This window comes from Sorex araneus, chromosome 3, assembly GCF_027595985.1.
Source record: "Sorex araneus isolate mSorAra2 chromosome 3, mSorAra2.pri, whole genome shotgun sequence".
In the NCBI taxonomy this organism is placed as follows: Eukaryota; Metazoa; Chordata; class Mammalia; order Eulipotyphla; family Soricidae; genus Sorex; species Sorex araneus.
In genome coordinates, this window is record NC_073304.1 from 150,709,471 (window position 1) to 150,781,559 (window position 72,089).

At 44.4% G+C, this 72,089-nt stretch overlaps 1 protein-coding gene across 1 annotated transcript; it reads left to right on the plus strand.

Annotated features, from left to right (window-relative positions):
* Positions 1-24,477: 24,477 nt before the first annotated feature.
* On the plus strand, positions 24,478-34,587 carry FLG (filaggrin). Its single transcript, XM_055132155.1, has one exon. The coding sequence runs from the start codon at positions 24,478-24,480 to the stop codon at positions 34,585-34,587; it is 10,110 nt and encodes a 3,369-aa protein (XP_054988130.1).
* The last annotated feature ends 37,502 nt before the right edge of the window (positions 34,588-72,089 follow it).

Here is a 72,089-nt window from a genome sequence, read left to right on the forward strand (position 1 = left end):
CAAAAGATACAGTGATCAAAGTACAAAGACAGCCTACAGAATGGGAAAGGATATTTACCCAATACCCATCTGATAAGGGGTTGATATCAAGGATACACAAGGCACTGATTGAATTCCACAAGAAGAAAACTGCCAACCCGATCAAAAAATAGGGTGATGAAATGAACAGAAACTTCCCCAAAGAAGAAATCCAAATGGCTGAGAGGCACATGATAAAATGTTCAACATCACTAATCATCAGGGAGATGCAGATCAAAACAACAATGAGATACCATCTCACACCACAGAGACTGGCCCACATCCAAAAAAACAAAAGCAACCAGTGTTGGCGCAGATGTGGGGAGAAAGGGACTCTTCTTCACTGCTGGTGGGAATGCCGACTTGTTCAGCCCTTTTGGAAAACAATATGGACGATTCTCAAAAAATTAGAAATTGAGCTCCAATTTGACCCAGCAATACCACTCCTGGGAATATATCCCAGAGAGGCAAAAAGGTATAGTAGAAATGACATTTGCATTTCTATGTTCATTGCAGCACTGTTTACAATAGCCACAATCTGGAAAAAACTGGAGTGCCCAAAAACAGATGACTGGTTAAAGAAACGTTGGTACATCTATACAATGGAATACTATGCAGCTGTTAGAAAAGATGAAGTCATGAAATTTGCATATAAGTGGATCAACATGGAAAGTATCATGTGAGTAAAATGAGTCAGAAAGAACGAGGCAGACATAGAAAGACTGCACTCATATGTGGAATATAAAGTAGCAGAGAGGTATGAGCTAGCAATGATGCAACTTCTGGCAGAAATTTCTCTGGACTTAGTTACTAAAATACTAAAATACAGAAATACAAAACCTCGCAGCTACAATTGTGGCCATACGACCTCATATCTCTTCATTCTCAGCAATGGAAAACAAATTATCAAAAGCTTCCTTTCCAGCAGGTCTGACTTTGGTGGGGGGAAACTCCAAACAATAATAGTGAGTTTTTTTTTGAAATATTGAATGTAATCAAAGTAAAGATAAAGTGAAATTTATCAGCCACACAGGTGGGGTGGGGGGCTGGGGAGGTTGGGGGATGGAGGGGAGGTTTACTGTGGTTCTTGGTGGTGGAATATGTGCACTGGTAAAGGAATGGGTGTTTGAGCATTGTGTAACTGAGACTTAAGCCTGAAAACTTTGTAACTTTCCACATGGTGATTCGAAAGAAAGAAAGAAAGAAAGAAAGAAAGAAAGAAAGAAAGAAAGAAAGAAAGAAAGAAAGAAAGAAAGAAAGAAAGAAAGAAAGAAAGAAAGAAAGAAAGAAAGTTCGTCCTACATGGATCTTGTAAGCAGTATTCAGTCCAAGGCTCGAAGCATTTGTTCTGGGTTTGATGCAGGCAGGTAGGTTAGGAAAGCTCCCCCCCACAACCCTACCGACCCTACGCACACATGATGAAGTAAGCAAGTAATAAAGTCACCTAAGTTTGACCCGGGTTCAGGAGAGCATGAGGGGTTTGGGCGGCATAGACGCCATCTTGGCTTCAATCTGCGTAGACTGCGTTGTCCCCAGACTCAGGCATTCTGTCAGAATCTTGCAAAACAGCCAGGGATGTCCAGCAGGAAGCATGTGTAAAGTTCTAGCAGGGATCACGCGTAGAGTTCCATGCCTGGCTTGCTGAGCCACATGCTATCTAAGGCAAGATGGTGAACCAGGTTCAGTAGAGCGCTAGGGGTCCAGGCGGTGTTGGCACCATCTCCTCCCACTGAGACACTGCTACCCTGCAGTCCCTCAGAGCATGGGCAGGATGTCTCCGTGGCCTTGCACTCCCGCTGCTGCTCCAGGGGACCCTGTACCCAGCTGTCACTCACAGGGCATCCTCACCCCAGAGGCCCGCTCCTCAGGTACCAGTCCCGCCTTTTGGAGTCCCTCTGACCCAGGCCTGACCATCTCGCCTTAGACAGTACGCAGCTCAGCACTCCAGGCATGGAACTTTACACGTGATTTTGTTGAAACTCTACACGTGATTCCTGATGGACATCACTGGCTATTTTGCAAGATTCAGACAAAATGGCATCAGCAGGGCATGGAGAAACCGCGGTGGTGGCCACAGCATTGCTGCCTGCCCTGGCCAGGCCAAGTTGCAGCGTCATGAGACATAGAGCCATGGTGGCGGTGCACACAGCGACTCATCCACTGTGGGGTGCTGTCAGCCAACCACCAGGTGACCTGGGATTTGGCACAGGTGTTTAACCTGGCACAGACCCTCCTTGATAGGTTCATGCTCTGCCAGCTGCTCAACAACCTCCAGGCACACTCATCAACCTCAAGGAGATCAACCTGAGGCCACAGATATCCCAGGTGCTGCCCAGAGACGCAGGCAGGTGCATGTTTATCACTGTGCAGATTGTTACAACATGCCAATTGACCAAAAACTTACATTTGGTAGACTGAGAACACCTGTAAAGGCAATTAGAGGCTGCCCCAAAAGCCTCCGTCCCTCTCGGAGAGCCTGGCAAGCTATCAAGAGTATCCCGCCCACACAGAAGAGCCTGGCAAGCTACCCATGGCGTACTCGATATGCCAAAAACAGTAACAATGACAGTCCTCATTCCCCTGATCCTGAAAGAGCCCCCAATATGTCATCAAGCTACACTAGCACTCGAGAGGGACAAATGGAGATGTTATTAGCGTAAGCCTGAGCAAAGCAATGAACAATGGGATGATAGTGATACAGTAATACAGTGAAGTCTGATCCACCAATCTTGCGGATCAGAAAACAAGACCTGATAAGACCTTCAGGAGACTGGACCCTTCCCTACAGAAAGAGCCTCAAGAAAAGTACTGAAGAACCCTCTATTCCTTCCTTTAATCTGATTAACCCTCATCTAGTCCAGACCAGAGAAGGCTGGACCCATCCTCCAAGAGAAGATCCAGCAGGACCAAAGGTCAAGCAAAAGCATTTCAAAGGCCACACCCAAATTCTACCCAGTTAGCAAGAACCCTAGCAATGGACTCTTATCTAGGTAGAAGCCCAATATGGGTGCAGGTTGGAAACCCTATAAAAGCCACCTTGAACAAAGGAAGGGCACACATATGCTGCCTGAGTCCATGTGCTTCTTGTGCCCACATGCCCAAGCACATGTGTCGCCCACATCTCCCCTCGTGAGATGTGTACTTTCATACTTTCCTGTCCAATGTTGGGATGTGTTCAGGTGCTCTCCCCGTCATTGGAGAAGCCCGGGTTCTCTCTTGAGCATGTTACTCTCCACTCTATTTTTCTCTCCCTCATCCTCCCTTTCAAAAACCTCCAAATAAAATCTATTTTACTTATTTGCTTTTCTATTCCTGAAATTCTTTTCTACGAGGCAAGACAAGAACCCGGTAACCCTGGGACCCGAGTGGCAGAGGCAGATGGAGAGAAAATTACCATCTTTCTCCTTCCCAGTTCTTATAAGCCACCCGTGGGGGGCACACCAACGTCAGATTGAGTGAAACTGTCAATCTTTCAGCAATGTTTCCTTCTGCTGACTCCATTTTCAGAGAGACTACTGAAATATACTTACAACATGGTTATAGCAGCTCAGCCTACATACTTCCTGGTTCAAATTCAAGGTTAAGGGGTGGGTGAAGAGCCTAGAATACTGTAGAGTCCTGAGATTCACTCTGCCTTAGTCAGCCCAGGTACATTCCCACCCACCTGGTAATAGCCATATAACATTCTTCACCTTGAAAGTCAAAGGTAGACCTTCTACACCACTTTCAGCAGCATGGAATAAGAACATGTAATCTGCATTCCCAATGAAAATCAGGGGCTGGCATAGAGATAGATCTATTTTTGCCTTTAAGGGAGGCTAAAGTAAATGTGCTTAGAGTAATGTCCACCACAATTATAAATATTTATATGAATCTGAAGCTACCCTTGTACAAAAATAAATTAAAACAAAACAAAACAAAATCTCACTTATTTTCCAAAAGTTAGCAAAAGAATATAGGCAATCACACTGCATCCAAAAATACCTTCAATACCTTCCATAATTTTAGAAGAAGTAGTCAATCTATTTTTAAAAATCCTTGAAAGAACTGTAGTGACAGAACAGAAACTAGGGTGTTTGTCTTGCACACAGCCCACCTGGGCTCGATCCTGGCACCTCATATGGTCCCCAGAGCTCACCAGGATTGATCATTGAGTGCAGAGCCAGGAGTAAGCCCAGAGCACTTTGGGTGTGACCCAAAAACAAACAAAGAAAAAAAATCCTTGAAAATAAAATTCCTGCTCTCTCTTGATGGAAATACACACACGTCATTTATTAAATCAAAATAAGAATGTCTTGTATTGGATTAGCAATTCTGTAAGATTTCAGTGTTGCATAGTACTAATAATAACCATTTATTGAACAGCAGCTATGATGACAGGCCAAGTGCCAGACTATTGACATATAACTCATCTAATATCCTTGACAACCACACAAAGTATGCATTGTTGTCCTGCCTTAAAGATGAGGCAACAGACTCAGAGAAGTTAAGATATTAGTTCAAATCACAGGAATAGACACAAGTCAAACCAAGTCTTTTGAAACAGTCTTCATGGATTTTGTGATCTTGGCATCAGTAAGGGTACCATTATTCTGCTTTCACTGGTATTTGAATTTATCTACCTCATCTAAAAACATTCTCAATTATTATTTTTTTTTGGCTTTTTTTTGGGTCACATCTGGCAATGCACAGGGGCCACTCCTGGCTCTGCACTCAGGAATTACCCCTGGCGGTGCTCAGGGGACCGTATGGGATGCTGGGAATCGAACCCGGGTCGGCCGCATGCAAGGCAAACGCCCTACCCGCTGTGCTAGCTCTCCAGCTCAATTATTTTATTTTTTCCAATGAATTTCTCAACATTCTAATAATTGGGAAATTCATTGGAAAAAATAAAATGACTGAGAATTACCAAATATATACTGTGAAAATAACTGTAAATAATTTTCTATGAAATGTTTTTAAGCATAAATATATAGGAAATGCTGCCAGAGTACACTCTATAAGCACTGTTATCTTGTTAGAAAAATGATAGAATAAGTTAAAGGGAGAACCTAGGAAATATGGGATAAACAGACAAAGCAAAAATTGAAGACAAAACATATTTTTCAATTTCTCAAGAACGTTAATGGAACAGAAGAGAACTCATCCTGTAAGTGGTCAAGATCTGGGTTCCAAACATCAAAGTATGTTTGATGATCAAGATGGAAATGCCGTGAAAGTTGTCTTATTCAGACCAAAAGGACTTCATCCCAGTTGTCTGAATGACTTCAAGGACTTAAAAGACATCTTCAAAATTAATACTCTATGAATCCAAGAAAACCTGTCAGACCACAGACCATGCTGACAAAACAAGTTGAAATGTGAATAGGGTAAGAGTCTACCTCTTCATCAAGATTACCATCACCAGATGTGAAAATCCATGAGACTGACAAAGGGAGTATTGTTGGTCTCAGAGAGTTCTACCTTAAGAACTTTGGAGCTCATGGGTCCCAATAATCATTCTGAACATACAGTACTTTGTAATTCTGAATAATATATTTTAATAGTTGCTATACACAAAAATTATAAATAATATTCCATTTTAACTCTGGAGTGATTCTGATGTTCACAAGTAAATCTATCAGTTCCCAGATATACTACACAGACACCTGGTTCTATGATTAAACCACATAAACTATTTCCCATTTCTATACTTGGGTAAAAAAGTGTGGAGTAATCAAGCTCTGGAGCTAGACTAACCCAATAATCATGGAGATTATCAATCAAACATCTGACCAATCTCTAGGATATAGGTGGTATATTATGATGAGTAAGTAACCAGGAGACTTCAACATGTATGGGGGGATGGGGGGGAACTAAACTTTAACTTCATTAAAAAATAGTTCCCATGTAGACAGAGGGAACTTCAGGTATAGGAACTTTAGTGAGATTCCATATCAATCCATACTGACCTTCAACAAGAGCAATTTAAGTATGGAAATTTTCCACTGTTAAGGACTCAGCATCACATCAGCTATGCTGCTACTCTGGCTTTGATCTCTCATTTATGACAACAAGGTCACCACATGGTTCCTTGCCCTCGAGTGTCTCAGGAGTCTGCCTTTGAATTTCTCCCATCTCTACTTCCAAAATTAAAATTCTTGTCTAGGAGATAAAGCCTAAGTTGCTGATTGCATCTAACTGATAGTGTTGGCACAGATTTCCAACCCACTGAAACATTTCATTCCTGGCTCTATTACCATTGAGTTCTATCCACTTGTCAGACCCACACTATTGTTACTGTCCCTCTTTAAACTGTCTGCTCAGACACCAGCTGACTTCCAAGACTGCACACTGCCCCTCTCTTTTGATTTTCTTCCTCCTTCAGCCCCCACGTCAACTGCATTAACAAGCTCTACTAAAATGTCCTTCCCTTCAGTCCCACAGTCAGCACCTCAGTTTGAAATCTCAATGTTCCCTTTTCTTTTTGTCCTCCAAATTTCTTGCATCCTTGCCTGTGTCAAACTCAATTCACTATCCATATTCTTAGTAAAGTTTTTTAAGTAAATAAAAATATGATCTAGTCACTTTTCTACTTAAAAACTCTTCAGTTGTTATTCAGTATAAACAAGATAATGTCTGTATCACTCAGCAAAGATTTTGAGAGGCCAGTGTGACAGGTGCTTGCCTTATATGTGGCAAAAAAGGCAATTCCCAAGATCTTATATGATCCTTCAAGCTTCAAGCTTGCCAGGAGTAATTCCTGAATGAAGAGCAAGGATAAGCCTGGGCACCACAGGATGTCCCCCCACCCACCCCCAAAAACGTAAGGGCTTGGGAGACATTATGGTGATTATGTTGCTTGCCTTATAAATGGGCCAACCCTGGTTTGATTCCTGACATCCCATATGGTTCCTTGAGCACTGCCAGGCCTGATCCCTGGGTGCTAAGCCAGGAGTAAACTCTGAACACAGCCGGGTGTGCCCCAACCAAAAAATATTTTGAGGCATTTAATATATATGGCTTTTTAGTTTCATTTATCCTTATTTTCCATCACTAAATTCATTTACTCTTTTTCTTTGCCATTAAGTTCATTAAATTCATTTTTGGAGGGAGCACACTGGACAATGGTCTGAGGACCATATTTAGTCCTGGGGATTGAACCACACTTGGACACATGCAAAGCAGGGACCTATTTATTTTCTTTTTTTAATTTTATTTTATTAAATCACCGTGTGGAAGATTACAATGCTTTCGGGCTTAGGTCTCAGTTATACAATGCTGAAACAACCATCCCTTCACCAGTGCCCATATACCACCACCAAAAAAAAAAAAAAAAAAAGACCCACACAGTACACCTCCCATCCCGTCCCCTCACCCCCTACCTTGTAACTGATAAGTTTCATTTTACATTCTGTTTACTTTGGTTACATTCAACACTTCAACACAAACCTCACTATTGTTGTTAGGAGTACCCCACTAGATTCAGACCTACTGTGAAGACAAATAAGGCTACCGCGGCCACGCGGTTTTGAATTTCTGTACTTTAACAAGAAGTCCAGGGAGATTTCTTCCAGATATTAGATAATTGCAGGCTTGAAAACCCAATCTGTGGTCGTCTTAATATGGCGGCCACCGCGCCCTTCATCCCCGGAGAGAAAGAGGCGAGAGAGAGAAATACCTTTCCCCTCCTGGGCGGGCACGGGGCCGAGGCTTAGTTCTCAGGCTGGAGACATTCTGCGAGGAGTTGCCCATGCCGAAAGAGGTTTTGCTGGGTCTGGATTCACGCTTGTGCAGCTGCGGAGAGGCCGCACATGTGTGCGGCCCCCGGGATCACATCTCGGTGGTGGGAGGGGCCGGTGCCTCCCACCTTCCCAAGAGCACCCTCGTGTCCTTTTGCTGCAGTTTTTGTCGTAAATCCCATCTGTGGTCGTCTTAATATGGCGGCCACCGCGCCCTTCATCCCCAGAGAGAAAGAGGCGAAAGAGAGAAATACCCTTCCCCTCCTGGGCGGGCACGGGGCCGAGGCTTAGTTCTCAGGCTGGAGACATTCTGCGAGGAGCTGCCCATGCTGAAAGAGGTTTTGCTGGGTCTGGATTCACGCGCAGGGACCTATTTATTATACTATCTCTCTGGTCCCTAAATTCATCCTTTAAGCTTAGCTTAAATATCACTTCTTATTGAGGAGAATGAGCTAAAATAACACAGTGAATTTAAAATAACACGGTGAATTTCTGTACTTTAACAAGAAGTCCAGGGAGATTTCTTCCAGATATTAGATAATTGCAGGCTTGAAAACCCAATCTGAATCTAGTGGGGTACTCCTAACAACAATAGTGAGGTTTGTGTTGAAGTGTTGAATGTAACCAAAGTAAACAGAATGTAAAATGAAACTTATCAGTTACAAGGTAGGGGGTGAGGGGACGGGATGGGAGGTGTACTGTGTGGGTCTTTTTTTTTTTTTTTTTTGGTGGTGGTATATGGGCACTGGTGAAGGGATGGTTGTTTCAGCATTGTATAACTGAGACCTAAGCCCGAAAGCATTGTAATCTTCCACACGGTGATTTAATCTCAAATTAAATCTCAAATTAAAGAGATTCTTCACAGTAAGAAAATAATCTACAGATTTAAAGGAAAACTTATGAAAAGAGATAAAATATTTGCAAACCATGTACCAGATGAGCAGTTCTTTTTCAAACTACGGAAAGAAAAAAAAACTTTTCAATTGTACAAGAAGTTCTGAGGATCATACTATTACTAATATGCACATCATACTCTTACTAATTGTATTTTTGAGTGTTGCTATGGAGAGCTATGGAGCGCTTAAAGATTCTCACTATATACAAAAAATAAAGATACAAGTTAATTTATACAATTTGATTGGTATATAATCTTCATAATCACCTTATAATGTGAATATACATGAAAATATCACAATGTATACTTTAGAGTTGCAGGAAAATCAAAAATAAGAGAAATAGTTTCTTTACCTGTTTTCCTATCATAATTTATAAATGCTCTTATGATACTACATATCTCACTATTGACATGGCTGCCCTCTATTTAGATTATGAGCTCCTTGAGCATAGGGTACAACTCTACCACTGACAAAGCGTAGTGACTGATGAGAAGCCAAATGGTACTGATATTTATAGAAAGTAAAAATGACCTTTGAACACTAAGGCCTATCCCTTAGTCTGAACTTCCCTCTGCATTTGCAGAAGCTATCCCCCCAAACTATTCTCTGATCTCCCCCTGCCTCCTCATATTGTTCCATAAAAGGAGAAGGTAAAAAAGGGCCTGTTCCAGAACTCAAGATCTTCCACATTCTCCAACAATGACTGGCCTGCTCTACTTCCTGTCTTAACAGATATCATTGATTAAGTATTCTCAGAATAACTATAATGTCTCTGACCCATCTTGCTCCTGGATTTTTTCCCAGTTCCTGATTTGTACCACTTTCACTAAAACTGACTCTATTTACAGGACTGTAAATAAATTTACAGGTGGCTGGCCCACCTTTTGTTGCTGACTTCTATTTTTTCCCTTTTCCCTAATTGTTAGAGAACTTAAATATAACAAACACAATGACTGCACAGATACCACTTCCTTCACAGCCTAGAATGTCTCTGACCAACTCTACTGTTGTAGTTTAGTAGTTTAATAATACTCCATACTTTTTATAAAAATAAATTAATAAAATTTTCAAAGAAAAACTTTCTGACATTTGAAATATTTTTATTTCATTTTCTGTAACTACCTGTCTCCTGGTATGTATTTCTGTGAACACTGTATCTGTAGTTGAGGAAACAGCATGTATTAATACACAAATATAAACACAAATAGTATACCACACCTCTGTCACAGAGTTCCTTAAATACCTTAAATCAATCTATTATTAATTTAAGGAATTTAAGAACAATTAAGAATAAATTTACCAAAAATTTCTTCAATAACTGTACCCAGCTGAGACATTTGGGACACTCTGGAATGGGATGGGCTAGTGCCCACCCAAAGCCACTTGCTCCCACACTCCAAACTTCCTGCTATGCATTCAGCCAGATCCCATCATCTCCAGACCAAGCCTCACAGAGAAATTTACCTGTCAAAAACTCAGGTACACAATGGGTCCCTGTGACTGAAATCTCCAGACTTTCTCAGAGTCAGTATAGGCTACCTCCTCCACCCTCCCTGTACTTCCAGAAGCCCCAGCAGTCATGCCCACACCCCAAAACTACCACCAAGTTAAAAATTTAACTCCAGCTGGAACACTCAGTTAAATATTCTGGATTTTCTGGAGCTGGCTGTGACTTCTCAAAAGTTTGCAACACTGATGATCTAGTAGTAGCACACCAGATTGGATAGGATGCAACATAGAAGCCAACCAATCTCGACTAATAAAAACATTAATACAGGATGCTTAACTTGTAACAACATCTTAGTAATCTCTCATACAAGGACTTAATGTCCTCATGGTGAGATATGACAACTCACACTAATTTTCTTCTAAGAAAAAAGTTTTTGATCATCCTGTTAGCAATTCATTGGAAACAAGCAATATGAAATAAAATACTGTGGGCCTGCCCTCCACAGTGTTTAAATAAAGTGTAGGGGGAAAATATTTTTACATATGTAGGCCTTATGTAGCACTGTCACACTGTCGTCTCATTGTTCATTAATTTGCTCAAGCAGATATCAGTAAAGTCTGCATTGTGAGACTTGTTGTACTGTTTTTGGCATATCGAATATGCCACGGGTAGCTTACCAGGCTCTGCCATGTGGGTGGTATACTCTTGGTAGCTTGCCAGGCTCTCTGAGAGAAATGGAGGAATCAAACCCAGGTCGGCCATGAGCAAGGCAAATGCCCTACCCACTGTGCTATCACTCCATTCCAGGTCTTATGTATTTTATGTAAACTCCAAAATACATTAGCACAGATTTTTTAAATTTTATTAATGATAGGTAAGAAAGACATGATTACTACCATAATGAGATCCAAGTACAAAATAAAATTTAATGCAATATATATTTTTTAAAAAGAGTAAATTTCCATCGCTGCCAGTCATATACATTTTCTCTTCATCATACTCAGTAGAAATGTAGTGAGAACCTGAGAAACAATCTGGTCTGTTACAAATCGGATCTCTAACAGCAGGAAAACTCTTTCTCTCTTGGTCTTTGCTTTTCTCTCCCCCAGTCCCACTTCCATACATAAACACAAGAAGAGAAGAAGAGAAGGCCGGAAGGGGATTAGAGGGGAGGAGACTCTGGCTCAGCAGCAAAAGCACCCATCTTGCAAATATGAGGCCTCAAGTTTGAAGTCTAGCAAATTTCATGCACTGAGTAAAATCATGACTACACTGACCTTTGGAATTTCTGATGTCACAACAAGTGCGCAATCTCCCCCAACACATAACCAAAAGTATACAAACACCACAATCAAGTATGTGAGCACTGCAACCAACAAAACAAGTCGAAGAAAAGGGAAATAAAAATAGAAGCAATATGCAAGGATGCTAAAAAAAAAAAAAACTAGAATTTTCCCCTTGGCACCAACATTGTTTTCCCTTCACCAATGTTGTGACAAATACAAGCTGTATTAGAGAGGTGCTCTCATCAGATGCCTAAGCAAGGACACCAGTTACTGCTAAGGAATAAAAAAATAAAAAAATCAATCTGGAAAAATTCCAAACCCAAATAGCACCTCCCAGGAGATGACTAAAACTGCTGTGGAAATCACTGAACCACAAATTCCACCTCCACTATACTCCTACGAACTCAGTCACACATCTCCAAGGGTTGATCCCTTGTATCTCGAAAACCTGATCCACATCAGTAGCCCAGAGGCCATATGGCAACATAGACTTTTCTCCCCAACTACATAGGAAAAGGGAGGGATTGTAATTGAGTGATTGTAATAGAAATCGTGTAATCTGTGATTTGTCAATAATACCTGATTTGGGGGAAGATTTCCCTACGATTGAATAAATCTGGGCAGACACAATATATTCCTATGGATACCTATGATGCCACTGAATCTATTTCATTAACTCATAATGAAACAATAATTCAGGGCTCTCTGGGGAGAGAGAAGCAGCCTCATAACCCAGATTCCATAATACATGGCTGGGGGTTTTTAAGGGTTAGAGTGAGGTTTTCTTTAGGACTCCAAAGGTAAAGGGTTTTTTGTTTTTGTTTTGTTTTTTACTTTTTGGGTCATACTCAGCATTGCTCATGGGTTACTCTTAGCTATGCACTCAAGAATTACTCCTGGCAGTGCTCGGGGAACCATATGGAATGCTGGGGATCCAACTTGGGTTGACCACGTGCAAGGCAAATGCCCTACCCACTGTACTACTGCTCCAACCCCAAAGATAAAAGTTAATTGGAACTGGAGAAATAGCACATGGGTAAGACTCTTTCCTTGCATGAATTCAACCCTGGTTAAATTCCTGGAGCCAAATATAGTTCCCCAAGAACGCCCAACAGTCAGTCCCCCTGAGCACTGAGTAAGGAGTAGCTCCTAAGCACCAGCAGATATAGCCCAAGCATTTCTCCTTCAAAATTAAAAAAAAAGGCTACTATGCAATCAGCTATTTTGGCAGAGGTAGAATATGAAACTAAGGGTTACCATCCTGCTCACATTACAAATTTGAATGCTGTTATAACCATGTGGTTATTTAATTGCACTAATGCAAACACCATCTGAGTTGAGCTGACTCAAATCAGGCTGAGAAGCTGACAACATCATAGCTCTCTACTCAAAAGAGGAGGCTCAACAGACATCTATCCAATTTTCTTCTACCTAAATCCCATCCAAAATATAGCCATCTTATGCTCTCTTCTAGTACTTGATAAACCATGTACAGTTTTGCATTTAATTTTCATTTTATCTTAAATTTTTTAAATTAATTTAGTTGCTATTACCTGGATTTACAAAACTGAGGATGATTTGGTTTTATTCATATAAAATTCTAAGACCAAACACTCACCATAGAGTGTTAATTTCCCTCCACCACAACTGCTGGAGGGTCCCCAAGAACGCCCTACGGGTTCCCGCCTCAACTGCTTCCTCCCATTGTGCTCCCGCCTCCATGGTAACTCGGTTCTATACAGCAGGTCTCAAATTTAGTTTCTTTTGGTCAGTTTTCATTCCCTTTCTATGCTTCTTTATACCCCACATGTGAGAGAGGTCATTCCATATCAGTCCCTCTCCCACTGGCTGACTTCACTCAACATGTTACTCTCTATTTTCCTCCACATAATGGCGAACTACATGGTACAATACAAAGTGTGTAAAGTTCTAAGCTGGAGGCTTAGGTTCTGACTTTTTTGTTTGTTTGGGGGTCACACCAAGCAGTGCTCAGGGCTTACTCCTGTCTCTGAGCTCAGGGATCATGCCCAGCAGTTCTGGGGAGTGAATCAAGATCAGCCATGTATAAGACAAGCACCTTAACTACTATACTATCTCTCTATCCCCAGGTTCTGATTTTTTATTTATCATTCAAGGACAGTGTATATGTTGGTCATCAACTAAAGAATGAGAAAGCTGGATCAACATCTTGCTAATCTTATCCCACCCTAAATTCTCTAGGTAGTGACATGGTAATCCCTATCTCCAAACATAATCTTGTTTGTGTTTTGAAAATTCTGCCATTAAAAAGTCCTTTGGGGGTGGGAAAGGGGGAGCCAGAGTGATAGTACAGCAGAAAGAGTACTTGCCTTGCATGTGGTCAACCAGATTCAATCTCCTCACCCTGGATCCATGCCAGGAGTGATCCCTAAGTACAGAGAACAGAAGTAAAACCTGAACACACTGGTGAGACCCCAAAACACAAGCAACAAAACAAAAATTTCTTTTGACCAGTACCTGTTTTTTCTGTTCTGTTTTATTTTAATATAGGCCATTCTTACTGGTATGATGTAATATCTCACAGTCATTTTGATTTGCATTTCCCTGTTAATCAGTGATATAGAACATTTTTATGTGCCTATTGATCGTCTAATATCGTCTTTTGAGGAATCCCTGTTCAGCTCTTCTCCCCATTTTTAATGTGCTATTTGCATTCTGTTGTTACTAAGTTTTTAAGTGCCTCTTACCAGATAAAAGGTGTACAGATATTTTTCCTGTTCAGTAGGATGGCTTTGTTTTGTGATAGTTTCTTTTACAGTTTGATGCAATAACATTTAGTGTTTTTCCTTGATGATGAAGTTAAGAAAGACAAAAATAAAGAAATCAAATAGGGTTATATCTCAGCTATAAGAAAAAATGAAATCTTGCTTTTTGTTACAACATGGATGAAGGGTGTGATCCTAAGTGAAAAAAAAAGAGAGGAGGAGAAAGACAAACACGGGCTGATCTCTTCATCTCATTTGTGGGTGGTATATAAACAAAGAAATGAAACATGAAATGTCCAATAAAAACAAACCCTAAGACCTTAACATTAGAATTGAGATTACCTTAGCATGAGGGTACTTGTTTTACATACAGCCAACTAAGTTTTGATTCCAGTCACCCCTATGGTCCCCGAGTCTTGCCAGGAATGATCCCTGAGTACAGAGCCAGGTGTGAGCTCTGAACACCACTGGATGTGGCCCCAAGACAAATTTGAGCCTACCGAAGGAAGAGTTAAGAGAGTATAAGGGAATGTCCTATAGATATTGGCATACTGATGATAGTAATATTGCACTCCTGAAATATATACATTTACATTCTTAAGTCAATATTACATCAACAAATTAAAAATATTTTATAGGGGCGGGCTGGAGCAATAGCACAGTGGGTAGGGCGTTTGCCTTGCACGCGGCCAACTCGGGTTCGATTCCCAGCATCCCATATGGTCCCCTGAGCACAGCCAGGAGTGATTCCTGAGTGCAGAGCCAAGAGTAACCCTTGAGCATTGCCAGGTGTGACCCAAAAAGCAAAAAAAAAATATTTTATTGGGGCTGGAGAGATGATATCTCAGGTAGGGCATTTGCTTTGCATGCAGTTGGCCCAGGTAAGATCCCCAGCATCCCATATGGTCCCCCAAGTGCTGCTAGGAGTAATGTGCAGAGCCAGGATTAATCCCTTAGCACTGCCAGGTATGGCCTAAAACACAACATATATACACAAAGCCAAAATATGCTTCCTACTGTTCCTACATAAAAAAACTCTATATGAGTTTTTTATACAATCCAAGTATAATATTTATTTATAAAGTAAACACCCATATGATTGAAAACACATACTCATCTTTCATTCATCTTCTCACTCAGTTCTCATTACTACCCACCAGCCATGTTACATGTTCATGTACCCAAAACTTCTCAGAGCACAAGACAAGTTGCCCACTCCTCCACTGAAAAGGGATCATAGACCTGATCAAGAAGCCCAAGAAACAGTGTGACAGGTGACCAGTGAAGTGCACAGTCATCAATATTGCTCTGAGTTTTTTTTAATGCACCCCAAAGATCATTATATGTTTGACTACTACCTCACACAGTCACTGTCACAAGACACTTTCTTTTTTCATTCAAATCCTTTACCATATGTTTGTAAAGTTTCTTTGGAAACATATCATTATTTTCCCTCCATTTCAGTAACATTCAATTAGTACAGGGGTTAAGACGCACCCCTTGAGTGCAGCCAACCCTAGCTTAATCCCCTGCATTGCATGGTCCGCAAGAATTGCTGGGAATAGCCCTGAAGGCCACAAAGCATAGCACAGTTGACCCAGAGAATCCTGGCACTGCAGGGCCAGAGCAGCACAATAGCCTTGGGCCCTCACACTTGCTGGCTGAGAGGAGTCAGGATGGACCAGGAGGGGTCACCCAAGCCTATTGAACATCAGGTGGGAACATTCCTCCCTCCAAGAAAGAAAACAGCCCTGAAACAGATCATTAGAAACAGCACTCCATGTTCATATGAATCTGCAAGGCTGAAGTCATTCCTATCCTTACCTTCTCTTGATTCCACCATTCTTAGCTCACTCACGTTCCACAGCCTAGTCTTTCTGTTGACACTGAAATTATTTCCACCTTTCATTTCACCCTGGGTTTGGGAACATTGAGATAAATAACTAGAATTTAATTTTAGAGAATTTAAAATAAAAAAATATAAATAAAGTCAATGAGGGAAACAAGTTACAACCTAGAGAAGTGTACATATGAAATATGTTATGAGTTAAAGTTATAATGTCTAGGATTGAACTCTATCACTATCAATTCCCTCATCTGAAAAACAAAGAACAATAATGACCTCACAGTGATACTCAGAGGACTGGAAGTAACATGCAAAATCTTAGCATGTTATTATCACATAATAGTCATGTAATATTGATTACTAATATTATTACAGCATGGAGAAAGAAAAACAAAATCATAATAACTACTGGCACAAAATGACAACATAAGAAAGAGGGGGAAATGACAACCTGTGTTTTGTGGACATTCACTAATATTCCACAAAGGAAAGAATGAATTATTAAAATCATATTGAAATAAGAGCACTGAATGAATTTTTAAAACTCAGACATAATTTTCTCTCATTGACTACTCACAATATTGGTCGTCACCTTACATTTCTTATTTTATCACGACCCAGGAACCATATAATATGGTCCAAAGGCACAAAAGATGATTAAGACTAAGTCCATTCAAAATTGAAAACTTATTAGTTTGGATGAGAGTCAGGGGCAATGCAGAAGCATAACAATAATTAAGATATCACCAGAATCATGAGAGAAAACAATGCAGAGTGTAAGAAGTTAAATAAAGTGTGTGGGAGCACAGTGACCTATCTGGAAATATCAAGTAAAGCAACATGAAGGAAATGATGATTCTGGAGGCTCTTAAAAAGAATCTAAGGTTTAGGGTTATGATTATGGCTCAGGGACAAAAAGTGTCTGCCTTGCAAGTCCGGGTCAATGAGTTACTTTTCCTCAGTTCTGTCTGCTGTGAGCATCATTGAGACATCCTGAAAGCTATGCTGTCTGGACCCCTGTGTCACAAGCATGTGCTCTTGAGCATATCTACAACCAAATTATGCTACCCCTGCCAGGCACCTTGAGAAAATGTACAAGGACCAAACTAAGCATGTGTGCAATTCCTGATCCATGCAACAACAATGCAAAAGAAAGGGAAGGAGTAAAATTAAATAAACTTTTTTAAATTGGGGGGTTGGGGACCACATTCAAGCAGTACTCAGGGCTTACTCCTGGCTCTGTGCTCAGGAATCACACCTGGCAGTATTCAGGAGACCCCACATGGGGTGTTAAGTATTGTCCCCAGATTGGCCATGTGCAAGACACGTGCCCTCCTTGCTGCACTATGCCCCAAATAAACTTTAAAACCCTTAGGTAGAGATTCTCTGAAAATAATGAGAATAATCCAGAGAGATTTTTTTCAGCAATGATGAAACATGAATGCATTTTCCAACAAAAGCTAATCAACAATGTGACTTTCTTATAAGTCACAGTGGTTCAGGAAACATCTAGAAAGATGGGCCTATTTTGTGGAGCTTGTCAAGTAAAGCAATTTATAATTCTGCATGCAGGTAGGAGATAGCAAATGATAAGAAAACAAGACAGATCAACAAGTCTAATGTACAGGGGTTAGTATCTACAATATATAATTTAAAAATGTATAAATCTCATAGAGATGATAGGACATGAGTATGAGGAGTAAAGGAAAGGAGGAATGACAAAGACTGTGCAGTTTGAAACACTCAGTGGAAAAAGAAGACATTAACATATAAGTGGCCTTCCTGAAGACAGTAAGTTTTCATATGATACAGACATCTAATAGCTTAGTTCTCCCTCTTGGAGAACCTGATAAGCTACCAAGAGTCTATTGCCCACTTGGGAGAGCCTGGCAAGCTCCCCGTGGCGTATTCATATCCAAAATACAGTAACAGATATATACATACCTCTCGGAGAGTCTGGCAAGCTACTGAGAGTATCCTGCCCGCACGGCAGAGCCTGGCAAGCCACTTGTGGCCTATTCAATATGCCACAAATAGTAACAATAGATCTCATTCCCCTGACCCTGAAAGAGCCTCCAATTGTTGGGAAAGATGAGTAAGGAGAGGCTGCTAAAATCTCAGGGCTGAGTATAATAGAGACGTTACTGGTGCCCGCTTGAATAAATCGACGAACAATGAGATGACAGTGATATAGTGATACAGTAATGATACAGATAAGGATAATATTTCAGTGTTTGTTTGCTTGCTTTTTATTTTGGAGCCACACTAGGCAGTGCTCAGAGGCTATTCCTGGTTCTGCACTCAGAGATCACTCATTGTGAGCTCAGGGGCCATAAGATGCCCGAGATTAAACCTGGGTCAGCTATGTGCAAGGCAAGCACCCTAACTGTTACACTACCACTCAGACCCCAACACTTTAATTTTAAACAGAATGGACTGAGGCAACTAGATAACATCCAAACAGAGATGTAATCTATTGGATTTAATATCCAGAAAACTGAGTGGCAAAGAAGACACTCTAATATATCTGGAGAAAATGAGAGCACAGCTTATCCCACAGGAACAATCAGTGGAACATGCCTGTGATATCCCAATATAATTTCTTTGAAAACTAGATTGTTAGTTCAGATAATTTTTACTAATAATTAATATTAGCTGATACTTTGCCCTGATTCTAACTTGAGTTCTCTTTTATGACTCTCTTTTAAAAAATATTAAATTGACCTATCTTCTCTTTGTACATCATAATTTCTAGAAGATCAACATTCATTTCATTGCAAGTTCCCTCAGTATCCACAGATGGAATTCACAGATAAAAAGGTAGGTAGGTGTGTGATATTTACCTACCATTCATGAAATGAAATTTCAGTTTCTTACAAATGTATATTCTACTCCTCTGAGGAAAATGATAAAGAAATGTGTTATCAACAGATATTTATCAAGCACATCCACATCAAATGGGGGTTACAAAAAAAGATAGGTGTGGACTCTGCATACAAAGGACCTGTAATAGCCAAGGGGAGCCTTCCTAAAATCTCCAATATATGGTATGATGTAAATTTAAAATTGGAACTTGATGAAAACAAGAATAGATGAGTACGTGAGGAAATTGGGAAGTAAACATGTAGCTAGAGAAATAGAGGTGGAGATTTGGGTGTTTCTGGGTTTGGTTAGGAATGAATCACATCATCCTACAGAGGTTGGCTCCTCCCTGGATGGACCTGCTATAAAAGGGTTATTATCCCAGACTTCAGCACCCAGCAAGCTCCTTCGGGCTACATTCTACTTGCTCTTCTGGTGAATAAAGTAAGTAAGAGGGACTATATCTAACTTTGCCTACTTGGTGTGAAACATGGAATTATGGATTGTGCTACAAGGCAAAAAGGCACTAGATGCTGTTGGATATTTATTTTAGCACTCTTACAGAAAATTTACTGCAACATGGAAGGGAAATGAGGATAGAAATTTGCCTTCTCTAAATATGTATTAACTACATACATTGTCAAGCACTGTTCTTGGCTGATAGTACAGCTGCCAGCAATAAAATTTTACTCTAGAAGCTTTATTTAATAGGAAGCAACATGAAGCAAACCATAAATGAATAATAATATAGATATTTACTTAAGAAAACAAATAATGAAGAAAATAAGATAGTGGTTTGGTAAAGTTATTAGGGGAGAATGCTTTAAATTGGGTGGTCGGTCGGGAAAGACCTCTGGAGATTACCTTTGAGCTGGTACTTAAGTGAGTTTTCAAAGAAACAAGTCAAAGTAAAGAGAAAATTCTAAGTCTGGAGTAAAATTTGTTTCCGAACAAAGGGAACTGGTCTTATAATAGAAGGCATGGTACTATAAATACTAGACATGGTAGAACATATAAGGAGAGGCAGAGTTTCCATGCATGCATGATTTGCATGCATGGAAATCATGGGAAAACATTAAGCAGGACATATTAAGATAACCTAAAGTATGTGTTTTAAAGATAGTTCTAGGCTTTAAACTAAAAAAACAAAAAGGATAACAAGAGGGAAAGAGTGAGAACAAGGAGATAGAATATAGCTGGGGTAAGACATGATGGAACTGATAGTAGTGAGAGGCAATGATCTTTGCTCAAGTCAAACATCTAGAAGCTGCTTATATTATATTCCTGTCTTTTCTTATACCAGTTTGACCAAGTCCAGTCAACTCTGACTCAAAACCTGCCACATCTATATGTCTCACTCTCTAGCACTACCATCCCAGAGCAGGCTGTCCTTCACTCCCACCTCGGTTTTCTAAAAATCCAACTTACTCATTTTTATACCAATGGACACTTGAGTTTGTGGTATTTGTAGAGATATCAGAACAAAAGAAGTGAAGAACATTTTCATAATGATTTTTATTACATATTTGGAAATTTATTAGAAATATTTCCCAGAGAAAATCTTCCTTCTAGCAGTATTTCAAAGATCTAGTTTTTCTGTATCCCTACCTGTGCTTGGAATTTTGGGTGCGTGTACTGTGGTCTCATGCTGTAATTTTAATTTGCATTTCCCTGTTGGTTAATCAGGTTGAGAACTTTTGGTATGTTTATTTACCACATGGGCATTGTTTTTTGTTATTTTTGGTCTCTGCCCATTGGTCTATTGGGTTGTCTATTGGTCTATTGGTCTCTAGAGTTCTTAGAGTGACTATTGGAGTTATTTTTATTTTCATCACAAAATCCTTAAAGGTTAATAAGATGCAAATATTCCCACTCCCTTCTCTTCCTCAATAGGGTCTTAGAATAAACCAGCATTACTGTTTTTAACACATCCAGTTTATCAATCTTCATAATTAGTATTATTTAGTTCTATTTAAGAAGTATTTTTCTATCCATGGGTCACTAAGATATTCTCCTATCATTTTATTTTAAATCTTTTATTGTAAAACTCATCTGGGAACCAACTGTTATTCCATATGGAAATTCTTTTCATGACTATTCCTTATTCAAAAGACTATCCCTTTCTTATAGACTTACAATTCTACCCTTGTCATTATTTCAATTACCATCCAATTTTAGACTATCTTTCATCACTCCATCTGCCTTATACCAAAGCAGAGCTGTCTTCCTTTATAATACTATTTGATACTTGTTATGTGTTCAAAATTTGTCTTCTTTTTAGGATGTCTTGGCTAAACTTGGCCCTCTACATTTCCTTATAGATTTTAGATATCATCATAATCATTGTTGTTTTTTAAATCATCGGGAATTCAGAATAGAATTTTATTTCACTTTTTAAATATATTTGATGAAACCAGACATCTTAACAATACCAAGACTTACAACTACGCAAAATCATTCACCTATCCAAATTGTTAATCAATATTAATGGTGGCATTATAATTTTCTTGGAACAGCTCTTTAATGTCTTTCATTAGACATATTTCTTTAATTTTCCTGATTTTTATAATTTTTCAAATAGCATAATTTTAAGTTCATTTTTATAATGTGTTGCTTTCATATAGAAATACAATAGAAATACAATTGAGTTCTATACATTTGTCTTATACTTAGCAACACTATTTTATTTTTCTATACATTTAAAAGCTCATATTAAAAAATTATATCATTTTGGGGACTTGAGCGATAGCAGAGCAGGTAGGGCATTTGCCTAGCACGCAGTCAATCTAGGTTCGATTCCCAGCATCCCATATATCCCTCGAGCATCGGAGTAATTTCTGAGTGCATGAGCCAGGAGTAACCCCTATGCATCGCCAGGTGTGACCCAAAAACCAAAAAAAAAATTATATTATTCTGAGGATAATAAGGCTTGTTCTGTTATTTCTTTTCCTATTATTCTGCTTTAATTCCTTTTCCTAATATGTTGTTCTGGCTCCTAATATGTTGTTCTTTTTCCTAACATGTTATTCTACACCCTCATGACAGTATGGAAAAGGATAGTAGAAGATGTATTAATCCCATAATCAAACTCAGAGTTCTACACCCTCATGACAGTGTAGAAAAGGATGGTAGAAGGTATACTAATCTCATAATCAAACTAAGATTTTTTGCCTACAAAATTTCATCACAAAGTATAACATGTAGCTATAAAAAACCCCAAGAGTATAATTACCCAAATTATTTTCATAAATATAATTGGCATATTTAATTTAAAAATCAAATTAATGTTGAATTTTATCCAATTTCCTTCTATTTAAGGAAAGTTTTCATATATAATTTGCAAATTACTCGATTATAGTTCACTGACAAGTTCTTCAGTGTTAAAATAGTTTTAAAATTTAGAATCAAACTTACTTGATATTTGTTTTTTTAAGGAAAACTAAAATAATTTTTCTATTATTTATTTTATATTTTTGCATCAATGGTCATGAAAGAAGTTCTCCTAAATCTCTGTTCTTAGAATATTCTATTCAAGTATGTAATACTGGGATTACATAGGTTTCAGAAAATGTGTTTCCTTTTCATATTTCTGAGAAACAATTGCTGTTTTTCCTTAAGCATTAAATAAAATTCAGTAAAGTCATCTTACCTTCAATTCTCTTTCCCCAATATATACAAATTTATTTTAAGGTTACTTATCCCAATATTAGTAGTTAATGCCTTTGACCTTTCAGAAATTATTTATTTCCACTGATTTTTTAAAAGTTATCAATTTACTATATTTTCCAAAGAAAGAAAGAGAGGAAGAAAGAGAGAAAGAAAGAAAGAAAGAAAGAAAGAAAGAAAGAAAGAAAGAAAGAAAGAAAGAAAGAAAGAAAGAAAAAGAGAGAGAAAGAGAGAAGGAAAGAGAAAGAGAGAAGGAAGGAAAGAGGAAGGAAGGAGGAAGGAAGGAAGGAAGGAAAGAGGAAGGAAGGAGGAAAAAAGGAAGAAAGGGAGGAAGGAAGGAAGGAAGGAAGGAAGGAAGGAAGGAAGGAAGGAAGGAAGGAAGGAAGGAAGGAAAGAAATAAAAGATCAACTATTATATCATGTCAAGGCCATCTTCAATTGCTATGGACTACATATGGAAATCCTTTTAGAATGTAAAATTTAAAAATAATAATTGATACAAGCAGAAAAAAGAGAATATGAAATATACATGATTATTTCCTTTTTCTAGATTAACCTAACTCCCAGCAATGGCTAGTCTTCTTGACAACATTATTTCAATCATCAACTTGTTCCATCAATATTCAAAAAAATATAAGAATACTGAATCATTGAACAAAAAGGAACTGAAGGAGCTGCTGGAAGTAGAGTTTCGTCCTATCTTGAAGGTAAAAGAATATTTATGACGAATAAATGGAAAAGTTTCCATATTCTCCATCAGTTACATCAAAATACATCATTTTAAATTAATACTTCTAGAGTAGAAAATAATTTTATTTAAAATTACTTAAGTTTTATTTGCTCCTGGAGTAGAAATTAATTTTATATAAAAACAAATAATTGCTTATTTTAACTTATTTAAAAACAAATAATTTATAATGTCCCCATAATACTTTATACATACAATACGCACAGGTCCATGAAACGACAAAGACAAATAATAGGGAAAAATATGTGTACATTCTAAAGGTTCATGTGTAAGGTCAAAGAAACAAACACTTAATTACATCACTCTAAAAAGTTCCATGAATTCAAAAGCTACAAGAACATATTTTTGTTTCTTTTTTGCTTCATATCCAAGTGCTCAGGCATGACACTAGGCTCTGAGGTTAGGGATTAACCGGCAAACTATGGAATCATATGTGGTGCCGCAGATCCAACCTGTTCAACACATGCAAAGCAAATGCCTTACACGCTGTACTATACCACCTGCCTATAAGAACATAAATTTAAGAGTGGTTCAACTACACATACTTAAAATGGTAAACTTTTCATTAGAAAAGTGCTGTACCCCAAGTCCATGCTAAGCTAGGAGCAGCCCCCGAATGTTTCATGTGACACACAACACAGAAAACAAAGTTTTTAATAAAAAATTATGTGAATAACCAAAAAAAAGAGTTAAACTGTGTAACATTTCTTCCTACTTTGTTACAAAACAGAACCCAGATGACCCAGACACTGCTGACATCTTCATGCATATCCTAGATATCGACCACGACAAAGAAATAAATTTCACAGAATTTTTTCTCATGATATTCAAGTTGGCACAAGCATACTATGATTCAACAAGAAAACAGAATTTTGAAACATTAGATAAAAAGAACAAAAGATTTAGGAATGAAGAAGATGAAGAAATAGAAGAAGAAATACCACAAAGAAACGCAAGTAATTCAAGAAGAAGTGAAAAAAAGAGAAGAAATGAGGCATCTAAGAGCGAAACGGAAAAACGGAAAAGAGGCAATAGGAGGCAAGACAGCAGTGAATATGAATTTCCACTGGCACACAAACACGAAAGCAGAAGAGAACATAATAAATCGAGAGAGAGAAAACGGGAGCCTTCAAGTTCCACTGAGAGGAAAGAGAGAAGGCAAAAATCAAGCGGAAGTCCAAGAAGAAAACTGACACAGAGAAAAGGAAAATATGACTCTGAAATAGAAATTACAAGAAATATGAAATTCATTATACATGATGATGAAGGTTCAGATGCCAGTTATACTACAGAAGAAGAACTGCACGCAGACAGGGCTGCACCAGGGTCCTCACAAGAAAGGCCGCAGATATCTCACAGAGGACAGCATGAGCGGACCGACGCTGCCCACGGACACTCGGGCACGGGCACCGCCAGGGAACACGGCACGGCACGCGGTCAGTCCACAGACAGCCCCCGGCGATCGGGCTCCCGTCACGCCGAGACTTCCTCTCGCGGACAGACCAGGACCAGCGCCCAGGCAGGCCGCGGCGGCCAGCAGGAGCAGGCAGCCGACGGCTCCCGGCGCAAGGCCTCCGCCCGGGGACAGTCCCCCTCGGGCTCCAGCACAGAGCGAACCCGCGCATCCGCCGCCTCTCCCCAGGCCAGCGACAGCGAAGCCTCCTCGGAGGAGTCCTCCCACACCGCCGGGCGCTCTGGGGCCACCTCCGGCAGCCAGCGCGCCTCCACGCGAGGCCAGGCCCCGGACGGCGCCAGGCGCTCGGGCTCCCGCCACGCCCAGACTGCCACACACACGCAGGCCGACTCTGGCCGCGCACGCTCGGGCTCCAGCACCAGGGAGGCTGAGGGGCGCCGCCGCCAGCCCTCTGCTGACGCCCCCAGACACTCAGGCCAGGCCCAGGGCCACACCTCCTCTGGGTCCCGGGCCGGCAGGCGCCGCGACTCCAGCGCCAGTCAGGACAGCGAGGCCGAGGCGCAGAACCAGCACGCAGATGGCCAGACCCGAGGCACCCACAAGACCGCCAGGGCGACGCACGAGGGTCAACGCGAGGCAACACAAGGCCGGTCGCGCGACACCTCTGGACACTCTGGGGCTCACCTCTACCTGATGTCCTCCCACGAGGACCAGGAAGAGGAAAAAGGACAGTCCAAGCCCAGGACCGGCGGCAGACAGGGCTCGCGCCACCAGCAGGAGGCCGACAGCACCCGGCACGCGGGGTCCAGCGGGAGACGCACTGAGTCTGCGCACGGCCACGCTGGAGCCGGCACGGGCGCCAGACAGGGCTCCCAGCACGAGCAGGCTAGAGACAGCGCCGCGCGCTCCCAGTCGGCCCGGGCCCCATCGTCCGCGGAGACCAGGCCCAGAGGAAGCAGGGGCTCCAGCGTCAGCCAGGACAGCGACAGCGAGGGTCACTCAGAGCAGTCCGAGAGGCGCTCGGGGCGCACCTCCGAGAGCCACCGCCAGTCGGGCGACAGCGCCAGGCAGTCTGGGGCCCATGGAGGCCAGAGAGCCCAGCGCCACCAGTCTGACGCTGCCCACGGACACTCGGGCACGGGCACCGCCAGGGAACACGGCACGGCACGCGGTCAGTCCACAGACAGCCCCCGGCGATCGGGCTCCCGTCACGCCGAGACTTCCTCTCGCGGACAGACCAGGACCAGCGCCCAGGCAGGCCGCGGCGGCCAGCAGGAGCAGGCAGCCGACGGCTCCCGGCGCAAGGCCTCCGCCCGGGGACAGTCCCCCTCGGGCTCCAGCACAGAGCGAACCCGCGCATCCGCCGCCTCTCCCCAGGCCAGCGACAGCGAAGCCTCCTCGGAGGAGTCCTCCCACACCGCCGGGCGCTCTGGGGCCACCTCCGGCAGCCAGCGCGCCTCCACGCGAGGCCAGGCCCCGGACGGCGCCAGGCGCTCGGGCTCCCGCCACGCCCAGACTGCCACACACACGCAGGCCGACTCTGGCCGCGCACGCTCGGGCTCCAGCACCAGGGAGGCTGAGGGGCGCCGCCGCCAGCCCTCTGCTGACGCCCCCAGACACTCAGGCCAGGCCCAGGGCCACACCTCCTCTGGGTCCCGGGCCGGCAGGCGCCGCGACTCCAGCGCCAGTCAGGACAGCGAGGCCGAGGCGCAGAACCAGCACGCAGATGGCCAGACCCGAGGCACCCACAAGACCGCCAGGGCGACGCACGAGGGTCAACGCGAGGCAACACAAGGCCGGTCGCGCGACACCTCTGGACACTCTGGGGCTCACCTCTACCTGATGTCCTCCCACGAGGACCAGGAAGAGGAAAAAGGACAGTCCAAGCCCAGGACCGGCGGCAGACAGGGCTCGCGCCACCAGCAGGAGGCCGACAGCACCCGGCACGCGGGGTCCAGCGGGAGACGCACTGAGTCTGCGCACGGCCACGCTGGAGCCGGCACGGGCGCCAGACAGGGCTCCCAGCACGAGCAGGCTAGAGACAGCGCCGCGCGCTCCCAGTCGGCCCGGGCCCCATCGTCCGCGGAGACCAGGCCCAGAGGAAGCAGGGGCTCCAGCGTCAGCCAGGACAGCGACAGCGAGGGTCACTCAGAGCAGTCCGAGAGGCGCTCGGGGCGCACCTCCGAGAGCCACCGCCAGTCGGGCGACAGCGCCAGGCAGTCTGGGGCCCATGGAGGCCAGAGAGCCCAGCGCCACCAGTCTGACGCTGCCCACGGACACTCGGGCACGGGCACCGCCAGGGAACACGGCACGGCACGCGGTCAGTCCACAGACAGCCCCCGGCGATCGGGCTCCCGTCACGCCGAGACTTCCTCTCGCGGACAGACCAGGACCAGCGCCCAGGCAGGCCGCGGCGGCCAGCAGGAGCAGGCAGCCGACGGCTCCCGGCGCAAGGCCTCCGCCCGGGGACAGTCCCCCTCGGGCTCCAGCACAGAGCGAACCCGCGCATCCGCCGCCTCTCCCCAGGCCAGCGACAGCGAAGCCTCCTCGGAGGAGTCCTCCCACACCGCCGGGCGCTCTGGGGCCACCTCCGGCAGCCAGCGCGCCTCCACGCGAGGCCAGGCCCCGGACGGCGCCAGGCGCTCGGGCTCCCGCCACGCCCAGACTGCCACACACACGCAGGCCGACTCTGGCCGCGCACGCTCGGGCTCCAGCACCAGGGAGGCTGAGGGGCGCCGCCGCCAGCCCTCTGCTGACGCCCCCAGACACTCAGGCCAGGCCCAGGGCCACACCTCCTCTGGGTCCCGGGCCGGCAGGCGCCGCGACTCCAGCGCCAGTCAGGACAGCGAGGCCGAGGCGCAGAACCAGCACGCAGATGGCCAGACCCGAGGCACCCACAAGACCGCCAGGGCGACGCACGAGGGTCAACGCGAGGCAACACAAGGCCGGTCGCGCGACACCTCTGGACACTCTGGGGCTCACCTCTACCTGATGTCCTCCCACGAGGACCAGGAAGAGGAAAAAGGACAGTCCAAGCCCAGGACCGGCGGCAGACAGGGCTCGCGCCACCAGCAGGAGGCCGACAGCACCCGGCACGCGGGGTCCAGCGGGAGACGCACTGAGTCTGCGCACGGCCACGCTGGAGCCGGCACGGGCGCCAGACAGGGCTCCCAGCACGAGCAGGCTAGAGACAGCGCCGCGCGCTCCCAGTCGGCCCGGGCCCCATCGTCCGCGGAGACCAGGCCCAGAGGAAGCAGGGGCTCCAGCGTCAGCCAGGACAGCGACAGCGAGGGTCACTCAGAGCAGTCCGAGAGGCGCTCGGGGCGCACCTCCGAGAGCCACCGCCAGTCGGGCGACAGCGCCAGGCAGTCTGGGGCCCATGGAGGCCAGAGAGCCCAGCGCCACCAGTCTGACGCTGCCCACGGACACTCGGGCACGGGCACCGCCAGGGAACACGGCACGGCACGCGGTCAGTCCACAGACAGCCCCCGGCGATCGGGCTCCCGTCACGCCGAGACTTCCTCTCGCGGACAGACCAGGACCAGCGCCCAGGCAGGCCGCGGCGGCCAGCAGGAGCAGGCAGCCGACGGCTCCCGGCGCAAGGCCTCCGCCCGGGGACAGTCCCCCTCGGGCTCCAGCACAGAGCGAACCCGCGCATCCGCCGCCTCTCCCCAGGCCAGCGACAGCGAAGCCTCCTCGGAGGAGTCCTCCCACACCGCCGGGCGCTCTGGGGCCACCTCCGGCAGCCAGCGCGCCTCCACGCGAGGCCAGGCCCCGGACGGCGCCAGGCGCTCGGGCTCCCGCCACGCCCAGACTGCCACACACACGCAGGCCGACTCTGGCCGCGCACGCTCGGGCTCCAGCACCAGGGAGGCTGAGGGGCGCCGCCGCCAGCCCTCTGCTGACGCCCCCAGACACTCAGGCCAGGCCCAGGGCCACACCTCCTCTGGGTCCCGGGCCGGCAGGCGCCGCGACTCCAGCGCCAGTCAGGACAGCGAGGCCGAGGCGCAGAACCAGCACGCAGATGGCCAGACCCGAGGCACCCACAAGACCGCCAGGGCGACGCACGAGGGTCAACGCGAGGCAACACAAGGCCGGTCGCGCGACACCTCTGGACACTCTGGGGCTCACCTCTACCTGATGTCCTCCCACGAGGACCAGGAAGAGGAAAAAGGACAGTCCAAGCCCAGGACCGGCGGCAGACAGGGCTCGCGCCACCAGCAGGAGGCCGACAGCACCCGGCACGCGGGGTCCAGCGGGAGACGCACTGAGTCTGCGCACGGCCACGCTGGAGCCGGCACGGGCGCCAGACAGGGCTCCCAGCACGAGCAGGCTAGAGACAGCGCCGCGCGCTCCCAGTCGGCCCGGGCCCCATCGTCCGCGGAGACCAGGCCCAGAGGAAGCAGGGGCTCCAGCGTCAGCCAGGACAGCGACAGCGAGGGTCACTCAGAGCAGTCCGAGAGGCGCTCGGGGCGCACCTCCGAGAGCCACCGCCAGTCGGGCGACAGCGCCAGGCAGTCTGGGGCCCATGGAGGCCAGAGAGCCCAGCGCCACCAGTCTGACGCTGCCCACGGACACTCGGGCACGGGCACCGCCAGGGAACACGGCACGGCACGCGGTCAGTCCACAGACAGCCCCCGGCGATCGGGCTCCCGTCACGCCGAGACTTCCTCTCGCGGACAGACCAGGACCAGCGCCCAGGCAGGCCGCGGCGGCCAGCAGGAGCAGGCAGCCGACGGCTCCCGGCGCAAGGCCTCCGCCCGGGGACAGTCCCCCTCGGGCTCCAGCACAGAGCGAACCCGCGCATCCGCCGCCTCTCCCCAGGCCAGCGACAGCGAAGCCTCCTCGGAGGAGTCCTCCCACACCGCCGGGCGCTCTGGGGCCACCTCCGGCAGCCAGCGCGCCTCCACGCGAGGCCAGGCCCCGGACGGCGCCAGGCGCTCGGGCTCCCGCCACGCCCAGACTGCCACACACACGCAGGCCGACTCTGGCCGCGCACGCTCGGGCTCCAGCACCAGGGAGGCTGAGGGGCGCCGCCGCCAGCCCTCTGCTGACGCCCCCAGACACTCAGGCCAGGCCCAGGGCCACACCTCCTCTGGGTCCCGGGCCGGCAGGCGCCGCGACTCCAGCGCCAGTCAGGACAGCGAGGCCGAGGCGCAGAACCAGCACGCAGATGGCCAGACCCGAGGCACCCACAAGACCGCCAGGGCGACGCACGAGGGTCAACGCGAGGCAACACAAGGCCGGTCGCGCGACACCTCTGGACACTCTGGGGCTCACCTCTACCTGATGTCCTCCCACGAGGACCAGGAAGAGGAAAAAGGACAGTCCAAGCCCAGGACCGGCGGCAGACAGGGCTCGCGCCACCAGCAGGAGGCCGACAGCACCCGGCACGCGGGGTCCAGCGGGAGACGCACTGAGTCTGCGCACGGCCACGCTGGAGCCGGCACGGGCGCCAGACAGGGCTCCCAGCACGAGCAGGCTAGAGACAGCGCCGCGCGCTCCCAGTCGGCCCGGGCCCCATCGTCCGCGGAGACCAGGCCCAGAGGAAGCAGGGGCTCCAGCGTCAGCCAGGACAGCGACAGCGAGGGTCACTCAGAGCAGTCCGAGAGGCGCTCGGGGCGCACCTCCGAGAGCCACCGCCAGTCGGGCGACAGCGCCAGGCAGTCTGGGGCCCATGGAGGCCAGAGAGCCCAGCGCCACCAGTCTGACGCTGCCCACGGACACTCGGGCACGGGCACCGCCAGGGAACACGGCACGGCACGCGGTCAGTCCACAGACAGCCCCCGGCGATCGGGCTCCCGTCACGCCGAGACTTCCTCTCGCGGACAGACCAGGACCAGCGCCCAGGCAGGCCGCGGCGGCCAGCAGGAGCAGGCAGCCGACGGCTCCCGGCGCAAGGCCTCCGCCCGGGGACAGTCCCCCTCGGGCTCCAGCACAGAGCGAACCCGCGCATCCGCCGCCTCTCCCCAGGCCAGCGACAGCGAAGCCTCCTCGGAGGAGTCCTCCCACACCGCCGGGCGCTCTGGGGCCACCTCCGGCAGCCAGCGCGCCTCCACGCGAGGCCAGGCCCCGGACGGCGCCAGGCGCTCGGGCTCCCGCCACGCCCAGACTGCCACACACACGCAGGCCGACTCTGGCCGCGCACGCTCGGGCTCCAGCACCAGGGAGGCTGAGGGGCGCCGCCGCCAGCCCTCTGCTGACGCCCCCAGACACTCAGGCCAGGCCCAGGGCCACACCTCCTCTGGGTCCCGGGCCGGCAGGCGCCGCGACTCCAGCGCCAGTCAGGACAGCGAGGCCGAGGCGCAGAACCAGCACGCAGATGGCCAGACCCGAGGCACCCACAAGACCGCCAGGGCGACGCACGAGGGTCAACGCGAGGCAACACAAGGCCGGTCGCGCGACACCTCTGGACACTCTGGGGCTCACCTCTACCTGATGTCCTCCCACGAGGACCAGGAAGAGGAAAAAGGACAGTCCAAGCCCAGGACCGGCGGCAGACAGGGCTCGCGCCACCAGCAGGAGGCCGACAGCACCCGGCACGCGGGGTCCAGCGGGAGACGCACTGAGTCTGCGCACGGCCACGCTGGAGCCGGCACGGGCGCCAGACAGGGCTCCCAGCACGAGCAGGCTAGAGACAGCGCCGCGCGCTCCCAGTCGGCCCGGGCCCCATCGTCCGCGGAGACCAGGCCCAGAGGAAGCAGGGGCTCCAGCGTCAGCCAGGACAGCGACAGCGAGGGTCACTCAGAGCAGTCCGAGAGGCGCTCGGGGCGCACCTCCGAGAGCCACCGCCAGTCGGGCGACAGCGCCAGGCAGTCTGGGGCCCATGGAGGCCAGAGAGCCCAGCGCCACCAGTCTGACGCTGCCCACGGACACTCGGGCACGGGCACCGCCAGGGAACACGGCACGGCACGCGGTCAGTCCACAGACAGCCCCCGGCGATCGGGCTCCCGTCACGCCGAGACTTCCTCTCGCGGACAGACCAGGACCAGCGCCCAGGCAGGCCGCGGCGGCCAGCAGGAGCAGGCAGCCGACGGCTCCCGGCGCAAGGCCTCCGCCCGGGGACAGTCCCCCTCGGGCTCCAGCACAGAGCGAACCCGCGCATCCGCCGCCTCTCCCCAGGCCAGCGACAGCGAAGCCTCCTCGGAGGAGTCCTCCCACACCGCCGGGCGCTCTGGGGCCACCTCCGGCAGCCAGCGCGCCTCCACGCGAGGCCAGGCCCCGGACGGCGCCAGGCGCTCGGGCTCCCGCCACGCCCAGACTGCCACACACACGCAGGCCGACTCTGGCCGCGCACGCTCGGGCTCCAGCACCAGGGAGGCTGAGGGGCGCCGCCGCCAGCCCTCTGCTGACGCCCCCAGACACTCAGGCCAGGCCCAGGGCCACACCTCCTCTGGGTCCCGGGCCGGCAGGCGCCGCGACTCCAGCGCCAGTCAGGACAGCGAGGCCGAGGCGCAGAACCAGCACGCAGATGGCCAGACCCGAGGCACCCACAAGACCGCCAGGGCGACGCACGAGGGTCAACGCGAGGCAACACAAGGCCGGTCGCGCGACACCTCTGGACACTCTGGGGCTCACCTCTACCTGATGTCCTCCCACGAGGACCAGGAAGAGGAAAAAGGACAGTCCAAGCCCAGGACCGGCGGCAGACAGGGCTCGCGCCACCAGCAGGAGGCCGACAGCACCCGGCACGCGGGGTCCAGCGGGAGACGCACTGAGTCTGCGCACGGCCACGCTGGAGCCGGCACGGGCGCCAGACAGGGCTCCCAGCACGAGCAGGCTAGAGACAGCGCCGCGCGCTCCCAGTCGGCCCGGGCCCCATCGTCCGCGGAGACCAGGCCCAGAGGAAGCAGGGGCTCCAGCGTCAGCCAGGACAGCGACAGCGAGGGTCACTCAGAGCAGTCCGAGAGGCGCTCGGGGCGCACCTCCGAGAGCCACCGCCAGTCGGGCGACAGCGCCAGGCAGTCTGGGGCCCATGGAGGCCAGAGAGCCCAGCGCCACCAGTCTGACGCTGCCCACGGACACTCGGGCACGGGCACCGCCAGGGAACACGGCACGGCACGCGGTCAGTCCACAGACAGCCCCCGGCGATCGGGCTCCCGTCACGCCGAGACTTCCTCTCGCGGACAGACCAGGACCAGCGCCCAGGCAGGCCGCGGCGGCCAGCAGGAGCAGGCAGCCGACGGCTCCCGGCGCAAGGCCTCCGCCCGGGGACAGTCCCCCTCGGGCTCCAGCACAGAGCGAACCCGCGCATCCGCCGCCTCTCCCCAGGCCAGCGACAGCGAAGCCTCCTCGGAGGAGTCCTCCCACACCGCCGGGCGCTCTGGGGCCACCTCCGGCAGCCAGCGCGCCTCCACGCGAGGCCAGGCCCCGGACGGCGCCAGGCGCTCGGGCTCCCGCCACGCCCAGACTGCCACACACACGCAGGCCGACTCTGGCCGCGCACGCTCGGGCTCCAGCACCAGGGAGGCTGAGGGGCGCCGCCGCCAGCCCTCTGCTGACGCCCCCAGACACTCAGGCCAGGCCCAGGGCCACACCTCCTCTGGGTCCCGGGCCGGCAGGCGCCGCGACTCCAGCGCCAGTCAGGACAGCGAGGCCGAGGCGCAGAACCAGCACGCAGATGGCCAGACCCGAGGCACCCACAAGACCGCCAGGGCGACGCACGAGGGTCAACGCGAGGCAACACAAGGCCGGTCGCGCGACACCTCTGGACACTCTGGGGCTCACCTCTACCTGATGTCCTCCCACGAGGACCAGGAAGAGGAAAAAGGACAGTCCAAGCCCAGGACCGGCGGCAGACAGGGCTCGCGCCACCAGCAGGAGGCCGACAGCACCCGGCACGCGGGGTCCAGCGGGAGACGCACTGAGTCTGCGCACGGCCACGCTGGAGCCGGCACGGGCGCCAGACAGGGCTCCCAGCACGAGCAGGCTAGAGACAGCGCCGCGCGCTCCCAGTCGGCCCGGGCCCCATCGTCCGCGGAGACCAGGCCCAGAGGAAGCAGGGGCTCCAGCGTCAGCCAGGACAGCGACAGCGAGGGTCACTCAGAGCAGTCCGAGAGGCGCTCGGGGCGCACCTCCGAGAGCCACCGCCAGTCGGGCGACAGCGCCAGGCAGTCTGGGGCCCATGGAGGCCAGAGAGCCCAGCGCCACCAGTCTGACGCTGCCCACGGACACTCGGGCACGGGCACCGCCAGGGAACACGGCACGGCACGCGGTCAGTCCACAGACAGCCCCCGGCGATCGGGCTCCCGTCACGCCGAGACTTCCTCTCGCGGACAGACCAGGACCAGCGCCCAGGCAGGCCGCGGCGGCCAGCAGGAGCAGGCAGCCGACGGCTCCCGGCGCAAGGCCTCCGCCCGGGGACAGTCCCCCTCGGGCTCCAGCACAGAGCGAACCCGCGCATCCGCCGCCTCTCCCCAGGCCAGCGACAGCGAAGCCTCCTCGGAGGAGTCCTCCCACACCGCCGGGCGCTCTGGGGCCACCTCCGGCAGCCAGCGCGCCTCCACGCGAGGCCAGGCCCCGGACGGCGCCAGGCGCTCGGGCTCCCGCCACGCCCAGACTGCCACACACACGCAGGCCGACTCTGGCCGCACACGCTCGGGCTCCAGCACCAGGGAGGCTGAGGGGCGCCGCCGCCAGCCCTCTGCTGACGCCCCCAGACACTCAGGCCAGGCTCAGGGCCACACCTCCGCTGGGTCCCGGGCAGGCAGGCGCCGCGACTCCAGCGCCAGTCAGGACAGCGAGGCCGAGGCGCAGAACCAGCACTCAGATGGTGGCCAGTCAGGGTCAACTGATGACCACGTTGGATTGTTTTCTCAGAATCATCGTGTTAGCTATTCTCATAATTCATCTACTGATAGTGGAAGCGTATATTCTCCTGAGAATTCTAAACACCTGGATTTCACTCAGTATGAAGTATACTATTACTATGATTAATTTGAAGCATAACATTTAGAAACCAGTATTATAGGAATTGCAGTACACTGAAATTGACATCCTACCCTTCTAAGACTTTCATCTTTTTCCTACAATTTTATTTTTTTTAGTTCTCTTGGTAATGGTTTTATTTTTTCTGTCATATTGAATCATTTATTAGACTTAGAATTATTGAAAATAAATATAGTTTAGTCATCTCTATGTTTATTGAGGGGAAAAATGCCTTTTGGTGTACTTTTTAGTGCTTATTTTTAAAATCTGGTTAGATTTATTCAATATTTTAAAATGCATCATATTTTTATCAAAGCCAAAATGTATAATTTTAGAGATGATTTACTAATATCTTGGCTAATACCTATCCTTGTTTAACCTTTTGAATTTCTTCAGTATTCCTTCTTATCAACAAAACCTAGTAATTAAATCAACCATGTACTGCATTGTAATTCAAAATAAATCATTAAATTTAATTGTTATTGTCATCTTTGAATATTTGTCATACTCCCAAATATTCACTTTTCTTTAGCAAATTAAGAACATATTAACTACATAAAGTTTTCATACTATACCATGGTGACATGCAATGAAAATGAATTTCATTAAATGCTATATTTGCACCAATATGATTTCCACATGTTTTTCTCCCAAAGAAATATAGGCTTACTTGGGGCTGGAGAGATAGCACAGCGGGTAGGGCGTTTGCCTTGCACGCGGCCAACCTGGGTTCAAATCCCAGCATCCCATATGGTCCCCTGAGCACGTCCAGGGGTAATTCCTGAGTGCAGAGCCAGGAGTAACCCCTGTGCATCGCCAGGTGTGACCCAAAAAAAAAAAGCAAAAAAAATATATATATAGGCTTGTATAAAAATAAAAAGAAAAGGCGCGGGCGAGGGAGGGACGCCTCACCGCACCGAGCCAGGCACAGGGCCTAGGGCAGCAGCTGTCTCTCCCGCCACCCGAGTTTGGTAGCCTCCGGCCGCTTCCCCCACCCCGGGGAGGTTGATGGCGAAGATGTGGCAGGCGAAGGAAGGAACAGAGCCAAGATGGTTGGTCTCACTTGCAGTTTATTCCAGTCTTCCCTCTATACACTCTCCGTCCTCTCTACACTTTCTGCCCTCCATACACTTTCAGCCTCTATACACTTTCCACCCCCCCCCACCTTCTCTCCTAACCCCTTTTATTGATCATGGCCCTTCCAAAGGGCGCAATACATTGACGTCACCAAAAGCACCAAAAGATCTTACAGGAAGAACACTGAGGCAACATAATTCTCTTGTATCTGCAGGCCCTTAATCTAGGCCCCCCCAGAAAGAAGATACAAAAACAAAACCAAAGCCTTCTTTGGGCTGAAAGCACTCGGATTTACATCCCAAAGACCAGGCTGGGCCAGAGCCTGGAATCTACAAAGTCAAATCATGCCTGGCTAGCACCTTAGATCTGCGGGGTCAAAGATCAGCTAGGTTTCTGTGACAAAAGGTTTCTGTGACAAAACTCCAGAAGGCAGCTGGAAAAGGGGAAATATTCCAACATAGGCTTACTTTAGTCATGAGTAGTTTCGTGATCTTTTTCCTAGGTTTAAAAATGTGGCTCTGCAGTCATGTCAAATTGAGTTTAGGAAACTAATTTTTCACTATTTGTCTCTCTTTTGAAGAGCTAATAAGTATTAATGTCCAATGGTTTCATCCAAATATTTTAAATGTCCTAAAATAGTTTACAAGTATAAAAATATAAATAAAATTTCCTTCTCTTTTCGATAGTAAATTCCTACAATAAAATTTTAAGGAAAATGGATAAAGAGATTATAAACAGAGCCAAAATACAAAAAAGTTTGTAGTATATAGAAAGCATATCTTCCATGAGGACTATACTTCAGGTTTCTTCATAAGACCAGAAGCTACATTAGAGTCAAATCAGTGTTTCCTATTTTCTGTAGAAGTCTAGTCTAGAAATTATTCATGTCCAAATACAATTAGATCTCAGTATTTCATGTGTGTTTGCTCTACACAAGTCACTTCATTCGTTTACTTATTTGGTTTGGAAGCCACACCTGGTTGTGTCCAGGGCTTGCTCCTGGCTCTGTGTTCAGGGGGCACTCCTGGCAGGACTCCAAGACCATATGGGTGCTGTAGACTAAATCTGGTTATCTATGTAAAAGACAAGGCCTTACCTATTTTTTCTATCTTCTCCAGCACTGTCTACACAAGTTTTTTTAGGAAGCTTTTCCAACTCCCAGAACCTTGCTTTCCTGCTTACAGTGCAGTCCTGAAATTGTCCAACTGAAAAAATCTCTAAGACACCAAATCTGGAGATTTTGTAGGCCACCACAGACACAAAGATGGAGAGAATGTCTTCCTATTTCTGAGGCACAATTTATCATCTTACCTCTAATCATATGGCTATATGTGTGAATTCCTGTCTGAGGCAATTCTCTAGAGAAGTCAGGCCTAATTAACAGGCTACAGAATTAAAAAATCATAGTCATAATTAGTACCTGAACACTGCCAGGTGTGGTGCTAGGGTAGAAAATCCTTCCTATGAGAAGGAAGAGAGCTATAATATCAGAGCCTAAGGGCTGAAGAAACAGTATAGGGGCTAAGCCTGGTTTGATCCCCAACATGCCAGTTGTGACCCCTGGATGGAGCCATGAGTAGCCCCAGAGCACCACAGTGGACCAATGAGAAAGGGTTGTGGGGAGAGGGGAGAAGATCAGGTTACTGACATGGGATATCTTCTGTACAATGAAATTAATATATTTCATTATCTATCAAATCTATAGGCAAAAATGAAAAGAAGGAATTTAGGGTTATTTATATGCTTCTATACTGGGCAATTTTTCAAAAATTTTATTTTATTAAAGCACCATGATTTACACAGTAATTCATAGTTGAATTTTAGACATACAATATTGCATCACTGATCCCACCACCAGTGTCTACTTCCCTCCACCAATGTTCCCAGGTTCCCTCTCCACCCCCACGCCCACCCCCACCCCAAGCCTGCCCTCTTCGAAGGGACCTTTTGAACTTTGGTTGTTAAAGTCTGGTTTAACAATGAAAAACAATATGGAGGATTCTCAGTAAACTTAGAATTGAGCTGCCATATGACCCACAAATTCCACTTTGGGATATGAAAAACATTAATTTAAAAAGATGCACGTGTACCATTTTCACTGTAGCACTCAGTACAATGGCTAGGATTTGGAATCAACCTATACGGCCAATGACAGATAAGTGGATCATAAAGATATGGTATAGACTTACAATAGAATACCAACAACTCTAAGGAATGATGAAATAATGCAGTACGCTGCCACCTGGATGGAACTGGAAGGCATCATTTTTATGAAGTAAGTCAGAAGAAAAAGGATAAACACAGGATATCACTTGTATATGGTACTTAGGGAATGATGGAATGCAGTGGTTTAAAAGAGGAATGCCTAGATCACCCTTGGCCCCAGAGGAAAAGGAAAGAAATTTAGTGGTGAGGAGGGGAGAGACAGATGAGAAGCAACAGGGCGCAGGGAGCAAAGGAATTCAGATATGTCAGTGTTGTCAGTTTTAAAGAAGATGATGCCATTTAATGAAGTAAAGTAATAGAGAAGGAAAATTAGATCAGCTTTGCACATCCTAAGTTCAAGTGTTTCAGTAGAGGCTCAGAGTTTCACCATCAGCAAAGAGATATAAATATATTTGAATCATAGATCAGTGCTTGAACCATCCATATAAAGAGACTCACTGAACTGGTTCCAAGTACAGACTCAGTAGCTAGTGTTATTCAGTCAGTCTCAACTTTGTCAATTATTTGCTGCCTATCCTGGACAACTACTCAAGATTTGGGTTTTTTTTTCTGTTTCTTTACTTCTCTTTTTCTCTCTCTCTCTATTTTAGTGTTGGGTCACACCACCAATGCTCAGGGGTCACTCATTGCTCTCCACTCAGAAATTACTCCTGGCAGTGGTTGGAGGACCATATGGGATGCCAGTGATTAAACCCAGGGTTGATACATGCAAAGCAAGCACCTTACTCACTGTACTATCACTCCAGCCCCACTACTCAAGATTTCTATGCTTGTATTTCTTCAGAAAAAAAAAATTTAGATAATTCTATCTCAACATTTGAGTTGAGACTGAAACAGTTTCTAGAGGGCCAGAAGATAGCAAATGTATATGTTTTACAAGCCAGAGCCTGAATCTCAATTCCCAGCAACCCATGGTCCTACCCTGAGCACCACTGGGAGCAACCCTCAAGCATAAAGCTGAAATAGACCCAGAAGACTTCTACAAATGGCCCTAAAACTAAAATGGAAAAAGAAAATATTCTTAGAATGATGCCTACCATAAAATAAGTACTCAATAAGTGTTCATCACTATGGATGAAGCTATCAGTATTATTGAAATGAGAAGACAGAGAGTGAGAACCTAGACACAACATTGGGAAAATTCACTTTTGAAAGTTCTGCCCAGGATGAGGTACATGGCTCATGATAAGAGCGTACACTTACACTTGGGAGGCCCTGGGTTCTATATTTGCCTCTCTGTACCCCCCTGAGCACCACTGTGTCCTTAAAGACCCATAAGACTACACAGAACAACCAAAAATTGTGAAAGTTCTTCCCAGTCACATAACAAATCGGTTCTTTATTTATTTATTTGCTTTTTGGGTCAGACACAGCGATGCTCAGGGGTTACTCCTGGCTTTGCACTCAGTAATTACACCTTGCGGTGCTCAGGGTACCATATGGGATGCTGGGAATCGAACCTGGGTCGGCCTCGTGCAAGGCAAACGCCCTATCCACTGTGCTATCGCTCCAGCCCCCAAATAGTTTATTGAATAAGATTGGAAACCTATTTTTTCTCTTCCAAACATGTGTTTCTTTACACTAGGAAGGAAATAATGTTATCAGTATTTCAAAACTCTAAATGTCCTAGGTCAAATAAAATTAGAAACTGTTGATTAACTTGTAACTTGATCATTTATAACTTAAAAAAAAACAGCTTTTTCAGTGGAGATTTATGATGCAAATGTTGTTGGAGAGCTTAGGAGTGCATGTATGTGTGTGTATGTGTGTGTGTGTGTGAGTGTTGTTGCAAATGATCAAATCTAGGATCTTTCACAAACAAGGCAAATGCTCTACCACTGGACTCACACCCCTCAGCCAAAGAATAGTCATTTTCAAAGCACAATAAAAATGTTTAATCAGTTGAGCCATAAAAGAAGCTTATAGCAATGCAATACTTGGTTACAATAGGATAAAGTACTTAATAAACTTTATTAAATACAATAGAGTTCAGAATATGAACTGGGACCAGAAAGATAGTATGGCAGATAAGACTCGCCTTGCAATTGGTCAACCAGGTTTCAATCTCTGGCACCTCTGAAGCCTGCCAGGAGTGATCCCTGAGAGTAGAGGCAGGAGTAAACCATTAGCACATCTAGGTGTGTTAAAAAAAAACATAATCAAGAGCTAGCCTTAGATCTATGAGAAACACAAAAAATTAATTTCTGATGAGTCTCTTAGGCTGTTCTATTCCTAAGTGATCTGGGTTGCAGAATTATGCAGGTGTGGATTGAAGAAATTGCCAGCAGTAGATAATTTTTGAATATCAATCATAGACAAGAAAATTAGTTTTTTTTAATTGAAATAGAAAAAAAACAAAATTTTATCAACTCATTTTTAAGTTAACAATTCAATCTATTAGATATATCTATGTTGTTGGGCAACCAATCTCCATAACTTCTTCACCTTACCACTCAGAAATTCTATGCCTATTTAAAAATTAACATTTCCGTGTTCCTCCCAGTTAGCAGTTCCTGAGAACAACCATACAACCTCTGTTTCTGTTCATTTGGCTACTTTAGATACCCCAGATAAGTGGAATCATTAAATATTTGTCTTTTTGTGATAGTTTGTCATTTAGCAGATAGTTCAACAAGTTTCATATGTTTTTTAGCATATCAAAATTTCTTCCCTTTCTAAGGCTAAATAATTGCCTTAGAAATTAAAAACAATTAAAAAATTAAAAAACATTTTCTTAGCAATTTAATTATCAAAGAAGATCTACCTTCAGACTATTTTGAATAAAAGTTTGATGGACATAGGTATGCAAACATCTTTTCAAAACCTACATGAGACATTGTGTGCCTGAAACTCAATCATGAATAACTGTAAATAATGATGCCTTAATAAAAGTTATTTATTTATTAAGTGTAAATTTATCTATAAACAAGGGGGGAAAACAACTTTCAATTATATTATACATATATATATGCCCTGAAAGGGGCTTGCTGGGTCATGTGGTAATTTTAGTTTTCAATTTCTGAGGAACTGCCATACTATTTGCCATAGTAACTGTACCTGTTTATATTCCCACCAACAGTACACAAGATTCACATTTTGTCACATTCCTGAACTAACCCTCCCACAGTGATACAGTGATACAGTGATACCTGATTGGAGATGTCATAGGATATCTTTGGGGTTTTGTATGCATTTCTGTCATGATTACTGATATTGATCATCTGATCACTTGTATATTCCTTGAATAAATGTGTATTTATGTCCCTGTCCCCTGTTTTTGGTGGGGAGAAATTTTGGTCACATTCAAAGTCAGTCATGCTTGGGTTTTAACTCAGGGGTATCCAGGGAACATGTAGTAGTAAGGATCTAAATCGCACTGCCCGCATGCATATCATGCATTTCTGTTCACTGAGCCATCTTTCTGCCTCCTTCCCTTGTCATTTTGTTTAATTGAATCACAGTGATATACATGTTTATAAAGTTGTTCATGATTGGATTTCAGTCATATAATGTTTGAACACCTGACCTTTCACCAGTGTACTTGTCCCACCACCATTTTCCAACCACCAATGGTTCCCATTTCCCTCCCACCAATCCCCATCATCCCACTGCCTGCCACTATGACAGGCACTTTTCCTTCCTTCCTTCCTCTCTCTCTCTCTCTCTCTCTCTCTCTCTCTCTCTGTGTGTGTGTCTCTCTCCCCCCCCTCTTTTGGGCTTATGGTTTGCAATACAGATAATGAAAGATTATCAGGTATATATCCCTTTACCTACTTTCAACATTCAGTTCCTGTCCAATATGATCATTTCCAACTATTATTGTCATGTTGATCCCATCTCTATTCTAACTGCCCTTCACACACCCCCACCCACCCACAAGTGAATGCAGTCATTCTATACCTGTCTTATTTCACTCAGCTTGATACTCTCCATGTCCATCCATTTATAAGCAAATTTCACGATTTCATTCTTCCCAATGACTGTGTAGTATTCCATTGTGTAGATGTACTAGAGTTTCTTTATCCAGTCATCTGTTCTCAGGCACTCAGTTTTCCAGATTCTGGCTATTGTGAATAGTGCCACAACAAACATTGAAGAACAGATAATGTTTCTTCTGTGTTTTGGGGCACCCTGGATATATTCCAAGAAATGGTATTGTTGGATCAAATGGGAGCTCAATTTCTAGTTTTTTTAGGAATATTCATATCGTTGTCCAAAAAGGTTAGACTAGTCAGCATTCTCACCAACAATGAAGGAGATTCCTTTCTCCCCACAGCTGCGCCAGCTTGTTCTTTTACTCTTGTTCTTTTCCTTTGCCCATTTTTAAATCAGAATGTTATTGTTTCTGTGGAGTTGAATTTCTGTAAATAATTTGGATACTTACCCTGTATCAAACATTTGCAAATATCTTCTCCTATATCATAGATTGTCTTTTCAATTTATTGTATCTTTTGTGAAGAGAAGCTTTTAGAAGTGACAGGAGAACTGGGGTGGAGGACTTGGAGCATTTTGGTGGGAATAAAAATGCAGTAACTTTGTACATCAATAGTATAAATGTTAACATTGAAATAATCATGTTACCTAAACTACAATGAAACAAAAAAGAGAGGTTTTTTATGTTTTATGCAGAACCATTTGTCTATTTTTATCTTATTGTGTAGGAGGCTGAATTTTATTTTGATTTAACTGGAAGACTTTCTTAAATAATTTTGAGCATCAGAATAACTATGATCTGATTTTTCATTTTATTTGGATTGGGGAGGTTTGGTATGGGCCATACCCAGCTGTGCTCAGGATTTAATTCTGGTCTATGCTCAGGGATAACTACTGGCAGGGTCTGATGGGCCATATGTGGAGCTGGGGAATAAAACAAGGTAGGCCACATTCAAAGAAAACATCTTATCCATTGTAGTCTCTCTCCCACCATAATTTTTTTATTTTAAAAATTTTGTCTAGCTGCTTGATGTCTCAAAGATTTTAGTCTGAGCTTTCAATACCAATAGTAGAATGACAGAAACAGGAGGAGAAACATATCTACAGTGTTATTTTAAACAGGAAGAAATAAAGAAACATACAGTGGCTAGATGAGGGTAAATATAATAAAAAGGAATAAAAAGTGATTATAATTGGTTAGAACTCTTAAAGTCATATCAATTAAACTCACTGAAAGATTTGTTTTTGAGTATAATGGGTTATTTTTAAGTATAATTTCCAGATCTTAGGGCTTATGTGTACTTTCTTCTAGTTTCCAGATAGTTAACAATATTATTATAAAAAGGAAGAAAGAGAGACCTGTAGGATAACATGGGGTTTGTCCTTTTAGCCTTGCCACAGGGAACTTGGTATACCTTAAAGCAATGTCATTTCTGTATGGACACAGGAATACAGTTAATATTATGCTTTATAATTTGGGAGCTGATTGACTCCAATAATATTTACTCCCGGGCATCTGCTTCCTCAACTCAGTTGTCCTTAGTTCCTAGCACCCCAAAATCAGGGTCCCAACGAGGGACAGAATGGACCCAGGGCAAGCTGTGAGCTACTCTGGCATCAAAATGGGCCAGGCCAACTACAAGTTGAGAGCATGGTCATAGACAAATGGTGTCACGATCCAAAAGTAATGATGAGACTAGAACCCTGCTGGGGTTAGGAAGACTAACCTGGTCTGAGGACTGTGGTCTGGAATATATAGTGAGATGTCCTCAGAATGAACCAAACTTTAAGTTAGAAATATCTCTTACTGTGCTCATACAGAATGACATTGCTAGAAATATTTGAAGTAGATTTACTACAACTATTTAAGTGGATTACTAGCTGGGGAAGGAAGAAAGGGACACACCCTGACACACCCTTGTTTGGACCCCACTCTTGAGCAGATCTCCTAGTAATCTGGAGTAATCTACTTAGATGGGATTTTGTTAATCTCCTTGAGAAATGGTCTTATCCTTCTTTGTTGATTTGTTAATGTTCAACCCACCTTTTTGTTACCGCCCTATGTGACTGCTATATAAACTAAGACTGTAATAGAAGTAGGGGGAAGACACAGAAATGAAGGAGACAGCAGAGACAGAAGAAGAGGCAGCAGGACACAGACAAACACAGTAGGACACAGACAGAAGAAGACACAGCAAGGAGAAGACACAGGGGAAAGACAGCAGCAGCAGAGCTAAGACAAAAGCAAGGAGAAGAGACATAAGCAGAGAGAAGACAGAGAAGCAGACACAGAGAGAGGTCGGAAGAGACCAGAGGAGAAGAGACTACAGAGACAGAGACAGAGATAGAGAGACAGACAGAAGAGAGCACAGTGGCACACACAGAAGCAGAGCACAAGGAGGAGCCATCCCGATCCGGTCCATATACAGCAGCTTGAGAACACAGAACATGAGCAGCACAGGTGAGAGAGAACTGCCCCAAGAGCCTGCAGACAACAGAACACAGCACATCTCATCTCCCCCTCCTGCATGCGCATTTTTGTTAATTTTTTACAGAGAACCATCTCAGTTTACCTATTACTTAAATGTATGTCTGGCTTTACATAGTTCCATAGTAAATAATACAAGTAACAAATTACTCTAAAATCTAGTAGTGTAATGTATGTTCATCGCAGCACTGTTTACAATAGCCAGAATCTGGAAAAAACCCGAATGCCCCAAAACGGATGACTGGTTGAGGAAACTTTGGTACATCTATACAATGGAATACTATGCAGCTGTTAGAAAAAAGGAAGTCAAGAATTTTGTAGTTAAGTGGATGGGCATGAAAAGTTTCATGCTGAGTGAAATGAGTCAGAAAGAGAGAGACAGACATAGAAAGACTGCACTCATCTATGGTATATAGAATATCAGAGTGGGAGACTAATACCCAAGAACCGTAGAAATAAGTACCAGGAGGTTGACCCCATGGCTTCGCGGCTGGCCTCACGTTCCGGGGAAAGGGCAACTCAGAGAAGCGATCACCAACTACATTGTAGTTGAAGGCCATGTGGGGGAAGGGAGTTGCGGGCTGAATGAGGGCTAGAGACTGAGCACAGCGGCCACTCAACACCTTTATTGCAAACCACAACAGCTAATTAGAGAGAGAGAACAGAAGGGAATGCCCTGCCACAGTGGCAGGGTGGGGTGGGGGGGAGATGGGAGTGGGGAGGGTGGGAGGGACGCCGGGTTTACGGGTGGTGGAGAATGGGCACTGGTGAAGGGATGGGTTCCCGAACTTTGTATGAGGGAAGTATAAGCACAAAAGTGTATAAATCTGTAACTGTACCCTCACGGTGATGCTCTAATTAAAAATAAATAAATTTAAAAAAAAATAAATAAAATCTAGTAGTGTAACATAACCTTTTAATTTTGCTCACACTTTTAGAGTTAAGGAATTTGAAAAGACTAAGCTGAGCAGTTATCAGCTGAGGTCACTCATATATATAACTGTTTCAGTCATATATCACCTGTTTCAATCATCTGAAAGCTCAAGTGGGTCAAAAATGAAAGATGGCTCATTAACATGACTAGCAGCTTGTACCGGCTAATGCCTGGGACATGAGCCAGGCCAGTCATGAGTAGTTGATTATCTATATGTATCTTCTCCAGTGTGGCAATCAGAAAGTATTCATATGTCTCGTAGGACTTTAGCCTCACCCTAAACAAATATGTCATGAAAACCAAGTGGAAGCTGCATGGTCTTCTCTGAGCTAGCCTCAGAAATTACATAGAAGCACTTCCTCTATGTTCTACTAGCCTCCATAAAAGTTACTTAAGCACTCAAATTCATGGAGAAGGACTGCCTTCCCCTCATCCCCTCAAAGAGAAACCCCAATATGAGGACATGACTTTAAAAGGCATTGCATATACCTTGTCACCTGTTCAGGAATGAAAGTTTTATATGTTATTTCCCCAATTAAGTCAGAGATATGGGGATACAAAAAAAGACCTGCTTCCTGGAGATAAAGGAATATAGTGAGGTAATTTATATGATATCTAAGAAAACTCAATAATGAAACTGATTTAATTGATGAAGCTACTTTAATTTCTTGAACATCTCAAACTATTACATGGAAAAAATCTTTTTTGCAGTGCCAGGGATTGAACGTCTGTCTTCCACATGCAAGGCTGCACTTAACCACTGAGTTGCAACTCTGCCTAGAAGAAAATATTTGCAAGGCATATATCTCATGTGACAAACAACTACATAATTTCAAGGTAGATAAAAACAGAATGTAAAAGATGCTCAGCATCATCAGATAAATGAAAATAAAAACCAATATAAACTATCACCTCACACCAACAGAATGGCTATGATTATCAAAAAGGCAAGAAAAACAAGCACTAATAAAGATATGGGGGAGTGGTTGGAGCAATAGTAGAGTGGTTCGAGTACTTGTATTACACACGCCTAACCTGGGTTTGATCGCTGACATCCCATATGGTCCTCCAAGCACTGTCAGGAATAATTCCTGAGTGCAGATCCAGGAATAATCCTTGACCATGTGAGTGTAACCAAAACACAACAATAGCAGTTTTTTTTAAATTGAGCTACAGTAAGATACAGTTACAAATATGTTCATGATTGGGTTTCAGACATACAATATTCTAACACCTGTTCCTTCCCTAGTGTACATTTGTACATTTCTCACCACCAATGTCTCCATTGGTTTTTTCTCACCCCCCTTCCACCCTCCACCTCTCTCACTCTTTCTCCTTTTGGGCATAATGATTTGCAGTACAGATACTGAAAGATTATCATGCATATCCCAACAAATTTTTTAACAAAGATATAGGGGAAGGGAATATGTGAACTACTGGTAGGTATATAAATTGGAGACAATAACATTAAATACCCTGGCCCTATGATTGATCCTGTAGAGACGTCACAACAGAGCTAAACGTGGGAGGTTTGAGATACCATGTGCCTGAGTCACCCCTGAAGCACAGATGTTAGGGTACATGGCTATATACATCTCCACTTATAGTTTATACACGGCTGTGCAGCATATCCAAAGTTCACAGTACTGATAGCCCAGTAGGAAATTAGATGGAAAAGTTGCGAATAAGCCCACTAAGCTCAGTGAGCAAAGACAATAACACAGAAGGTTCAACTAGCACCTAACAACTCAGCAAATCATCAGATAGTTACTTTAGTAACACCATTATGAGATATCTGCTGTAACATGTAATATAAAGTAAATTATTTCATGCCTGCTAAGGGGACAGGCTGGGGCGGGGGATGGTGGGTGACTGGGGATATTGGTGAAGGGAAGGTCACACTGGTAGTGGGATTGGTGTTGGAATATTGAATACCTAAATGCCTATTATGAACAACTTTATAAATGACAGTGTTTAAATAAAGTTTCAAACAACTAAACCGCATAACCATCACCATTCCACTCCTAGATTTCCAGAAAAAAAAGAAATCTGTATGTGAGAGATATTCCCATTGTAATCAGAGCACTATTCACAAAAGACAAGATATATATGAATCTAAATGCCACTACCCAGCCACTGCCATGCTCCAGGCCACTTCTGGACCAGGCGGCAGCAAAGCACAAACATCAATAAGGTACTTAATACCATTTTCCATAATTACCGCACCATATTTTATGAGGTTCAAATGAACCATGGAGACACCTGTAAGGACGATTAGAGGCAGCCCTAAGAGCGTCCATCCTTTTCAGAGAGCCCAGCAAGCTACTGAGAGTATCCCGCCCACACAGCAGAGCCTGGCAATCTACCTGTGGTGTATTTGATATGCCAAAAACAGTAACAACAATGGGCCTCATTCCCCTGACACTGAAAGAGCCCCCAATATGGCAGTGTTAAGAAGGATGAGCAAGGAGAGACTGGTAAAATCTCAGGGACAAACTAGACTGCCAAAACAAAGAAGGACTAAAATGACTATACTTTCAACACACATCGGTGGCATCAGAAGCATCCATCGAAGATTTGATGGTACACATTCATCTTAGCCCTAAGATTTTAGCAGCCTCTCTTTACTCATTCTTCCCAGTGGTGCCACATTGGAGGCTCTTTTAGGGTAAGGGGAATGAGACCCATCATTGTTACTGTATCTGGCATATTGAACATGCCACAGATAAATAAAAAATAAATAAATCTCCGTGATTGCAATTGAAACACTATAATTTGTGATTTGTCAGTAATATCTGATTTGGGGGAAGTTTTATCCACTGTTCAGTAAATCACAGTGTAGTCACAACGTACACCCATGAACACTTACAAGTATCACTGAGTTCATTTCATTAACTCTTAATGAAATAAAAACAATAAGATTTCTATGAGCATAGAGAAGATGCCCCAGAGCTGTGGCTCCACTATACATGGTTGGAATTTTCAAAGTTTAGGAGGCAAGTTCTTTCAAACTTAAAGGTAAAAACACACAATTGATTGATTTGGCAGAAGCAGAATATGAAAGGTAAGGGCTACCTTCCTATTAACACTATAAACTGGATGGTAGTGCTGTTACTTACCCAGGTGATTCTTTAGCTGCACTGATAGAATAACCACCCGGAAAGCTGAATCAAGTCAGGCCAAGAAATTTGCTCAAATCATAGAATCTTCTTGAAAATGGTATTGATAAAACATCCACACCTCTCTAGAGTATCTCTGCTTCATGCTTATCTCCATGATATAACCTGGTACAATGCAAAGGATAAGAAGTCCTGAGTTGAAGACTTGGGCTCTTATTTTTTATTTAACTGCCATAAATATTGAATTTCCTGATCATAAACTAAATTATAAAAAGACTGGATAAAGTCAGTGCCAACATATCATTCCAGTAAAATTTTTCTAGGGAACTCACTATCTCTTAACATAATTCTGCTCATGTTGGACACTCTGCCTATAATACAGCCCTTTCTCCAAAGCCAAAATATGTTTCCTACCAAATTATCTGGTAGTTTTTATAGCCCAAGCACATTTCTTCTCTATAATAGCTACCCGTATGACTAAATGCACACATATACAATATATAATATATATTTTATATATACATATACATACTTACCTGCTTCACACTTGGTTCTTGTATCAATTACCCAGTCATCCCCCATACTTATTTTATTTAGAGCTCAAATTGATCACTCCTCCATTAAAAACCCTACTATTATAATGGACAAAAAGATGCAGAAATAACATGACAAATTCCTGGTGAAGGATACAACCACTGATATAAAGCTACTTGATGTGTGTCTTTTAATGCAGTCCAAAGAACAATTTTTTAACAATCAAATCACACAGATACTGGCATAACATTTTCACTCAAATCCTCTACCCTATAAAATTTTCTTTAGAAACAAATCAGGATTTTACCTTTATTTCAGTAAGATTCCATTAATAATATTTCAGCCATTGCTCTGACATGCTAAGATCTTAGGTCATTAGTCAATCATAAAAATATCTGCCATCTTGGAGATGTGTTGAAAAAGGAACTCTCATTCACTGTTGGTAGGAATGTTGTCTGGTTCAACCCCTATGGAAGCAGTTAGAATATTGTCAGAAAAGTATAAATAGAACTGCCATATGATCCAGGAATTTTACTTCTTGATATTTACCCCATGACACAAAAACATTAGTTCAAAACAACACGTACACAACATTATTCATTGCAGCACATAGTACAATAGCTAAGATACTGAATCAATCGAGGTGTCCAACAACAGATGAGTGGATAATGAAGGTGTGGTGTATATACACAATGGAATACTATGCAACTGCAAGGAATGATAAAATCACACAATTTGCTGCAACTTGAATGAAACTGTAGGATATCAAATTAAGTGAGGTAAGTCAGAAGGTGGACAAATACCAGATGGTCTCACTTATCGTATATAGAATAACAGAATAAGGAAATGCAAACTACTTAAAGAGGGTAACTATATTATGTTCAACCTTAGATTATAAAATGAGGACTGGGAAGGAAATAAATTGAGAGGGGAAGTAAGAACAGATGCACATGAGGTAACTGACAAAGGGGTCAGGAACCTCAGGCACATTAACAGTGTAGAACTGAGGCATGTGTATATATATAGAGATAACAACACTGCAAGCATGAGACCCAAACTACAATGATCAAACTTTAAAATATGTCTGTCAAGGAGGTTGGCTATGGAGTGTGAGCAGATCTAGGAACACTGGTGAAGGTAAATAGATACTTCTGGTGGGATTGGTGCTGGAAAATTATATGTCAAAAACTCTATTATGTACAACTTTGTAAATCATGGTGCCTTAATAAAAGAACAAATGTTTTAAAAATATGTCTGCCATCTGCCCATATCTCACCCTGATAAAAATATGAAGATCATGGCATGGTCAAGAAAACAGTTCTGTAACAAACTAATAGAAACAGCCCTCCATGTTGAAATTAATGCACAAAACCGATGCATTCTGGTATTAAAACATCAGATGTCACACTGCCTGTACAGGTCCTCTCCTGATGCCACTCTTCACAGCTCTTTCACACTCTTTCACACTAGCTTTATTTTGCCCTTAAAATATTTTCACAGGGAATTTTGCCCAGGACTCAAATTATTCTGAAAGAAATATTTATTTATATTTGGTTTTGCACCACTCCTGGCAGTATTCAGGAACAACTGCCAGCTCTGTGTCCTGGAGTCTCTTTTGCTGGTGCTCAAAGGACTAGGCAGTGCAAGGAGTTTTACTGGGGCTCCTGTAGGCAAAGTGTGGACTCAGCCCATAAAGTTAATTTTCCAGAGCCAAGAAATTATAATTGAAAACATAAAACATACAAAAAAAAACATTCACACCCAGATCAATTAAGTTATTCAAAATAGTGTAAATTATAATATCCAGGATCAAATTCTAGAATTTACTTGCTGGATCTTCATGAGAGTCTATCACTACAAACTGCCTCAACTGCAAAACAGAGATCATAATAATGATCTCACAGGGGTGTTCAGAGAATTGGAAGTTACATATTTAAACTATTAACACATTATTATCTCATAATAGACATGCAATATAGATTACTAATATTATTACATCATGGTAAAAGAAACAAAAATGTAATAATTACTGGCACAAAAGTACAATTATGACAACCTTTGTTCATTCATTAATATTTCATTACAAAATAAGGACTGTCTAAGAAAGACAGAAATGAGAACATCATTACATAAGCTTTTAAATCAGACATAATTCTTTCTCATGAACTATTTGCAATATATTTTATCATGTCCCAGGAACTCTAAAAAAGCCCAAGGACACAGAAGGTCTGTGTCAGATCAAGTCAACACCACATTAAAAAGTAACGCAAATGAGTGTGAGAGAGACAATGCATAATCATAAGTAAAAAATCAATATAGGGGCTGGAGCGATAGCACAGCGGGTAGGGCGTTTGCCTTGCACGCGGCCGACCCAGGTTCGAATCCCAGCATCCCATATGGTCCCCTGAGCACCGCCAGGGGTGATTCCTGAGTGCATGAGCCAGGAGTGACCCCTGTGCATCGCCGGGTGTGACCCAAAAAGCAAAAAAAAAAAAATCAATATATCACCAGTGTTGTGAGAAAGTTAAATGCAGAGATTTTGAGAGCATGGTAATATATCTGGAAACATTATGAAATATTGTAATATTTCATAATATTTGAAATTTGGTTTTATGAAAGAAGTAATGATAACAGATGCTCTTGGAAAAAGAATAAATGCTGAGGCTAAAGAATTCTCCAGTTTGAAAGAGAAACATGTAGAGATTTTTTCAACACTTGACAATTAAAGGATCATTCAATGAAGGCTGACCATACTGAAAGACTTTCCTTTGAAATACTGGTGGTCAAAGAAACACCTCAGGAAAAACAGGTCTATGTGAGGTCATTGCAATTTAGAATTTTGCCTGCAGGGAGGAAATGGCAACAGGAATAGTATGATAGCAAAACAAATCAATGAGACTGAAAGTAGAGGGGTTACTTTTAACAATACCCAACTGAGAGATAAGGTCTAGAACTAAAACTGTAGCACTGGGGATAGAGAATATAAAGAACATAAATCACTTTTAAAAAATGTAAGTTTCAGTAACATTCAAATAATGGAACAGGAATATATAGGGCAAAGAAAGGGAGAAATACAAAGACATCAGATTGAGATACTCAGTGATAAAGTTGCCATTAGCAAATATTTGGGCTTTCTGAGGGCAGCATCTGTGTAACATACAGACCAAGTTAATACTTAAGCTTTGAACAGAGTGGTCTGAAGAATTTAGGGAACCAGCAAATGGAGATGTAGTGTGCTGGACATACTGATTTTTAAATAAAATGAAATCCAAATGGAAGAACACAGTACAAGCCACAGGAAAAATCAGTGGAACATGTCTGTGATCCCAACATAATTCCCTTTAAAACAAGGTTAAGTTAGACTAATGACTCAACTAATAATTCACATTAGTTCCTACTTGTCCCTGATTCAAACTCAAGTTATCTTTCTTCCAGTCTTGAAAAATAAAAATTAAATTTGCTTATTTTTGATTTATGCATCATAATTTCTATGAGATCCTTGAAAGTTCCCTCCATACCCCAAAATGGAATTTACAGATAAAAGGGGACATGTAAGTTGGTGTTTGTAGGAATTATGTACCATTTATGAAATAACATTTCAATTTCTGGAGGAAATAACAGAAGGAACATCTTATTAACAGATATCAAGCATGGCCACTTCAGAGAGGCACGGTTTCCAAAAAAAAAAAAAAAGTAGAGGGGCCGGAGCAATAGCACAGCGGGTAGGGCATTTGCCTTGCACGTGGCCGACCCGGGTTCGATCCCCGGTATCCCATATGGTCCCCCGAGCACTGCCAGGAGCAATTCCTGAGTGCAAAGCCAGGAGTAACCCCTGAGCATCGCTGGGTGTGACCCAAAAAAAGCAAAAAAAAAAAAAAAGTAGATATGGACACTGCATTCTAAGACAGGTGTGAACTCTGCATACAAAGGACCCATAATAGCCAAGAGGAGCCTTTCAAAAATCTCCAATATAAGGGATGATGTAAATTTAAAATTGGAACTTGATAAAAACAAGAATTGATGACTACATGAGGAAGTTGGGAAGTAAATACACAGCTAGAGAAATAGAGGTGGAGAGTTGGGTGTTTCTGGGTTTGGTTGGGAATGAATCACATCATCCTACAGAGGTTGGCTCATCCCTGGATGGACCTGCTATAAAAGGGTTATCATCCCAGACTTCAGCACCCAGCAAGCTCCTTCGGGCTACATTCTACTTGCTCTTCTGGTGAATAAAGTAAGTAAGAGGGACTGAGTCTAACTTTGCCAACTTGGTGTAAACACGTTGATTGTACAAGGCAAAAAAAGTATTGGGTGCTGTGAAATGCTAAGTTTGATTAGCACTGTGACCGAAAGCTAACTTCAACATGGAAGGAAAATGTGAGCATAAATTTGCTCTCTATTAGATGCACCATCTGTTGTGATATATTGCTGAACTCTTCATTTATCTTCTCATTCAACAAGTATTTATCTTCTCATTCAACAAGTATACCACTTGCCAAGCACTATTCTTGTGAACGGGGAGATGTGAACAAAAAAATCTCTCTATTCTTAGGAACTTCCATTTACTATGGAGATAAATGAGTAATAATTTCATTTATTTATTTTAAAAGCAATGAATAAAATAAGAAAGTGGTCTAGTAAAATAACAGAAGAGTGCTTTAAATTGGGTGGCCAGAAAAATCTCTCAGGGGAAGTACATTTGAATTTAAATGACTTACAGAAAAATGGGCCAAAATAAAAGGCAAGGTACTAAAACATAAATAAATGTGTTTCCTGGAGCAAAGAGAAACTAGTGCCCTAGATCATATTTAGTAAAAAGGAAGAGTGGCATCTGATATCAGAGAATTAGAGTACACAGACCATGTATAAAGGGTCATGATAGTGTTAATACATTATCTTTTGTACAGTGAGTCATTGGAAAGTATTACACGGGTAAGATAATTTTATTATTTAAAAAAGAATCATCGGACAACTTAATTGAATTCAGGTGGCTTCATTGTCTGAAAAACAACTTATATCAACTGGGAAACATTTTTAACAAGAATAGAACTGTTCCTGTTAAAAATAGAGCAAGCTTCAAAGAGAAGAAATGAGGACCTGGTTTAATGCCCAGTAGAGTTAGAGTGATGTAACAATCTATTCACATCTAATAGCTCTTTTTAAACTAATAGAAAAGTGGGCATGCATGTTTGAAGAAGATAAATAAACATATGTTGCATGTACAGAAAAATAGCACAGGAAAGTCATTGGGAGTTTTTTAATATAAGAACTCAGTTATGAGAACTAAGAATGTAGGCCAAAGAGGGGTCTGGGATCTTTATCCGTGACAATATATTAATAAGGTTCAAGTTGGGCCCATTTAAAGCCAAAATAAATGTGACTAGTGACTTCTCAAAAAGAGACTTTCACAGCTCAATTTTATTAATCCTTTCTAAATCCCTTAGCTTGGGAAGAAAAGAGAAACAAAGTTTTAAAATTCACTGATTATTTGATTAAAATCTAAGGTATGAATTTTAAAGATAGTTCTGGTCTTTCATGTGGGAAATGGGATACTAGGAAGACAAAAATGGGAGAAGGAACATAGGCTGAAGTTGAGGTTATAGATGATGGAAATGACAGAAGTAGTGAACTTTGCTCAAGCTAAAAATCTAGAAGTTATAGAAGTTCTCCCTTACACCACACTAACTCAACATGTCCAATCAATGCTGTCTCAAAACCTGCCACATCTCTATATCTTCTACTGCTACCATTCTAGGCCAGGTTATCTTTAATTTTCACCTCTGCTTTTTTTTTTGACTTTTTGGGTAACACCCAGTGATGTTTGGGGTTACTCCTGGCTCTACACTCAGAAATTACCCTGGTAGTACTCAGGGGACCATATAAGATGCTGAGGATCAAATCTGGCTGGGCTGCGTGCAAGGCAAATACCCTACATGCTGTACTTTTACTCCAGCCCCCACCTCTGATTTTTATATGGAAATACCACAACACATTTGTTCATTTTTCTATCAGTAGATATTTGAGTTGGTTCTATCTATGGAGGGATTATAAATAAAGGGGCTATGAATATCTTTATACATAATTTTACTCACATTTTCTACTATTTATATTAGAAATATCCCTTAGAGAAAATTGCTAAATGAGTTACTGCAAAGATTCTGCCAGTTCTAGCCATATTTGTAGTGCTGGGAATGAAGCTGGGACCTCACAGAAGCCACATTTCTGGCCCTCCTTCCAGCAGTATTTGAAAGATTCAGTTTCTCCATATTCTCATCACTGTTTAGGATTGCCAAACTACTTTATTCTTTTTTGCCTAGGTAGACATTTTTCATGGTTGTACTGTGGTCTCATGGTGTCATTTTAATTTGCATTTGCATTTCCCTATTGACTAATCAGGTTGGAGTTTTAGAAAATTGGGTTTTATAAAAACAGTTGTCTAACTCCCCAACTACTATAGTCACCTTCCAATCTGAATGGAAGTCAAATTAAGCATTAATAACATCTTTATACTTTCACCTAAGCATAAGAGCGCACATGTGCACACACACACAGACACACACTCACACACACTACCACCACCACCACCACCTTTTCTCTAAGGAGGGCTAATTTGAAACAAATTAGTGATCTCTTAAAAACTGAATAAAATTAGATCACGTTAAAAAAAAATCTTCTGACTTCCCACCAAACCTAGAATAAAGTGGATTAACTTTACCTGAATAAATTTAGAAGATCTTCACAATGATATGATACGTCACATATCTGATGTTAACTTGCATTCCTTCTGGTTTGCTCACAAAGTTCTGGAATTGTTCTTATTTCTTCCCTTATTCATTTGGCTTTTTTTTTTTAATTTGGGAGCCACACCCAGAAGGGCTCAGGAATCACTTTTAGCAGGGCTCTTAAGACCATATGTGGTGCCAGCAATAGAACTAGAGTTGTCTAGGTGCAAGGCAAGCAACCTGCCTACTATCTCTCCAGCTGCATTGTTAATTTGAGATTAATAAACATTAACATCTCAAGCAATTCCCATGCTGGATCATTGCGGTATTCTCTTTGCTTAAAAAGTTTAAACTAGGTGCTGGAGAGATAGCACAGCAGGTAGGGCATCTGCCTTGCACGAGGCCGACCTGGGTTCAATTCCCAGCATCCCATATGGTCCCCTGTGCACTGCCAGAGGTGATTCCTGAGTGCAAAGCCAGGAGTAACCCCTGTGCATTGCCGGGTGTGACCTCCCCCAACTAATCAACATGACTTGTTCCTTATTTTACCATTTCAGTCAAAATGTTCATTTACCTCAAAACCTTCTCTGTTGAAAGTAACATCAAAACTCTATATAGCACCATTCTCCCATTTTAGTGATATGTATACATATATATATATCATGTCTCAATAAATGTGTCATTAACTTGTTATTTTTCCATTTAAAAATACCTTATGTACCACTCTATCCCCAAAACTTAATATAGTGTGCAATTCTATAGAAGGTGAGTAATTTTTAAAATAAATTAAAATGCAAATTAACTATTAGAGAGATCAAGAAAGAGATTATGTCCAGTGGTACCTATTTAAGAGTCACCTGATACATGGTATCTGAATTTGCAACCTTATTAAAATGCTTTAGGGGATGGAGCAATAGCACAGCGGGTAGGGCATTTGCCTTGCATTCAGCCGACCTGGGTTCAATTCCCAGCATCCCATATGGTCCCCCAAGCACTGCCAGGAGTAATTCCTGAGTGCATAAGCCAGGAAAACAAAAAAAAATGCTTTAGAAAAATGAGTAGATTTTTTTAAATTAAGATAAAGGATATGACATGTGATTTCCAAATTTTTAGTACAAGAAGCTGAGATATTAGCAAAAACATACTAAGAAAAGAACAGCCAATATTTAAATAAAATTACCTAAGCAATATGATGTCATAAGATAAAAAAATAAAGCTTGCTACAAGAAATAGCCAGATCAGCAAGAGAGATCTCATTTAGACAATACTGATGTCTTAGACTATTTATATCCTGCTAGAAATGGATTTCAGGCTAATAAATTGGCAGCTTTAATATTTAGTCAGACACAGTTTTGATTCTGAAGTTGATAGAGAAGCTTTTAAAAATTTAATGTGCAAGAAAATGAAGATTTTAAAAAATAAAAATTCACCAAACTAATTGGTATAACATATGCAAATAAAAGAAACACAATAAAAGTACATTTTTATTCCCCTTTTCTAGATTGCTCATATTTTAAAACAATGACTACTCTCCTGGAAAACATTATTGCCATCATTGACCTATTCCACCAATATTCAAGAACAGATAAAGAAACGGAAACACTAAGTAAAAAAGAGCTGAAGAAACTTCTGGATGTGGAATTTCACCCAATTCTAAAGGTAGACGATCTCTGCAAGAAGAGTTAAATATTTCTCTGGGCATCAAAAAATATGGGGGAAATCCTGTTAAATCTTGGCATTTATTTTGAAACAAGGACAGAATTAATTATATCTCAAGAGAAGCAATTTCTTTTCCTCCCTTTGCATTAAAAATATGCTCCACTTATGCAAGTGCAAGCCATACAATTTGCACACTCACTTACAGGCATATCCTCTACAGAGTAAAGCGATAGATATGTTAGTGGCATGGGGGCTGGAGTGATAGCACAGCGGGTAGGGCGTTTGCCTTGCACGCGGCCGTTGGGTTCCATTCCCAACATCCCATATGGTCCCCTGAGCACCGCCAGGAGTAATTTCTGAGTGCAGAGACAGGAGTAACCCCTGTGCATAGCCAGGAGTTACCCAAAAAGCAAAAAAAAGAAAGAAAGAAAGAAAGAAAGAAAGAAAGAAAGAAAGAAAGAAAGAAAGAAAGAAAGAAAGAAAGAAAGAAAGAAAGAAAGAAAGAAAGAAAGAAAGAAAGAAAGAAAGAAGGAAAGAAAGAAAGAAAGGAAAAGAAATGTTAGTGGCAAGGGAATGACAATTAATTATATTGATTGTATTTTTAGTTTGGGGATCACAATGAATGATATTCAGGGGTTACTCCTGGCTCTGCAGACAGATGTTACTCCTGGCAGACTTGGGGGAACCATATGCGATATACCAGGCATCAAACCGAGTCTGCTGCATGCAAAGCAAGTGCCCTACCCACTGTGCTATCACTCCAATCCACGGCAATTAATTTTTTTAATGCACTGTTTAAGAATAATGCCAACAGGATTCATGAAAAAGACATTAAAATTATAGTGTTTGGGCTGGAGAGATAGCACAGCGGGTAGGGCGTTTGCCTTGCACGCGGCCCGACCCAGGTTCGATTCCCAGCATCCCATATGGTCCCCTGAGCACCACCAGGGGTAATTCCTGAGTGCAGAGCCAGGAGTGACCCCTGTGTATCGCCAGGTGTGACCCAAAAAGCAAAAAAAAAAAAATAAATAAAAAAAAATAAAAATAAAATTATAGTGTTTATAAGATGGAATGAAATAAAATAGGAAGAAAGAGAAGCATATCCCATTTTCAAAACCACCATAGCAGCAATAGTTACTACTGTGAAAATTAATTAAGTTAAACCGTAAAAAATAAAAGAAGAAAAACATATTTTTAAAAATTTACACTCCCTGCATTGCTTTTAATTACATAAACTGACCAATGTGACTAAATCTTCCCAACTTTCTCTCTTTTTAGTATCCAGATGATCCAGATACTGTAAACGTCTTCATGGATATCCTTGATGTAGACCACAACAAAGAAATAGACTTTACCGAATTTTTTCTGATGTTATTCAAATTGGCTCAAGCATATTATGATTCTGGCAAGAAAAAAAAATTCCAAGAATCAGGAAAAAGCCAGAAGAAATATAAGAAACATAAGCAAAATGAAGGAGATGAAACAGAAATATATCAAGAGGAGAAAGAAGAAAGAAAGACACAGTCAAGTTCTCCAAAAAGAACTGAAAGAAAAAGGAAAAACTCAGGATCCAAAAGTCCAAGAGGAAGAGAAAGACATTGCCATGAACCTCCGTGTGGATGCCAAGGAGGAAAGCGTGATAAATCTCCTTGTGGTAACAAACACGGATATAGGAAAACAGAGAATAATTCATCTAAAGATAACAAAAGATGCTCAATATCCACTCAAGACGAAGAAAAAAAGCAAATTTCCAGGGTGAGTCCGATAAAAGAAAATGAGGAAAGAGCCTACAGCTCAAGTAATGAAAAAATACAACATGAATTACCTGAAATTAAAAAAAATAGACACAGCAAAAATGTGAAGCGGGCCAGCGACAGCGAAGCCTCCTCGGAGGAGTCCTCCCACACCGCCGGGCGCTCTGGGGCCACCTCCGGCAGCCAGCGCGCCTCCACGCGAGGCCAGGCCCCGGACGGCGCCAGGCGCTCGGGCTCCCGCCACGCCCAGACTGCCACACACACGCAGGCCGACTCTGGCCGCGCACGCTCGGGCTCCAGCACCAGGGAGGCTGAGGGGCGCCGCCGCCAGCCCTCTGCTGACGCCCCCAGACACTCAGGCCAGGCCCAGGGCCACACCTCCTCTGGGTCCCGGGCCGGCAGGCGCCGCGACTCCAGCGCCAGTCAGGACAGCGAGGCCGAGGCGCAGAACCAGCACGCAGATGGCCAGACCCGAGGCACCCACAAGACCGCCAGGGCGACGCACGAGGGTCAACGCGAGGCAACACAAGGCCGGTCGCGCGACACCTCTGGACACTCTGGGGCTCACCTCTACCTGATGTCCTCCCACGAGGACCAGGAAGAGGAAAAAGGACAGTCCAAGCCCAGGACCGGCGGCAGACAGGGCTCGCGCCACCAGCAGGAGGCCGACAGCACCCGGCACGCGGGGTCCAGCGGGAGACGCACTGAGTCTGCGCACGGCCACGCTGGAGCCGGCACGGGCGCCAGACAGGGCTCCCAGCACGAGCAGGCTAGAGACAGCGCCGCGCGCTCCCAGTCGGCCCGGGCCCCATCGTCCGCGGAGACCAGGCCCAGAGGAAGCAGGGGCTCCAGCGTCAGCCAGGACAGCGACAGCGAGGGTCACTCAGAGCAGTCCGAGAGGCGCTCGGGGCGCACCTCCGAGAGCCACCGCCAGTCGGGCGACAGCGCCAGGCAGTCTGGGGCCCATGGAGGCCAGAGAGCCCAGCGCCACCAGTCTGACGCTGCCCACGGACACTCGGGCACGGGCACCGCCAGGGAACACGGCACGGCACGCGGTCAGTCCACAGACAGCCCCCGGCGATCGGGCTCCCGTCACGCCGAGACTTCCTCTCGCGGACAGACCAGGACCAGCGCCCAGGCAGGCCGCGGCGGCCAGCAGGAGCAGGCAGCCGACGGCTCCCGGCGCAAGGCCTCCGCCCGGGGACAGTCCCCCTCGGGCTCCAGCACAGAGCGAACCCGCGCATCCGCCGCCTCTCCCCAGGCCAGCGACAGCGAAGCCTCCTCGGAGGAGTCCTCCCACACCGCCGGGCGCTCTGGGGCCACCTCCGGCAGCCAGCGCGCCTCCACGCGAGGCCAGGCCCCGGACGGCGCCAGGCGCTCGGGCTCCCGCCACGCCCAGACTGCCACACACACGCAGGCCGACTCTGGCCGCGCACGCTCGGGCTCCAGCACCAGGGAGGCTGAGGGGCGCCGCCGCCAGCCCTCTGCTGACGCCCCCAGACACTCAGGCCAGGCCCAGGGCCACACCTCCTCTGGGTCCCGGGCCGGCAGGCGCCGCGACTCCAGCGCCAGTCAGGACAGCGAGGCCGAGGCGCAGAACCAGCACGCAGATGGCCAGACCCGAGGCACCCACAAGACCGCCAGGGCGACGCACGAGGGTCAACGCGAGGCAACACAAGGCCGGTCGCGCGACACCTCTGGACACTCTGGGGCTCACCTCTACCTGATGTCCTCCCACGAGGACCAGGAAGAGGAAAAAGGACAGTCCAAGCCCAGGACCGGCGGCAGACAGGGCTCGCGCCACCAGCAGGAGGCCGACAGCACCCGGCACGCGGGGTCCAGCGGGAGACGCACTGAGTCTGCGCACGGCCACGCTGGAGCCGGCACGGGCGCCAGACAGGGCTCCCAGCACGAGCAGGCTAGAGACAGCGCCGCGCGCTCCCAGTCGGCCCGGGCCCCATCGTCCGCGGAGACCAGGCCCAGAGGAAGCAGGGGCTCCAGCGTCAGCCAGGACAGCGACAGCGAGGGTCACTCAGAGCAGTCCGAGAGGCGCTCGGGGCGCACCTCCGAGAGCCACCGCCAGTCGGGCGACAGCGCCAGGCAGTCTGGGGCCCATGGAGGCCAGAGAGCCCAGCGCCACCAGTCTGACGCTGCCCACGGACACTCGGGCACGGGCACCGCCAGGGAACACGGCACGGCACGCGGTCAGTCCACAGACAGCCCCCGGCGATCGGGCTCCCGTCACGCCGAGACTTCCTCTCGCGGACAGACCAGGACCAGCGCCCAGGCAGGCCGCGGCGGCCAGCAGGAGCAGGCAGCCGACGGCTCCCGGCGCAAGGCCTCCGCCCGGGGACAGTCCCCCTCGGGCTCCAGCACAGAGCGAACCCGCGCATCCGCCGCCTCTCCCCAGGCCAGCGACAGCGAAGCCTCCTCGGAGGAGTCCTCCCACACCGCCGGGCGCTCTGGGGCCACCTCCGGCAGCCAGCGCGCCTCCACGCGAGGCCAGGCCTCGGACGGCGCCAGGCGCTCGGGCTCCCGGCACATCCAGACGTCCTCCCGCGCACACGGCGGGCAGCCCCGGACCAGCGCACACGCAGCCATGTAGGTTGCCACAAGCAGGCATCTGCAGGCGACCAGTCAGCGACGACCAGCCCCAACACTCAATAGTCCAGTCAGGGTCATTCCATGACCAGTGTGAAGCCAGTTCAAGAGAATCCAAATCCTCTCGAGCTAAGCCATCTTTATCTAATACCAGTTGTCCAGGCTCATCTAATATCTCAAAATACTTTTGTTTGTTCAATACCAAACATTCTTTTATCTCCTCACCCTGAATGCAAAAAAAATTTTTTTTCTAAAAACAGAAAAAATGGATGAAGGGAAGGTATTATTCCATGGCATGAGAAAAGGGTCTCTTAAGCAGAATATCCTATCTTTGATATGAGTCAGCATTACAAAAAATTGGACATTAAAGAGCACACATTTCAAAATACACAGATTTAAACCCAGAAACTATCTGCAAGCTCAGGTCCCGTTATTTGCTTTTAATAATGTACACTATTTCTATTCTTGGTGTTTCATTCTATTTTCTTCGAATTTTGTGGTTTAGTGATACGAAATAGAAAACCAGTATTATAGGGAGCAGGTTCCATAACAAATTTTGACTATTTTAAAATTGCTTTAGATGTAAATTGCTCAATTACTATCTGCCAAATAAATCAGGATCTAAAATATAAAATCACGTTCTAGAGTTAATGCTTTTATACTAATATCAATATTACTATAGTACATTGGCTCTTTGGGGTGGGAATATGGCCCTTCCCAAATAGTGCTCTGAGGACTTGGTTCCACTCCTGGCAATACTCAATACTAGCCCAAAGTTCAATGATTAGCACTGAAAGTTAGATGGTACTCAGGAGTAGCAGTGCTTGAAGCTACCAATTATGCCCAATGGTGCTCAAGGAGCCCCGTAGTGCCAGAGATTGAACTCAGGGTTAACTTCAGGCAAGCCAAGCTACTAGAGCCCTAGGAGCTATTTCCCAGCTTACATCTTTTTTAATCCTTTAGCTGGGTTTCTGTGATCATTTAAATCATCCTGGCTCATCAATTTTTTAAAAGTACAATGTTTAAAATAAGCAACTAATCATACATTGCAGTTTGTTTCTTTTATGAGGTCCCCAATTATTTACTTCCTTATCTTAGAATTACACCCTTATCCTCTACACTAGAAAAAGCAGTGTTACCAAGTGACAGCTACACATAACATGAATATTCAAAGACATTCAAATAATTTTTCAAATTCTTTTTAAAAATTGAATCGGCGTAAATCACAACATTACAAAGTTATTTATGATCAAGTTGCAGGTGTAATGTTTGTAATGCTCCAAAACCATTCCCTTCAGCAGTGTCCAATTCTCTCTACCAATGTCCTCAGTTTCCTTCCACCCACGGTTTGCCTCCATATTGGGCACTTTCCCCTCCACCATTTGTCTTAGTGTTTTCTTCCCTAACCCTTCTCTTCAAAACCCATGCCAGTGACAAGCTTCTTATTGAAGACCATTTATCTCCAATTTAATAATTTTCCACATTTTAAAAATGTACAGCATAATTCAATTTAATAGTCATTTGGGAGGGGGAAAGAGAGATTGCAGGAGGTAAGGCACTTACCTTGTAACCCATTGCTGCTGACTAATCCCGGTTTGAATCTCCAGCAACAAATATAGTCTCAGAGCATTGTCAGGAGTCACTCCTCAGCACAGAGCAAGAATAGCCCCTACACACTGCTGGGAGTAGCCCCTAAATAAATGTGTGTGTTTCATGAATATAATGTTGCTCCACTATACCTGCCACAGCGTACTAGCATCCATCCATTGAGGGGTACTGCCTAGCAACTCCCACAGACACAACTACTAAACTCAGTTATGCAGGCAGACTCTCAGGGTCTGTTATCACTGCCCATTTTTTATCCATTACTTTGTCTATACTATATTTATAAGTGGGATCATTTGATACTGTCTTTCTCCCTTTGTTTTTACTTTGCTCTGCATGACACCCTACAGTTCCATCCAAGTTGCAGTCAGGTGCAAGATTTCAATTTTTTTTTGAGAAGTTACCCGTTATGTACATACCACATTTTTCATTTTTTCTGTTTTTTTTTCTTTTTGGGTCACACCTGGCAATGCACAGAGGTCACTCCTGGCTCTGCACTCAGGAATTACCCCTGGTGGTGTTCAGGGGACCCTATGGAATGCTGGGAATCGAACCCGGGTCGGCCCCGTGCAAGGCAAATGCCCTACCCACTGTGCTATCGCTCCAGCCCCACATACCACATGTTTTTTAATCCATTCATTCATTCTGGGTACTTGGGTTGTTTTAGCTACTATATTAGTCTTATTATATTAGCTACTATAAATAGTCTATAAATAGTCTTCAATAAACATAGCAGTACAAATGTCTTTCCAGTTTTGTGCTCTTTGGGTAGATGTCAAGAAATAGAATTGCTGGTCATATGGAAACACTATTATTAATATTTTTAGAAGTCTCCATTCTATTTTCCATAGAAGCTAAATCAGACAACATTCCCACCAATAGTGGATGAGGGTTTCTTTTTTCTCTGCCAGCACTCCAGTACTGATTGTTTCCAGGTTCTTTTGATGTGTGCCATTTTTTTTAATTGAATCACTGTGAGATAATTACAAGCTTTCATGTCTGGGTTATAATCATACAATGATCAAATACCCATCCCTCCACCAGTGCACATTCCCCACCACCAATATCCCCAGTATACCTCCCCCTTCCCACCCTCCCCCTGCCTACACGGAAGACAATATGCCCCATACTCTCTCTCTACTTTTGGGCATTATGGCTTGCAACAGAGACACTGAGAGGTCATCATGTTTGGTCCATTATCTACTTTCGGCTATGTGTGCCATTCTTATTGGTGTGAGGTGATACCTCATTGTAATGATTTGCATTTCCTTGAAAATAAGTGATGAAGTGTGTAAAAACACAAAAATAAAAATGAGGACAAGCACCACACTGGGGAGGTTGATGGTGATGATGAGGCAGGCAAAGGAAGGAACGGAGCCAGACTGGTTGGTCTCAGTTGCAGTTTATTCCATTCCCATCTCCATTCTCCTCTGATTCTCCTCCTGCATCTTCCTCCCCCATGCTACTTCATTCTCCTTCTCCTCTGGATCTGGATCTTGGTCTAGCTTCTCCAGATCTCGCTCTGGGACTCGCACTGGGACTGGCCAGGGACAGGTCCCAGGACTGGCCCTGGAACTCGACCCAGGGACTGACCCTGGGACTGACCCCCAGCGCACTCTCACAGCCTAGTTAAATCTCACAGAGCGAGGGGTTGGGGCATACACATAGGCGTGTGGTCACAATCAATAGGGTAAAGTTCTTTCCCTCAGGGAATGCTGCTTCTAGGACAGATACTCTTTCAGCAGGACACCCGCCCAAGAGCAGAATCCCATGGGCGTGTTTCTCCTCTCCTTGTCCAACTAACATATAAGTATTCATATTATTAATCATTTTGTATGGACATAGCAAGAGATGCATTAAGCTTATAGAATTGCTCTGCTGGGGTCATCTCGATCTCAGACTACAGTGCTCAGGCCAGATCTCGTTGTTGCTTTTGGATCATGACATGATATGTCCATGACCAATCTCTTAACATATAGTTAAGCATTAGGCGCTTTGGCCAGGCCCATCTCGATGCCAGGGTAGCATATAACTCACCGCTTGCCCTGGGTCTGTCCCATCCCTCGTTGGGACCCTGCTTTTGGGGGTGCTAGGAAGTAAGGGCAGCTGAGGGTTAAGTCAAGAAAGCAGATGCTCGGGAGTGAATAATATTTGAAGACAATTAAATCCCATGTTACCAAAGCATATTAACAACTATCTTTCTTTGTCCATACAAAAAGGATATTGTTTTAAAGTAAACTATTCAAAAGACATAAGGGGTGGAGAAAGGCAATATTAACTTACAATACAAGTTCACTGTCCTAGCAAGGTCTGACCTTACAAATTAACAATCTGATTAGGGGAAAAGCTGACAAACTGGTTGGGGAAGGGAGCATAGAAGTGATTACATATAGACAAAGGAGTGGGAGCACTTTGATGGATGTGACTGATATACCTAAGCTCCTAGTGGCAAGGGGAGCAGGACATACCAATGTAGTCTAGAATTGTTTAGAGATTATTACCAGATAAGCCCAAACTCTGTGGCAAGGAAGAAAGGACAAACCAATGATATCCTACAATGAAGAACGTTTTTTCTTATATTTATTGGTTATCTGTATCTTTCTTATAGGAAGTGTCTACTTGGTTCCCTTCCCAACTTTTTGAAATGGTTGTTTGTTGTTTTTGTCACTATTTGTGAATTCTGTCATGTGTGTGAAAAGTGAGCATACTTTTTACTGAGCACACTCAGTAGTGTGTCTTTATTTTAGTCATCATTTCTTTTTTGTGTAAAATTGTTTTAGTTTGATATACCCAATTATTTTTGCTTCTGTTGTATTAGTGGTGTATTAGACATATTCACTGAATATGTCTTTCAAGTTAATATGCTGGAGGGCTCTGTTGATATATTTTATGAATTTTATGGATGAATTCAGGTCTAGCATTAAGGTCTTTAATACACTCTGATTTAACTTTTTGTACAGTTTGAGACAGAGATCCGGATTTACTCACCACACATTTATCTACAAAAGCATAGTTCAGTTATGAGCTAATTATTGTATATATATAATAATTATTGACAAAATTAACCCATCATATATGAGCTAAAATCAAACCAAGATCAGAAAACAAACCATTCATCATAAGTCTCTCTTCCAAAGAAATTAGTGAATATTTTCCAATGGATATTATCAAAGCAGTAAAAAATATCCAAAATAGTTGATAAAGACAAAACAATAAATAAATGTCCTCATTCCTTTGATATGGGACACATACAGCTAATAACTTAGGGACTTAGTGAAGAGATTAAAAGGGGTTAAAATATGATGAAGTTCTACCATTAGAAGGAATATCCTTCCATGAAAACTGTATCCTTTCTCTTCTTCATAATACCAGACCAGAGAGAAAAAAGACAACATCAAGATCAATGTTCTCATTTTGCAGAAATAACACAAATAATCTATATTCCAGACACAATTATATATCAAGTCTCCTATGTCTAGTTTAGTGATTTTATAAAAGCACTTATAAAGGCTGCCTCTCAATGCAGAAAAAGCATTTTTAAAAAATCAACATCCTTTTATAACTAGCCTAAAATAAAATATTAATAGAAATTTTAATCACATAGGAAGAAATGACTATCTTTATTTTGGTTTAGAGGCTACTCCTGGTAGTGGTCAGAACTTACTCCTGGTTCTGCACTCAGAGATCACTCCTAGGGCTCAGGGCACCAGATAGGGCTCCAGGGATCAAATCAGGACCAGCCATATAAAAAGTATTAACCTACCCACTGTAATATCACTTCAATCCAATATCACTATGTTTGGATGATAAGGTATTATACAAATTAATCCTTTAGATTTTACCATGAAACTATACAAGAATGGCAAGCAGCAGGTTACTAGATCAATATTAAAATTTTGTTGAATTTCTACATGCAAATCACACACTGGCAGAAAAAGAAATTAAGAAAACGATAACACAATCTCAATCCCATTACCTAGGAGTAAACTTAAACAAAGAAAGGAAAGACCCATACATTGAAAACTCTGAAGCACAGTTGAAACTGAAGATTTTTAAATGTAGGAAAATTATTCCATGCTCTGTATCAGAAGAAATGACATTCTTAAAGAGAACATTTATTTAACTCAATATATGCATTCAAGGTAATCCTTATCAAAATCCCAATAGGTATTTTTCATAGTGATAAAACAAAGAATTCTAAACATTGTGTGGAACCACAAAAGCCCTCAAATAACCAAAACAATATTAAGATAAAGAACAAAATGAAAATATCACTCTCTGATTTCAAATTGTACTCCAATGTTATCATAATCATAGCAGTATGATGTTAGAGTAAATACAGACACATCAGTTAATGGAATATAATTAAGAGTACTGAAATAAACTCATTTATAAATGAATACATATTTTATAATAAGGGAGCCAAAAGCATATAACAGAGAAAATATGCTCTCTTGAATATATAGTACTGAGGAAATTGGACAATTTACAGGTAAAAGAAATAAATTAAAGGAGACTAGAGAGACAGTACAGGGATTAAGAAGCTTGTCTTACATGCAGCTGGCCTGGATTCAACCCCTGACACTACATATGGTCTCCTGAGCACTGTCAGGGGTTAGCCTTAAACACCACTGGGTATGGCCAAACACTGAAAAATGAAAAGGAAAGGAACAAAATTATACCACTATCTTTTTTTTAATTTTATTAGTGAGTCACCATGAGGTACAGTTACAAACTTATGAACTTTCGTGTTTGCATTTCAGTCACAGTGATCGTTTACCCATCCCTCCACTAGTGCCCATTCTCTACCACCAATGTTCCCAGTATCCCTTCCACTACCCCCACCCCTCTCCCATCATCCCACCCTGCCTCTGTGGCAGGGCATTCCCTTTTGTTCTCTCTCCTTTTGGGTGTTGTAGTTTGCAATAGAGGTATTGAGTGGCCAACATGTTTGGTCTATAATTTACTTTCTGCACACAACTTTCAACCCAAATGGATCCTCCCAACATGCTCTACTTGGCGTTCCCTTCTCTATCTCAGCTGTCTTTTCCCTCAACATGTGAGGCAGTTTCCAAGCTGTGGGGAAGATCTCCTGGTCCTTATCTCTACTACTCTTGAGTGTTAGTCTCCCATTCTGTTACTTTGCATTCCACAGATGAATGAGATCTTTCTATGTCTGTCTCTCTCTTTCTGACTCATTTTACTTTACGTGATACTTTCCATGTTGATCCACTTATATGCAAATTTCATGACTTCATCTTTTCTAACAGCTGCATAGTATTCCGTTGTGTAGATATACCAAAGTTTCTTTAACCAGTCATCTGGTTTGGGGCATTTCAGTTTTTTCCAGATTTTGGCTATTGTAAACAGTGCTGCAATGAACATAGAAATGCAGATGTCATTTCTACTATACCTTTTTGCCTCTCCTGAATATATTCCCAGGAGTGGTATTGCTGGGTCAGATGGTAGCTCAATTCCTAGTTTTCTGAGAATCATCCATATTGTTTTCTAAAAGAGCTGAACCAGTCGGCATTCCCACCAGCAGTGGAGGAGAGTCCCTTTCTCCCGGCATCCACACCAACACCAGTTGCTTTCATTCGTTTGGATGTGGACCAGTCTCTGTGGTGTGAAATGATATCTCATTGTTTTAATCTGCATCTCCCTGATGATTAGTGGTGTAAAGCATTTTCTCATGTGTTTTTTAGCCATTTGATTTCTTCTTTGAAAAAATTTCTGTTCATTTCCACCCCCTGTATTCTGATGGGGTTGGCTTATACCACCATCTTACCCCAGTGGCAAAATTAACCCAAAATGGGTTAAAGATTTGAACATAAGATTGAAAAAATCAAGTAGATTTATTCAAATGGAAAGGCAAACAGAAGTAAAAATAAATCAAAGGAATCCCATCAAATCTAAAAGATTTGCTTAGCAAAAGGAAAAGCATTTTCCACCACCAATGTCCACCTCCCCACCCCCCACCCCGTCCCATCCCTTCCGCTGCCTCAATGGCAGACAATTTCCCTCTTCCTATCTACTTATGGGTATTATGGTTTGCAATACAGATAATCAGTTTCAATCATTTGTAAGATATATTTTATATCATATGTATACATCATCATCATCATCATCATCATCATCATCATCCCGTTCATCATCGAATTTCTCGAGCGATCTCAGTAACGTCTCCATTCGTCCTAGTCCTGAGATTTTAGGAGTCTCTCTTTACTTGTCCTTCCCAATGATGCTGCATTGGAGGCTCTTTCAGGATCAGGGGAATGAGAACCATCATTGTTACTGGTTTTGGCATATGAATACACCATGGAAGTTTGCGAGGCTTTCCCACGTAGGCAGGAAACTCTCGGTAGCTTGCCAGGTTCTCCCAGAGGGAGACCTAGACTATAAGATGTGTGGTGTGTGGGACCCAGGGCTGAGACCTCCAAGCCTTCTAGGTTCGGGACGGGCCTCTTACACCCAGATTTCCCATGCTCCAGTAGCTAGGCAGTCACACCCAGGGACTGCCCCTGGTGCCGTGTAATCCCACCAATGGCCAACATCCAGAGACTTAAAAGCAAGCTCCCAGAAAAGAGGGACACAGAGAGTCTCTTGCCCACGTGTGCATCTGGCTGTCTTCCCCAGGGCCCCTCAGAGGGGGTGGGCTTCAGCTTCCCTCCCCACCCCGAGCAGAGCTCCCACAGTCAAAGACCTCCAGAGCCTTAGCCACAGCCATGCTCAAGGCCCCTCTCCACACGTTTGGACATCATTATATATACATAAAATATATATACATAAATACATCTATAATGATTGAAAATAAAAACCTAAAAGGGATACTATTATGTAGGATAACATTGGTTCATACTCTCTCCTCTGTCCTTTCTCCCTTGCTGCAGAGAGTTTAGGTTTATTGAGTTACAACCATCACAGTGCCTCAAGGCACTCCAATTCCACTGAGTTTATCTTTAACTTCTCTGTGCTTTGCTTCCCCTATCTGTTAACCACCTATATGCCCAAATCAGACCCTTTGACTTGTAAGGGTAGATTCTTCTAAGGACTCTGAACTTTGTATTTGTAAGTGAAATATTGCTTTTCTCTTTCTCTTATTTCCTTTGCATAGCTTACTTTACTTTAGATAGTTCACTTTAAATCCTTTTTATATAGACACAGTTTTATATAGACAGTTAATGTTATGCTTTTGTAACTTGGGACTTAATTGACTTCGAATAATATTTACTCGCAGGCATCTGTCATATTTACTCTACTTAAGCCTCAATTGCCCTTAGTTCCTAGCACCCCAAAAGAAGGGTCCTAACAAAGGGACTTGGATGGACCCAGGGCAAGTTGTAAGCTACTCTGGCATTGAAACGGGACAGGCCAAGCACCATAAAACTTATAAATTAAGAGCATGGTCATGGACAAATTCTGTCATGATCCAAAGAGAAGTGACTGGGCAAGGACCCTGCTGGGGTTAGAAGACTACTTTGGCCTGAGGACTGTAGTCTGGGTGAGGTGTGTCCAGGAGAGTCATTTTATAAGCTTAATACATCTCTTACTGTGTCCATAAAAAATGACTAGAAAAATTATTAAGAAATAAATTGAAGATAATTGTTTAAATGGATATAGACTAAGGAAAGAAAAATACATAGATGAAATTTGGCCCTTAGATGAAATTCTGCCCTTAGGCAGATCTCCTAGCAGAATGAGATCTTAGAAGGGTTTCCCTGGAAGGAAGGGCTTTATATATGTTGATTGTGCTCTGACCTATTGGTGGGGGGGAGGGTCAATGACTAAGTCTATGAGGACAGAGAGAGCATGAGAGAGAATAGGAGATGGAAAATGAGGGGCAGGAATGGGGAGCAGCACAGTGAGGCTGAAATAGGCACATGCGGGAAGAATGGAATAAACAGTGGGACTCTTTAAATAAATGTCAGCTGATCACCAACCAGCTTGGTGGCCCTGCTTCCTCCTTCATGAGTCCATTGGCATAAAAACGCCAGGGTGAGGAGGTAGCTCATGGCCACCAAAAGCACATGGAGCATGCACACTCACTTTGTGAACACATACACTATTAAAAATGTGAGAAGATATTTTCAAACCATTATCAAAAAATAATAAATGTTGAAATAATGTCGGGAAAATACTTCCATACATAGTGGTGGAAATTTAAATTGGTACATCTATTATGGAAAACAGTATGGTAGTTCCAAATCAAAAATTGGGCTATCATATCATCTACTCCTGAGTATATATATCTGAGAAAATAGAAACTCAAGGAGATATCTACAATCTCATGTCTATTACAATATTATTCACAATTGCTAAAATATGGAATCAATTTAAATGCTGTCCCCACTTATAGGGAAATGAAAATCAAATCCACACAATAAAAAAAAAATACCTAACACCAGGATACATTATGTCAGAATGATATACATAAAAATGAATGGAAATAATCCATGCTGGTAAGGAAGGGGTGAAAAGGTAACCCTCATTCACTGTCACTGTGTCTTATTCTATCTTTATGGGATATAGTATGGAGACTTCACACAAAAAAATCAAGAACATAATTCCCATCTAAAAAAAGCATTTCTCCTTCTGGGAATCTATCCCAAGAATACAAAAGCCTTAATCTGCACTAAAACACATATGCACCTATGTTCAACATAGCATAATTCACAAGAGCCAAGATCTAAAAATAACCTAAGCACTCAATAACAGAAATGTAGATAATGAAATTGTGGTGTGCATATACACAATGAAATTCAACTCAATTATGAGAAAAAAAATTTAAAAATTTTATTTGCTGTAATCTGGATGGAATTGGAAGACACCAGACTAAATAAAGCGAGTTAGAAGGCAAAA

Excerpts from the sequence above, each read along its gene's own strand:
- FLG (XM_055132155.1), top strand. The coding sequence starts at position 24,478 with ATGAAATTCATTATACATGATGATGAAGGTTCAGATGCCAGTTATACT.